The 72,089-nt window shown below is 36.8% G+C and overlaps 2 protein-coding genes and 1 non-coding gene across 7 annotated transcripts; 2 read left to right on the top strand and 1 right to left on the bottom strand.

Moving 5' to 3' along the window:
* The first annotated feature begins 10,352 nt into the window (after window positions 1–10,352).
* On the top strand, window positions 10,353–10,459 carry LOC142176884 (small nucleolar RNA R71). Its single transcript, XR_012705688.1, has one exon. It is a non-coding gene; the product is annotated as a small nucleolar RNA R71 (small nucleolar RNA).
* Window positions 10,460–37,280: 26,821 nt separating this feature from the next.
* On the top strand, window positions 37,281–39,785 carry LOC107778660 (ras-related protein RABA5b-like). The gene is made up of 2 exons (XM_016598951.2): window positions 37,281–37,750; window positions 39,254–39,785. Exons 1-2 carry the CDS (start codon window positions 37,420–37,422, stop codon window positions 39,562–39,564), a joined length of 642 nt encoding a protein of 213 aa, XP_016454437.1. The 5' UTR covers window positions 37,281–37,419; the 3' UTR covers window positions 39,565–39,785.
* A 5,001-nt stretch (window positions 39,786–44,786) lies between these two features.
* LOC107778662 (uncharacterized) lies at window positions 44,787–61,769 on the bottom strand. Of its 5 annotated transcripts, XR_012705441.1 has the most exons (15): window positions 61,159–61,693; window positions 59,834–59,943; window positions 58,730–58,792; window positions 58,423–58,615; window positions 58,121–58,225; window positions 57,895–58,019; window positions 57,238–57,814; window positions 55,515–55,580; window positions 55,111–55,187; window positions 49,301–49,582; window positions 47,368–47,701; window positions 47,137–47,289; window positions 45,833–45,893; window positions 45,357–45,561; window positions 44,787–45,250 (listed from the first exon to the last, which is right to left on the bottom strand). XR_012705441.1 is itself a non-coding variant. In XM_075244895.1 (14 exons), exons 1-14 carry the CDS (start codon window positions 61,417–61,419, stop codon window positions 45,062–45,064), a joined length of 3,072 nt encoding a protein of 1,023 aa, XP_075100996.1. In that variant the 5' UTR covers window positions 61,420–61,769; the 3' UTR covers window positions 44,787–45,061. The 5 variants fall into 5 exon arrangements, 4 of the variants coding, with proteins under 4 accessions (XP_075100996.1, XP_075100998.1, XP_075100997.1 ...); XM_075244895.1 differs by having other exon boundaries at window positions 45,357–45,893; window positions 61,159–61,769; XM_075244897.1 differs by having other exon boundaries at window positions 45,357–45,893; window positions 58,423–58,583; window positions 61,159–61,681.
* Between the last annotated feature and the right edge of the window lie 10,320 nt (window positions 61,770–72,089).

Below are 72,089 nucleotides of genomic sequence, written 5' to 3'. Positions count from 1 at the left end.
TTTAATACTAGTTAAGCAGAGTTTAGACAACTAATCGTTTAAATCTCGTCTAAGTCCGATGGAGCTATCTCAGGTAGATTTTAAGGGGTGCCGAACACCTTACGTTTAGAAGAACAAGAACTCTTACCCAAAATCTCACCGGTTCGCAGACTAATAAAGAAATGACCATAGTAACTAAATAAGTACCCTAGTATACCTGTAAATATTAGGTGACGACTCTCTTTTATCATCAACGGGGAAACCACAAGTTGAACATTTTTTTAAATTGTGCAAAATAGGGTGCAACAATGTTGACGTTGGTCAATTCTAACAACTTTAAAATTTAAAAATCACATTTTCTTGGTTAAAATACATTTAAACTTTCTGAAAATCAAAGTGAGCCACCCACACAAGTCATAAGTCATCAAATTAATCTATTCAAGGTCTCAAACTACAAAGTGGAAGGCTAGAACTCAAATATGACATATAAGATCGTTACAGAAGTGTATTGCTGATCACGCCAACTAATGCCTTATAAAAGACAAAGCGGTCGTTGCAAATATAATCTGATTTTTAAGTCCAGAGTCGAATCCTCAGGGAACTAACCTATCTATTACAACTATGGGTGATGCTATTAGTTCAAATGATTTCCAGATGCAAGATTTTTATCAATAAATATTGGGTTTTTGTTTAACTACTTCAAAATGATATTAAAACTAACAATATGTTGAATCAAAGATAATTCAATGGTAAAAAGGTCTAGGGTATTGATTTCCCCAATTGCTAGCTTAATTCTTAACTCTCTTGCTATAATCTCGCCGTAATACTCTATGAGGATTATAAGCTATGGATTATCGCAATTATCTCTCGATCAACTACGATAATTTACTAGAGCATTCTCTTGAACTATTCCAGCTGATAACTTATGCAGCTCTGAGTTATCCCACTAAAGTTTCGTTATCTGTAACCCCACTTTTAAGTTCAAGTAAAGAATCTCTTCAGTTACCCAAAAGTGGTGTTGTTCAACAGCAATCTAACCTAGTATTCTTTCTCAAGCAACACAAGGCAATTAGACACAATTAATCAAGGGCTTATTCAATTAATTATCATACAAAACATAGTTGAACAATCATATAATAAACATGGCTCGATTATAATAAAGTTGAGTCAAAATTTCATCCAACAATTGGTTCCATCAATCCTAGATCAAATGTTTAGCTACTCATAACAAAGCAAGATAAAACAACAAAAGTATTCATGATGTGCAATTGCAATAATAAAGAGAAGAAAAACTCTAATGTTTGGTTAGCCTTCTCACACTTGTTCTTGCCTCCAAATTAGTCTAAAAACAAGCTTAAAACTTTCTTGGGTGAGTTTCTTGAGTTTATAAGGGTTTGGAATAAGTTTCCCCCAATTTACACTTTAGTCCCAAAAGTTCTGGGCAGTTACACAGTCTACCGCGGCCGCGGCAAGAACGCGGCGCGAACGCGGTGAGAGACAAACATTCTGCCTCGCTTCCTTAGCCTACCGCGGTCGTGATGGCTTCAAGCCCAGTCCTCTTTGCCTCTTTCTTGCTTATTTTCGCTCGGGTTCTTCTTGATTAGCCTTTTATCCACCTTCTTGTCTCCAAAACACTCCATAGGCTCTTCCTAACTTGGATTAGTCCCTGCGAAGTAAAAGAACACCAATTAGAGTATTTTGTTATCATTTAGCCTTTAAAACAACAATAACACATGGTGCATTTAGGGTGTAAATATCGTCTATATAGCCTATTATCAATACCCCACACTTAAATCATTGTTATTCCTCGAGCAATCCACCACACTCAAATAGAGTTCCTTCCCTAAGCTTTTCCCCTAACGTATCACACCAAGAACAACTCACCAAAGTTGCGCCTAGTAGTGAACAACTTTTGCCTCAAAAATCGAATCTCACGTGCCGTGCAATATTCGTACTTACTCAAACTACTCTATACAGAAGTCAAGACTTACCTTTACTTCATGAATCACATGCCCTCACGTCACACAAGAGAGTAATTCCACAAATAATATTATTAAGTACAATTAGGAACTCAGATAGGCAAAATTCGCTCACTCTCAAAAAGAACATTCACATGCCACAAAGATGCACCATAGGCTTGCCCATAGTGTACTACTCTACTAACCGATCCCATTCAGTCTAAGATCAATTAGGACTTTACTTGATTGTAATGTAGGCTAAGGGACGGGTAGGATATATTTGGATATAGTGACTAACCTCCCTAAGCACTTTTAATACAATCACATTAACCTTCAAGATCATACTTATGTCAACCAGACATTCCACCACATTTTTATTTATAACATCCTGTTACTTTAGGTGCAATTGTATCAAGTCACCACTTATCAACTACTACATTTACTCAAAAAAAATATAAGTGGTGCTTCTTCTTTTACTTTTCCAAAAACTGCACATTTCCTCTATTTCATTGGTTCCACTCAAAAACCAAACCACCACCCCACAATTTAACTTTTACATATTTCAAGACCATTCAAGTGCTCATGGGAGGTAAAAGGGGTTCAAACAGATGGGCTATTCAAATAATTGGGTAAGGTTCGTAATGTGGTTGCCAAAGAAACAGGCTTATAGGCTCAACGGGGTTGACTACGATGTATTACATTTAGGTGGGTCTATTTTATATATCTAGCTTAACAAATAAATGCCTATATCACTTTTAAGACTGACTGAAGCTACTATTTCGCTTAGCAAACACACGGGGCAAGTTTTAGGCATCAAATGTAAAGCATAGAATACAGTACAACTCACACACACATGGCACATGACTCACTCCATATTGTCTTATCAAGACACTCTCTTTTGAGTGCTCAAGTCAGTTACAAACATACAATTTAAGGCACTTTTAGCAAGAGTCAACCATAGAGACTAAGCGTTACACTCTAGTGTCTACTGTGTTCAGGTGTATCAAGGCCAAGGGTTTCTCTCTCTATTTCAGCTCGTAGCCCATCAATACTAACTAAAAACTAAAAACAAAATAAACAAAACCTACCTACACCCGGTTCAAGCTAAACCCTTAGAAAATAACCGTGGCCCAAAGAAAACCCAAGGGGGAGTTACTACACTACCTAAAATAAAAAAAATCTTTTTGGTATTTTCTTTTAGACTTACATCCCTCAAGAAAAACTGTCTTAACGGTCCGTCATCAGAAAGAGTCCCCATATTCCTTTTTTTTGTTCGAATTTTATCCCTCAAGAAACCTGTCGAGAGGTGTCCGTCTTCAGGCCAGGTCACAGTTAACTAACATGACCCAACAAAACCAAACAAACAGGAAAAAAAACAACACCATACACATTTATACATTTTTTTTACAACAATAACCATCCCCCACCCCACACTTAAAACATTGGCATGTCCCCATGTCAACAAATATAAAGCAAAGTAAGGTAAGGGGACTTCCCTGAAACTCAATCCTGATCATAGACGGTGCCAGGATCGAGGTGACACGATCGTCCTAGCGCCCGAAGCCATCCCATGATCGTTTTCTCCGACTTGGCCTGTTAAGTGGTCAGATTGTCAACTCTGGTACCCAGGTCAGTGACAGAAGTGCGGAGACCAGCCATGTCTTGCTCCAGGGTTGTCATACGGGTACTTCGGTGGGCCTGTGATGGGCCCGCCTCATCAGCTCTCGGTGGTGGTGGTGCAGCAGCATCCTCAGTATCCTCATCATCATCCTCAACCATCACTGTCGCCTCTCTCCCAATTGAGATTTTTCTAGCCCGGAACGGGGCTTTCAAATGGCAAATTCCCATCAACTATGGGATTTTTCCGGAACTCTTGCAGCACGGCACAGCCTGGTAACCAGAGAGGGGAAGTAAAATCCTTTGAGTACCTTAAGGGAGCGAATGAACATCTTGTCATGGAGGAGCCTGGCAACATCAAAATCCTGGTGGGTCATAAAAGAGTAGATTGCAGCTGCTTGTGGCCCATTGACATCGGTCGTATTGCTGGAGTGTAGCAGCCAGTTGTTGATAATTGTGAGCCAACACTTAGCCTTCCAATTGAGAGACTGTAAGTTCAATGTGATCCGGTTCCTTATCCATATATGCTCCATGTCTGGCACACATATTGCTTCTAGAATTGGTGCCCACCATATAGTTGGGTGATGAGAAGCAATGTAAGTATCTCTATCCCCTGTGAAAACTGGCAGCCGGTACACTCGGCGGATGGCCTCGAGGGATGTATTTACCCGGGTGTTGTGTACTGTGACAACCACATTCTCATGTTTCGGGTAGTTAGCATAGAACTCCCTAACCATCAGTACATTCGCCTCCTCCGGTTCCTCAAAGAAGATGTCCAGCTGACACCTTCTCAACTTAGCAAAGATATTTGGGCATTCTACTTGCAAAGCTTCCCGGTTAATATGTACCTCAGGTAACAATTTCTTTGATGCCATGGCATTATAGCTGTCCTGAGCCATTTTGGAGACAAACCTAGCGCGGTCAAACTACTCCGCACTAGCTTGACCCCGAGCTCTTGAAGAATTGCCCGGTCCACTATCGGAGGACCCTGTGTTGCGTCTCTTCCTAGATGGATGCATTGTACCTGCCAAACATAGAATCTCCTATCAATGAGGGTGTGAGTTGTGTGAACCATGGGTGGTTACTCAGGCTTCACCACTACCATGGTCACATTAGCCCTTAGAACTCCATTGGGGAAATTCCACAAACACCTTGTGAGCAAGGCACTATCCTAACACATTAGCCCTCATGGATACATCAATTCATCCCCCAAAACAAAAATTTGTACTTCACCATTTCCCTCACAACAATTAGTCTAACACCCACCAGCACACACTTATTTACAATATTGTGCACACACTTCTCTACAACATTGTGCACATAAACCATTAAAAAGCAAACAGGAAAATCAAAAGAAAAATCTACTAAAAATACTACACAATTAAAACATTGAACTAACATAAAAACTACAACAAAAATACAAGAGAAGAGAGAGAGAGAAGCATGCCATACCTAGGATGAGTAGAGAGTGAGAGGAATGGAGGTTGTGGGAGATGGGTGGGGTTGTGAGAGAAGTGAAGGAGAAGAAGAAGAGAGGAGGAAGACTTAGGGTTCTTAGAGAGAGAGAGAGAGAAGGTGGGGAAAGTGTGGGGGCGGGTGTTTTAATGAAATTAAAAGGGAGGGGAGGAAACAAAAATTAGAAAAGAAAAGAAAATAAAAAAATGAAATTTTACTTACCTGGGCAACGAAACTCAGTGAATTATCGTGGTCGACCGTGGTCCCACCGTGGCCATGGTGAGTGAAATACCTCGAGGCAGAATGTTTTCGTTTTACCACGGTCGAGCCGCAGTCGAGCCGCGGACCACGGTGGGTCGAGCAACTGGGAGGCAGAATACTCATCATTGACCGCGGTTGAGCCGTGGTCGCAGTCACGGGGATTTTTTTTATAATTTACATAAGAAAACAAAAACAAAACATTCATGGGTTGCCTCCCACGCAGCGCCTGATTTAACGTCGTGGCACGACGCATGCTCAGATCATCACTCCTCATTCGCGTACTGGGGCTCTTCTAACGTTATTATCTCTCTAACCCCTTTCTCTTCTGCCATTCCAAGGTAATGTTTCAACCTTTGCCCATTTACTGTGAACTTATTCGTCCCATCTTCTGATTCAATCTCAACAGCTCCACTTAAGAACATTTGCACCACTCTGAAGGGTCCTGACCATTGGGACTTCAACTTACCCAGGAACAATCTCAATCTCGAGTTGTATAACAACACTAGATCTTCGGATTTGAAGTTTCAATCCAAGATGTGCTTATCATGCAGTAGTTTCATCCTCTCTTTGTATAATCTAGCACTCTTAAATGCCTGGAACCTGAATTCCTCGAGCTCATGTAACCCAATGACTCTGCTGGTGCCTCTTGTCTCCATATCCATGTTCAACTGCCGCAATGCCCAAAGTGCTCTATGTTCGAGATTTACCGCAGGTGGCATGCCTTTCCAAACACAAACTTGTATAGTGACATATCAATTGGAGTTTTGAAGGTTGTGCGGTATGCCCACAATGCATCATCCAGCTTCTTTACCTAATTGGTCCTTGTCGCATTCACTATTTCTGTAAGGACACTTTTAATTTCCATGTTGGACACTTCAACTCGCCCGCTCGACTGTGGGTGATAAGGGGTGGTCACTTTATGACAAACTCCATACTTTTCCAACAGTCGTGCGAACGCTTTATTGCAAAAATGGGTTCCACCATCACTGATTATAGCTCTTAGGGTGCCAAAACGTGTGAAGATGTTTTTCTTTAGAAAGCATGTTACCCCTTTTGCATCATTGGTTGGGAGAGCTACCGCTTCGACCCACTTGGAGACATAGTCAACCGCTACCAATATATATTTGTTACCATACGAGCTAACAAATGGCCCTATAAAGTAGATCCCTTACATGTCAAAAACCTCCACCTCTTGAATTGTGGTCATTGGCATCTCGTTTTGGCGAGATATGTTGCCTGTCCTTTAGCATTCATCGCAACTTTTGACCCAAGCGTGGGCATCCTTGAATAGAGTTGGCCAATACAACCCCGATTCCAACACCTTAGCTGTTGTCCGAATTCCTCCAAAGTGTCCACCATATGGTGAAGCATGGCAAGCCTGCAAAACAGAATGTTGATCTTTCTCAGGGATACACCTTCGAATCATGTTATCTACACATATTTTAAACAGTTGAGGTTCATCCCAATAATAAGACAGACAATCGCGAAAGAACTTTTTCTTTTGAATTGAGGAGAGTTCATAAGGTACAATACCACTTGCAAATAATTAGCAATATCAGCATACCAAGGCATCTCTTCAATTGTCACTGTAGTAACTATTCATCCGGGAACGTCTCTGTTATATCCTCAACCTCTACCTTCCTCTCAGCTCCTTCCAACCTTGAGAGGTGGTCAGCTACTTGGTTCTCTGTCCCTTTTCTGTCTCGGATCTCTAGATCGAATTCTTGTAGCAAAAGAACCCATCGAATTCTTGTAGCAAAAACTCCTTTTCTATCAGGTACCTAATTGTTGCATGGTCAATATAAACAATAACTTTTGAACCAATCAAGTATGACCTGAATTTGTCGAATGCAAAAACGACAGCCAATATCTCTTTTTCCATCACGGTGGAATTGAGTTGTGCACCGCTTAGCATTTTGCTTGCATAGTAAATCGGGTGCATCAGTTTATCCTTTCGCTGCCCCAAGACTGCTCCTATAGCATAGTCACTTGCGTCGCACATGAACTCGAACAGTTGCTCCCAGTTGGGCGCAATAATGGTAGGTGCAGTCACCAATCTCTTCTTCAGCTCCTCAAATTCCAACCTGCAATCATTAGAAAACACAAAGGGTAGATCCTTTTCAAGGAGTTTGCATAATGGGTTAGCAATCTTAGAGAAATTTTTTATGAATCGCCTGTAGAACTCGGCGTGCCCAAGGAAACTTCTCACTGCCTTGACTGAAGTAGGCGGTGGCAACTTCTCAATTACATCAACCTTAGCATGGTCAACTTCGATTCCCTTACTGGACACTCGATGCCCCAAGACTATCCCTTCTTGTACCATAAAATGGCACTTTTTCCAATTCAACACTAAATTCGTCTCCACATATCTTCTGAGCACTCTTCTTAAATTGTGAAGACATTCCTAGAATGAATCCCCCACCACTGAGAAATCATCCATAAATACCTCCATAATGTCTTCAACCATGTCCGTGAATATGGCTAACATGTACTGTTGGAATGTAGTTGGTGCATTGCAAAGCCCAAAAGGCATTCTCCGAAAGGCAACGATGCCATACGGACATGTGAAAGATGTTTTCTCTCTGTCTTCGGGGGCTATTAAGATCTGATTGTACCCCGAATATCCATCCAAGAAACAGAAGTGAGACCGCCCAGCCAACCTGTCTAACATTTGGTCAATGAATATCAAGAGAAAATGGTCCTTCCAAATGGCTGTGTTCAATTTCTGGTAATCCATGTAAATCCGCCATCCTGTGACTGTACGAGTCGAGATCAACTCATTATTCTCATTTTGTATGACCGTCATTCCTCCTTTTTTCGGCACATACTGAACAGGGCTGCCCCAATTGCTATCAGAGATGGGGAAGATGATACCTGCATCTAACCATTTGATCACTTCCTTCTTCACCACATCTTTCATATTTGGGTTCAGCCTTCGTTGATGTTCTCTGGAAGGTTTGTGCCCTTCTTCCAAGAGAATCTTGTGCATACAAAAAGCTGGGCTGATACCCTTTATGTCTGTCATGGTCCAACCAATGGCAGTCTTACATTCTTGTAACACCTGTAGGAGTTGCTCCACCTGTACAGATAGAAAATCGGATGATATAATAATAGGTAAAGTAGAATTAGGCCATAAAAAGGCATACATGAGGTGAGCTGGAAGCGGTTTCAGCTCCAGTTTGGGTGGTTCCTCTACTGATGGTTTTGCCGGTGGTGTAGCCCTCTTTTCTAACTCAAGGGACTCGAATTGAGGTTCCCTCTTCCAAAATCTTTGGCCTTCGAGTGCCATGACCCACTCTACCAACCCTTCACCATCCATCTCCTCTAAATTTGTCAAGCAAACTCCCAATGGATCCTTAGCAATCAGGATCTTATCATCTTCATGCAGGATCACATTCACTGCCTCCACTAGGGAGAAATTAGCATACTCACTGGGTCTCCTCATGGATTGCTGAACGTTGAATATAACTTCTTCATCGTTCAACCTTATTTTTAATTCCCCAGTTTCATAATCGATCAATACTCTCCCAGTGGCTAAGAATGGCCTCCCTAGAATGATGGGTATCTCCTCATCTACCTAGCAGTCCAGAATAACAAAGTATGAATGGGAATACAAACTTCCCACTTGTACCAGTACATCATCAAGAATCCCTGTCGGCTTTTTAACTATGCGGTTAGCCAGTTGCAGCAGCATCGAAGTTGGTCTAGCTCTGTCAATCCTATTTTTGTATATATTGCCAAAGGCATCAAGTTTATACTGGCTCCTAAGTCAAATAGGAGCCATGGGTCTTCTCACTACTGCACTGCAGGTCTGTGTCAGAGTTACTGTGGATAAGTACTGAAAGTCAAATTTTCGTGACATTAGGTCCTTCATCATCTTTGCATAGCCTGGCATCTCCCTTAAAGCATCCATCAGAGGAATATTCAATTGAATTTGACGAAGCATCTCCATGAATTTCCTGCATTGATCTTCTTTCTTTTGTTTTGCTAGTTTTTGAGGGAATGGTGCAGGTATCACCCTTTGTGCACTGCTTGTTGGCTTCTCTTTGTTGGGGTTCTATGGCACAAGAGGTACCACCTGTTCTGCAGCTTGTTCACTCTCTTTAGCCTTACCCTTGTCATCTTGAACATGTTCAACCACCACTTCAGTAAGTTCCGTTGATTCATCTACCTCCAATAGAACTAGAGCGGCTGGCATAGTCTCTCTGCTGGATTGCGCAACTTCTTGCTCCCTGTCTAAATCTCTCCCATTCCGGAGACTTACTGCTATCAACTGATTCAGGTTTTGCTCCTTGGGGTTAATGTTCGTGTCGGCTGGCAATGTTCCCTGGGAGCGATTGTTTAAGGCCATGGATAGATGTCCCAATAGAGTTTCAATATTTTTTATTGCTAAGTCATGCACTGCCAACTTTTCCTACATCTTACCATTTGTTCCAATGAGTTGTTGAAGCATACCCCTGATTTCTACCATATTGTCATCATGTTGCTGAGGAGGTGGTTGATATGCCAACTGTTGCTGGTTCTGCAATGGATAGCCATGTTGTCTCTGATATGGCACTATTTGGCTTTGGGGCTGCATAGCTCCAGGTTGTGGCATGTTTGGTTTGTACTGCTGATTGGGTGTTTGTCTCCACTGCTGTCCTCCTTGTCTCTAACCCCCAAAATTTTTGACATAATTCATATCCTCTCTTAACCCTTGGTTGTCACCTTCTCCACTCCATGAACACACATAAGACTGATTAATGCAGGGTGTACACAGTCCTCTATTTGTTGTGTCAATGATGTGCACTTGCTTTGTACCCATCTCATCAATCTTCTTTGTCAATATAATCATCTGAGTCAATGAGTGTGGATATGTTCTCTACATGCAAATTATTTGGGTCAAGAGGAACAGAATACACTATTGGTGTCAGGGTCGTACCTCTCATCATCCAACCCGAATTTTGGGACATCTTGTTAAGAAGGATTTTACACTCTGTGAATGTCTTGCTCAAAAATGCACCCCTAGCTGAAGCATCTACATTGGCTTTTAAATTGTCTGCTAACCCCATATAGAATCTTTGGCTGAGCATCCGGTCTGGAATACCATGGTGGGGACACTTCACTAGCATCCCTTTGAATCTTTCCCAAGTTTCCTGCAAGGTCTCAGTAGGCTGCTGCTTGTACTGCAATATCTCATCAATCTGTCTTGCAGTCTTGTTGGGCGGGTAAAACTTGTTCAGGAACTGCTTGACTAATTCCTCCCATGTGACAATGGAATTTATTGGAAGCGAATTCAGCCAAGTTTGAGCATCTCTAGTCACAGAGAAACAGTAACAGCTTGATAGCTTCTAGGGTCACATTTGGCTGCCTTTGGGTCACACAAATCGACAGAAAATTTTTCAAGTGTTGTTAAGGGTCTTCAATGTGCAACCCAGATAACAATCCCTTATTCTGCAGAAGATGCAGCATGTTGTTGGTGATCTGGAATGTCTCTGCTTGTATTGGGGGAACAACAATGGAGGTGGCTAGGTTGTCAGTTGTTGGTTGTGCCCAATCATAAAGTGCAGCTTCTGGCACAAGAGGTGCCACCACTCTGACGTTTGGGTCAACTGGATCATCCCTGATGTTTTCGTTGACGTTATTTACGTCACCCATTTCAAATTCGGGTTAGTGTGTTTGTTGTGACTGTTTGTTCTTTTTGTTAGCATGGTTTAATGCCCTGAATGTTTTCTCGGGGTTTGAGAGTCCTTCAAGCAGTTCACCAGTCCTCGAAGAATCTCTAGGCATACACATGAATTCCACAAGAGTTCAAACGTGAGAATTTCAATGAAAAAAATTGTTTAACACCGTAGAAAATTGATCTAAACTAATAATTCTAGCACTACTTCTAAGTTGTAACAAATAAACCGTTAATTCCTCGGCAACGGCGCTAAAATTTGATCACGCCCAACTAATGCCTTATAAAAGACAAAGCGGTCATTGCAAATATAATCTGGTTTTTAAGTCCGGAGTCGAATCCTCAGGGAACTAACCTATTTATTACAACTCTTGGTGATGCTATTAGCTCAAACGATTTCCAGATGCAAGATTTTTATCAATAAATATTGGATTTTTGTTTAACTACTTTAAAATAATATTAAAACTAATAATATGCTGAATCAAAGATAATTCAATGGTAAAATGGTCTAGGGTATTGATTTCCCCAATTGCTAGCTTAAGTCTTAACTCTCTTGCTATAATCTCGCTGTAATACTCTATGAGGATTATGAGCTATGGGTTATCGCAATTATATTTCGATCAACTACGATAATTTACTAGAGCATTCTCTTGAACTACTCCAGCTGATAATTTATGCAACTCTGAATTATCCCACCAAACCTTCATTATCTCTAACCCCACTTTTAAGTTCAAGTAATGAATCTCTTCAATTACCCAAAAATGGTGTTGTTCAACAGCTATCTAACCTAGTATTCTTTCTCAAGCAACACAAGGCAATTAGACACGATTAATCAAGGGCCCATTCAATTAATCACCATACAAAACATAGTTGAACAATCATATAATAAACCCGTCTTGATTATAACAAAGTTGAGTCAAAACTTCATCCAACAATTGGTTCCATCAACCCTGGATCAAATGTTTAGCTACTCATAACAAAGCAATATAAAACTACAAAAGTATTCATGATGTGCAATTGCAATAATAAAGAGAAAATAGAAAAACTCTAATGTTTGGTTGCCCTTCTCACACTTGTTCTTGCCTCCAAATTAGTCTAAAAACAAGCTTAAAACTTTGTTGGGCGAGTTTCTTGAGTTTATAAGGGTTTGGAATAAGTTTCCCCCGATTTACAGTTTAGTCCCAAACGTTCTGGGCAACTACTCAGTCTACCGCAGCCGCGACAAGAATGCGGCACGACCGCGGTAAGAGACAAACATTCTGCCTCGCTTCCTTAGCCTACCGTGGTCCATCCGTGGTCGCGGTGGCTTCAAGCCCAGTCCTCTTTGCCTCTTTCTTGCTTATTTTCGCTCGGGTTCTTCTTGATTGGCCTTTTATCCACCTTCTTGACTCCAAAATACTCCATAGGCTCTTCCTAACTTGTATTAGTCCCTGCAAAGCAAAAGAACACTAATTAGAGTATTTTGTTATCATTTAGCCTTTAAAACAACAATAACGCATGGTGCATTTAGGGTGTAAATATCGTCTATATAGCCTATTATTAATTGCTCTTCAAGCTAAGCAGAAACTAGAGTTCTTGATGGACACTTGTAAAAAAGATTCCTTTAAAAAGAATTAACATGAGGAATGAGAGATATATAATACAATTTTACTTTCCTAGATCAGGAATATAGTATCGAAGAACCTAATTAGTGAAATTGCTTATGCGCCGAATGCATATTTAGTAAGATCTAAAGGAGAGATCTGATAAAGTTAATCTAGTATATATTTTCCAATTACATCGGGAAATTGTGACTATTTCACAAGGGAATGACTGTTTTGATACTTATTTCACAATGATGAAAGAGCTTTGTGGTTGAATATGATACATTGATGCCTTCGCCAGCTTATGAATGTGTAAAGTCGAGGGATTATATTGAACGCCTTCATCGATAGCAATTGCTTTAGTTTCTGAGTGGTTTCAATGAGTCATATGACAAGGCAAGGAGACAAATTCGCATGAAGATAACAGAGCCAACACTTAACTAAGCTTAAGCAATGATAAGTGATGATGAAAGCTAGCGGTCTAGTCATTTCCCTGCTTTAGGAGGCATAGGTGGTCTTATGACGGGGAAATGCACAGTTAGCCTTAGAGATGTCTTTACTCTTTAGCCATTATTTAAAATGTATTTACTCTTTAGATAGTGTTTAATAAATTTTTATCCATCCGGACAAAAATACCACTGTGCTAGACATGGGTGCTGTATAAATATTAAGGACATGGTGTCCTTAACTTCATGAATGATGTGTAAATATTAAGGACAAAGTGTCATGTCATGTCCGTAACTTCATATGTGCAGTGTAAATATTAAGGACATGGGCTCCTTAACTTTATGTGTGATGTGTAAATGTTAAGGACATAATGTCCTTAACTTGTATTTGCACCTTTTGTTGTTAAACTTTAGGACCTTGTGTCCTTAACTTCATATATGCAGTGTATATGTTAAGGACATAGTATCCTTAACTTTATGAATGTTGTGTAAATATTAAGGACATGGTGTCCTTAACTTCATGAATGTTTTGTAAATATTAAGGACAAAGTTTCTCATGGCTTTAACTTCATATGTGCAGTGTAAATGTTAAGGACATGGGTGTCCCTAACTTCATGTGTGCACTGTAAATATTAAGGACACCATGTCCTTAATATTTACATATCACTCATGAAGAAAGGGTAAAAACATCTTTTTGTATTAATTTTAATAAAGTAGTGACTATTTTTGCTAAATATTAAAAATACTGGATAAAAACTAAATATCATATTAAAAATGGCTATCTCATGCTATTTCTACTCTTATTGTTATGACGAGGAAGAGGTAAACCCGAAAGTAAAGAAGATAAACAACACCAAATTTTAACGTGGAAAACCCTTCAAATCGAAGGTAAAAACCACAGGATCACAAAGATCCAAAAACCTCCACTATAACAATAAAAGGGTTACAAAAGTTCTCCAAATTGGCTACACAACAAGTTCCAAACACGGAGCAACAACTATAACAAGAGCAACAACTAATCAATTGAAGAAAGAGTATAATCCACAAAATGAATCTGTTGTTAGAGGCTCGTAATCAGATGCTACGAGATACCAAATCCGATCTTCACCATTCAAATCCAAGATCGAGATGGTACGAACACTCAGTCAAAATTTAAGCCAAATCCAACGGTTAACGAATCAGAAAACATGATTTGAATGTTGGTTGGTCGGAATAAAAATCTGCAGCAAAACAAATATTTTTCTTCTCTCTTCTCTCTTGACGAAAGCTCTCTCAAAACCCACTCTTATGTGCTTAAGTCTTTCAAAGACTTGTATCAATGAGAATAGAATAATTCTCCAAGGTTTTCCTATTTATATATCATGAGTGGTGCTTTATCTTAAAGCCAAAATCCACTCAAAATAGGAATAAATCGAATCCAATTCCAAATAAGAATGAAAACCAAAAGAGAATAGGATTAGGCTATTAGGCCTGGATGGACAACATGGGCATGAACCCAACACTTATGACTATGCAGGCTGAGAAAGGACAACCCTATAAGAGTAAAACCACTCTTGAAGTATGATCATGATAATAAATTGGTCACTTAAAGGAGAATTATCAAAAGCTAACAGGGTATCTTGCTGATTTTAAGAAAAAATAGAATATGCAGTTAATAATGTCACTAGTGATTATGAGTATGAGAAGCCAGCATATGTGGATAAAAAAAATGGAAATATTGTTTCCGCAAGAGGCTTCTTTTCACTAAAAGCCAGTATAGATAGATTCTAAATATGTTGAGCAACGACAGCATCGTGCCTCGAGTGAACATGGAAGGTATAGTTGCTTATCGTATGGTCAATTATCTTGTTCTGAGTGGATAATTGATTCAGGTGTTTTCCATCACACTACTACTATCGTAAATGTGTTGCAAACTAAGAATAAATTGAATTCTAGATCTAGAGAACTGGTTCATTTTCCCACGGATAAAAAGAAATATATTACTCATAATAGTAGTGCAATTTGTCTTAAGGACTTGATCGTCAAGAATATGTTATTTTTCCCAAACTTCAAGGTTAATCTCTTGTCTGTTTCCAAAATGACTAAGAAACTCTCTTGCTATGTCACTTCATTCTTGATTTCTATGTATTTCAGGATCATTGGAGTGATAATGTGAGGAGAATGGGTAGAGAAAGTGGCGGCTTGTATATGACCAGAATAGGCATACATGAAGGTTGATGAAGCATGTTGCTGCAACAACTTAGAAGATTGTGGAATATGGCAGCCTATGGAATAAAAGATTAGTCCATGCCTCTATTAGTACAATGAAAATATAGAGTTCTTTTAGAATAAAACTGTTGATTTATCAGTGAATAATGATTATTCAATTTGCCACTCGGCTAAGTAATGTAGAATGATTTTCCCTAGAAGTGTGACTAGGAGTGACAGGCCTTTATTTCTTTTGCATATGGATGTATGGAGTCCCTATAAATTTCTTACACATGATAGAAAGTATTTCTTCTTGACGATTATGGATGATAATTCTATATATACTTGGCTTTATTTGCTTCAAACGAAAAGTGATGTTATAATATTTTTGTGCCTGTTGTGTCTGCAGAAACTAACATTGGTCATTGTATTGGAAAAAATTGTATATAAAGGTGACGTGTCAAGACACGTAGACTGGTCAAATGGTCAAAGAATTACAATTAGCCAAGAGGCACGAGCAGCAACAAAAACGAGCAAAGACAAAGGAAGAGGCACGGGCGGTTATTCGAAGGATTCAGTGCCCGTACCTATTTAAGTCATTTATATCCAAAAATCAAAAGGAATGGATCTGACAATAGAAAAGAGTGCAGATACAGTATTTAATAGGCATTAAATGCTGAATACGTTAGAGAATTTGTATTGAATATAATGATTATGTAACGTAGCATTCAATATCTTTAATTATTCATAATAGCCTTATTATGGTTTGGGCAAAATGCATATCCCCAAGATATCTATAAAAGGGAGATATTTGATCAATTGTAAGGGCACGAAACACTATTGGAATAAACTTTGTTTTTTTTGTTTTTCTCCTAATTATATTCTTGCTACCCAAATTACTCTCTTTTACATATTCTTTCGATTATCAGTAACCCGTGTTCTTCTAAATTATAGCTTTGACTAAAATTCCATTTTTTGGTTAAACAAACTGGTTCCGTTACCGGGAATCTGATAATCTATTTTCTTTTAGCTTAACTTTCCTTGTTGCATCAACTATGTCGAACAACAATGACAACATTCAAGGAAACCAAGAAAACCAAATAAACCAACAACTTCAGAGAGACCCTCAGGATAATAACGCACTGATTATTTCTCCACAAGGCTCTCCTCGGCGATCTCGTGAAGGCACTCTTGAGGGATCTCATACAGATGGACAGGCTCAATTCGAAAATGTTGAAACTATGGATGAGGCTTTGCAAAAACTTATTACCGCACAGGTCAATAAAGTCGTTCAGGCCTTGGTTAGCTAGTTACCTGATGCACCACCCACACCTACTCCAAATAACAACACTCTGGAGAACCCTCATTCTGGGCTTGTTAATTCAGGCAACGGTGGAACCCCTAGTGAATCGCAAGATGGAGAACCAAGTAATTTAGTTAATTTAGATTTACAAAATTTAGTACTAACCTTGCAGAAACAGCTCAAGGAGCAAAGTGAGCGCATAGAGCAGATACCCGGGGTGCCGCCCATAATCAAAGGGGTAGATATGGATAGATATTCGCAACAACCCTAGAAGCCAAGTGCTGCTCCACTCCCAATTCCAAAAAAGTTCAAAATGTCTGAATATTCCAAAATATGATGGAACAACAGACCCACGAGATCATGTGACTGCATTCACAACGGGTGTAAAAGGCAACAATTTGACTAAGCAGTAGATTGAATCAGTATTAGTCAAAAAAATTGGTGAAATGCTCACCAAAGGAGCGCTAACATGGTATTCTCTTTTACCCGAAAATTCTATAAATTCTTTTGCTGAGCTTGCAGATTCTTTCATCAAAGCACACTCGGGAGCTCAAAAAGTAGAGAAAAGAATGGAGGATACTTTCAAAATCAAGCAAGGGGACTCAAAACTTCTTAGAGAATTCGTGGATAAATTTCAACGTGAAAGAATGACATTTCCACGTGTACCTGACAATTGGGCAACTATAGCTTTCACAAGTAATTTGAATGAAAAAAGCTCGGATGCTACGAGGAGGCTCAAGTAAAGCCTTCGAGAATTCCTAGCTACAACATGGAATGATGTTTATAACAGGTATAGCACGAAGCTGAGAATTGAGGAAGATACTGTTCCACGATTTCAAAAAGAAGAAAAGGTAAGTTTGAGACGTGCGGAGACCGAAAAATATCCGGTAAAAATAGGTACGAGCCTTACATGGGACCTGCGGGAAAGGACTCATGGTCAAAGCAGGATAATCAAAGGTACGATCGCAGATCAAGAAATAGATAATCAGGTTCTTTATCAAGATTTAGGAACGAGCGAAATAACTATGAGTCACGAGATGATGATAGAAATTTAAAAGCGAGATTCGGTGGTTACAACTTCAACGTCAGCACCTCCGAGCGCATAGCTGTATTGAGAAGCATGGGAAATAAGGTTCAATGGCCAAAGGAAATGAGATTGAATCCAAACAGGCGCAACCCTGACCATTGGTGCGAGTTTCATAATGACCACGGACATAAAATAGCAGATTGCAGATTTTACAAAGTGAGATTGATCATTTATTAAAACAAGGGTATCTTACTGAGTTGTTCAGTGAGAAAGGAAAGCAAGCTTACATGAAGAACAGGCAGGAGCCTCCAAAACCACCTTCTCCCAAAAGAACTGTCAACGTTATAAGTGGGGGTGAAGACATCAATGGTATATCATATACCACAGCTAACAAAATTTCCAAAGTAACAATTACCCAAGGGAAATGGGTGCGGCATGTTTTAGAGGAAGACAACATTACATTCAATGGCGCAGATGCAGATGGCATATTAACCCCTCATAACGACGCACTGGTAATATCTTTAATTGTACATAATACTAATGTGAAACGAGTTTTGATTGATCCAGGTAGTTCCGTGAACATTATTTTACTAAGAGTATTACGTGAGATGCAAGTTGAAGATAAAGTGATACAAAGGGGCATACTCTATCTGGATTTGATAATTCTAGTGTCCTCACGAAAGGAGAGGTAACACTTACCACATTCGCTGAAGGAGTCGTTAAAGATACAAATTTCCAGGTGGTAGATATGGAGATGGCTTACAACATGATTCTTGGGAGACCATAGATCCACGAAATGGATGTTGTTCATTCAACCTTGCATCAGGTTATTAAATTTCCATCGCCATGAGGAATCTGTCAAATTCGTGGAGATCAACATACAGCCAGGGCTATCAACTCTGTTACAGATACAAGCACGAGAAATGAAGGTAAATAGCAATCACAGAAGGCAGTTGAGGACACCACAACACAAACCTCAACTGAACAAGGGCAAATAGATGTAGATTCAAGGCCTGATACCATTCAAGAACCAGAAGAGGATGAAAATATCAAAACAACAATAGAGGAATTAGAGTCTGTCGTGTTATTTGCTCAATGGCCTGATAAAAAATTCTATGTTGGAGCCAATCTTTGCCAAGGTATGAGAGATAAGTTAATTAAATTTTTGAAAACTAACGTGGACTGCTTGGTCCCATTCTGACATGACAGGGATACCACCGGAGGTGGTGACTCATAAACTAAATGAAGATCCATCATACCCTCCTGTCAAGCAAAAGGAAAGAAAGTAAGGAACTTTCAAGAATCGGGTGATTCAAGAAGAAGTCCAAATATTGCTACAAATTGATTCCATTCGTGAGGTAAAGTATCTTAACAGGTTAGCTAACACTGTTGTAGTTCCTAAGAAGAACGGTAAGTAGCGGGTTTGTGTAGATTACATAGATCTTAATAAAGCATGCCCTAAAGATTCTTTTCCACTACCACACATAGATCAATTGATTGGTGCAACTATAGGTCACGAACTACTAAGTTTTTTAGATGCATATTCAGGTTATAATCAGATTAAAATGGATCCGGGAGATGAAGAAAAAACTTTATTCATAACAGACAGGGGGACTTACTGTTATAAGGTAATGCCCTTTGGTCTGAAGAATGCAGGTGCAACGTATTAGAGGTTAGTTACCAAAATGTTTCAATAGCATTTAGGAAAGACTATGGAGGTATATATAGATAATATGCTTGTTAAAACTCAGTATTCAAAAGATCACATATCACACTTATCTGACACATTTTCAATTTTGCACAAATTTAATATGAAGTTAAATCCCGAAAAATGTGCATTTGGCATTGCATCAGGTAAGTTTTTGGGTTTTCTTGTTTCTAACCGTGGTATTGAAGTGAATCCTGCACAGATTAAGGCCATTGAGGAAATCCCTGATATACTTTCAAACAAGAAAGAAGTTTAAAGATTAATAGGGAGAATTGCAGCCTTGGGAAGATTCATTTCTAAATCATCATAGAAGTGTTTTAAATTCTTCTCAACCCTTAAGAAGCAGGATCATTTTGAATGGAATGAAGAATGTCAACAGGAACTCAAGAATTTGAAAATGTACTTATCAAATCCACCTTTGCTGGCAAAACCAAAGGCTGGGGAAAGACTACTCATTTACCTTGTTGTTTCAGAAGTTGCGGTAAGCGCTGTTTTGGTCCGAGAAGAACAAGGTAAACAATTCCCTATCTATTATATTAGTAAATCTTTGTTAGATGCGGAGACGCGGTATCCTCAGTTAGAAAAACTTGCACTTGCCTTAAATCTTGGCATCTAGAAAGTTAAGACTTTACTTTCAGTGTCATCCTATCGTTGTAGTAACTACCTACCCTTTACGTAATATATTACATAAGCATGAGTTATCAGGTAGGTTATCTAAGTGGGCAATAGAGTTAAGTGAATACGAAATCACATACCAACCTAGAACTGCTATAAAATCACAAGTGTTAGCTGATTTCATGGTTGATTTTAGCCAAGGGATGCAATTAGAAGCAAAAAAGGAATTGCAAGTATTCAATGGAGCTAACCCGGGAACTTGGACTTTATTCACTAATGGCTCATCTAATGTAAAAGGTGCAGGTTTAGGGATAGTCTTGGTACCACCTACGAGTGAGACTATTCGATAAGCTATTAAATGTCACTCCATAACTAACAATGAAGCGGAGTATGAGGCTATGATTGCAGGTCTAGAATTAGCACGAGAGCTTGGCATAAATCAGATTATAATTAAGAGTGATTCACAACTTGTGGTTAATCAAATGGTGGGGACTTATACAGCTAGGGAAGCAAAGATGCAACAATACTTAGAAAAGGTACGGGAATTGATAAAGCAATTTCAAACCTAGAAAGTTATACAAATACCAAGGGATGAAAATGTTGAAGCGGACGCCCTAGCCAATCTCGCATTTGCAGCTGATGTGGCAAGCGATGCAAACGCCTCAGTTATACATTTATTTCATTCAGTTCTCGATCTTGATAAGAATAAGGTAAATTTTAATAATTTAACTTAGGATTGGAGGAACGAGATTGTTGCTTTTTTGCAGTATGGTACCGTCCCTGATGATAAGAAAAAATCTCATGCGCTTCGAAAGAAGGCTGCTCGGTACTGCTTAAAGCAAGGCAATTTATATCGTAAAATGTTCGGTGGTCCCTTATCAAGATGCCTCGGACCTTCGCAAACGGAGTATGTAATGAAAGAAATACACGAAGGACATTGCGGGGATCACGTAGGAGGAAGGTCATTGGTAAGAACCTTAATTAGGGCAGGTTATTACTGGCCTAAGATGGAAGAAGAAGCAGAAAGTTTCGTGGCCAAATGTGATAAATGTCAAAGATACGGTAACAATATGCATAGACCCGCGGAGTTATTACACCCGGTCATTGCCATGGCCATTTATGCAATGGGGAATGGATATCGTGGGTCCATTACCACAAGAAAAAGGACATGTAAAGTTTCTGCTCATACTCACCGATTATTTTACTAAATGGGTGGAGGCAGGAGAATTTAAACAGGTGCGAGAAAAGAAAGTCAAAAATTTTTTTGGCGGAATATCATATGCCGATTTGGTGTACCAAAGGAGATCGTGTGTGATAATGGCTCTCAATTTATTGGAGCTCAAATCACAGAATTCTTTCAAAGTTGGCAAATTAAAAGGATTACTTCAACACCTTATCATCCGGTGGGTAATAGGCAAGCAGAATCAACGAACAAGGTTATTATCAATAATTTAAAAAACGATTAGAGGAATCAAAAGTTAACTGGCCTGAAGTGTTACCTGGAGTTTTATGGGCATATCGCACAACTGCAAAAACAAGTACAGGAGAAACACCGTTTTCATTATTTATGGAGCTGAGGCTTTAATTCCAGTTGAGATAAGGAAACCAAGTACACAATTCACACAGGCAACACAAGAATCTAATGACGAGGAGATGTGGGTCAATCTAGATTTACTCGAGGGGAGGAGAGAAGCTGCATTAATAAGAATGGCAGCACAAAAGCAAGTCATAGAACGATATTACAACCGAAAAGCACGCCTCAGATTCTTCAAAGTGGGGGACTTTGTGCTTAAAAAGGTTTTTCAATCTACAAAGGAAGCTAATGCGGGTAAATTAAGTCCAACATGGGAAGGATCCTATAGAGTTTGTGATATTGCAGGAAAGGGAGCATATGAGTTGGAGACAATGGATGGCAAGATACTACCTTCACATTGGAATGTTGTTCATTTGAAGAGATACTATTTCTAAGAAATACCCACGGTCAGGTATCACCATTTTAAATTTAATTTTTGAATTGTTAAAATTTTACTAACGATTTTAGATGATAGGCAAAAAGCTAACCCGTACTAAATGATGAGTCACGACCTGTAAGGCACACGAAATAACCTAAAATTCCTGGCCTAGGGTTACAATTATTCTGATAGAAATTCAAACGGGTTAAGCAGTCTTCATCTATAATCGCACCTCTGAGTCCCGTATGTTTTTCCTTTTCAGGAAAAGGATCAAATGAGAGAAACTATCAAGTGCTCGAAGCTTCATACTTCAACACTCAAACACTTGGGGGACTACATAATATACACAGATATGTGTATAAACAAGGCAAAGAAGATTAAGGAAAAATCAAGCCTAAAAGAGACAAGTGCAGAGTAAAAGTCACAAAGTCACGAGATGGAGCCACGATCTAAGGCCAAAGAAAAACCTCATTATAGTTAGTGTAAAGGCTATGTACTAAAACGGGTTATAATGAAAAACCCCGTGTCTATTATTTTTCTTTTGAAAAAATCTGTTACAAGAAAAATAGTTACGAGAAAGTTATAGATGTAATTCAAATACATGTAAAGTATTATTCAAAACTTGTCAAAGTTATTTCAAAGAAACATGTGTGTTCCTATTTCTTTTATCGTATGACAACACCATTATGAAGTTGAGACGTCTTCTTCATTAAGTGTCAAAATATAAAAGGGCCCTCTTTTATAAAACTCATGTTTAAATTAATTAGTCATGAGGTTAACGGAAGCATTTTCGAAAAACAAAAATGCAAATTATTCTGTAAGTCCTTAAAAATAAAGGCAAGAATAAAGCAAACAGAAGTTTAAGATAATAACATGAAAAACTTCTTAATATGTAAAAAATCTAAGACTAAGTTCGAACTTAGTCATAAAACTATGAAATTGTTTATACAGATTGCCCCATAAAAGACTTGGGGACTTGCGTTTCCAAAATCAACCCTCAAATGAAGCTAAGGGTTTGATTACAATTTTCCAAAATAAAAACAAAAACAAAATCATTCAAATGATTAAAACTGGTCACTGAGAAGTTTGTGGAACTGAAGCAGGAACATCAATAGCAGCGGGCTCAATTTGGGCAGGTGCATCAACAGATGCGGTTTCAACTTGGCTTGCAGCAACAGGCTCGATTGGGCATGAAAGAGTTAGGATACCCATATCAACTTCAACATTCACGGGAGCTTCAACCACGGGAGAAGGGAAGTCCTGAGTTTGCTGAGCTTTTTCAATGGTTTCATTGATCTTAGCTAACTTCGACTCCAGGTTGAAGTTTTCTTGGCCAGCTTCAATTAGGGTATCACGACGTGAATTCAAAAATGTCCAACTTACCTCAACAGCAAATGTTTCTTCAAGGGTCTTATAATCATTTTCCCAATCAGCAATCTCATTCTTTAGCTCTTCATTTTCAGCCAAGGCAGAGTTGTAAGAAGCTTGAAGAGAGGCATGGGAGCTCTCTAAAGGATGTACCTTATCAGCAGAGACTTGAAGGTCTTCTTGTGCTTGAGTTAAGCTTTGCACGAGCTCCCCAGCGTAAACTTCTTTTTGACTCAAAAGAGCCTTCAACTCTTTGTTCTCTTCACTGGCCTTACACAGTTACTCTGAGAAGGAAGATTCGAGACGTTTTTTTTCTTTTTCTGCTTGGCTTGAGGAAGCTTTTACAACCGCCAACTCTGAAGTTAAAGCCCGCACCTGCTGCTCTAAGGTACTCTTGCTCTCTTGTAAATCTTCCATATCAATTTGTGCACTCTCAAATTGTTCCTTCAATTGATCGCCTCCAATTGAGAATCACGTGCTACCTTCTCTAAGAGGGGGATTCTGTTCATCATTTCTGTGCCAATAACATTGGCCTAAAAAAAAGGGAAATAAGAATCCTAAAGATAAAAAAAATTACAAAAAAGAAGGGAGAGAAGGAAAATACCTTCAAAGTGGCATGCACGATATCATTCATTAGAGTTAGGGAACTATGGCTCTCCAGCTTTACTTTTTCAATTGGGCCAATTAAAGGCTCCAGCCATACATCTACCTGACCTGTCTTCCTCAAAAGGTTGCTATCAGCAGGAAATTCAATAGTTACCCTCCTCATAGCAGTACTTCTACTTGAAGAGCCCACTTCCGTATGGTGAACGATAGGAGGGGGAATTGTCGAAGGAGGAGCGATAGAAGAAGTGAAAATAGCAGAAGAAGGAACAGAAACAGCTGGGGCTGGTAAGGAAGGAATCACGGGCACGGAGTTGAAAAAGAAGATAAGGGTATTTCATCTAAAACAGGCCCTAAACTTCCACTACCAAAACCACTGATGAAAAGTTGATCAATAGACTCATGAGTATCATGGGGAGTGACGTCATCGTCAGGAATTATTACTGGGGTTTCAACAGGTTCGGTAAGAGAAACAGAAAGACGAGGGGAAACTTCAGCTTCGTCATCAGAGACGATGCGTCTCCTAGCTCATGGCCTCGTCACCGGGGAACCCTTATTTTCCTCTTCTTCAGAGTCTTTTTCTTCAATAGTTTTCTTTTTCACACAAGAAGAACCCAAGACTATTTCTCGGGCTCTTTCTAAAGAGATACGGGTTCCCGAAGAGACACGAGAGGCCGCAACTGCTTCAGCAGTAACTCCTCGAATAGCAAATCCTAATAAAAAGAAGGATGGAAGTTAGAACAATAAAGGAAAATATAGGCATGAAAGAACAAAATATAAACTCTTACCATGAGTCTTTACTTTCCAACCGAAATGGTTAGAAAGTGTTTTCCAAGACCTACCATCCATTGGTGCGGTCTTCAGCAATTTATCTACCCAACCACGGAAATTGGGAACATCCTCCACAACTCTCATGGTTGCTAAAAAAAGCAAAATTAGAGAAGTTGATAAACTTGAAGGAAAAAGGCACGAGATGGATAAAAGACTTACGTGCAAAATTCCACTTCTCAGAGAAGGGAACTTTATTCTCACCCACTAAACCAACAGTGGGGGCAGCAACAAACCGGGCGTACCAGCCACGGTCCTTGTCATCTTCAGGGTTCACCAAAACCCTTTTGCTCCTAGCTACTAGTGTAAAAACACCATTGCGAAAAAGCCTAGGAGAGTAAAGATGAATCAGGTGAGGGAAAGTAAAAGGAACTTCAGCTTCAGTGGTTAAATGCCTTAAACAGGCAACAGCCCTCCATATGATTGGGCCAATTTGACCCAAACAGACATTGAAAAAACTGCAAAATTCAAGAATGACTGGGTCAATAGCTAGTTTGAACCCTAAAGTGAAAGGGTATGTGTAAACAAAAGAGAACCCAGTCAAATAAGAAGTAATTCTCTGATTTGGATTAGGGATAATAATGGGAAAATCGTTACTCCAATGGCAGTCTTTACGAACTACAGGAGTCAAAACTTCTGTAACTTGAGTGGGGTAAGCGTCAGAACGATCTAAAGCGGAAACCTGGTTTCTAAGAGATTCCCTATCATGGTAAAAAGATAGTTCTGTAGGGACTATCTCCTCTACTAAAGGCTCACGTAATGGTTCAGAAGGTTCTTTACCCCTAGAAGAAGATTTGTGAGAAAGGGAACCTCTGGTTCTAGAAGAAGGACCAGAACTAGGAGAAGGCATAGACGGACCACCACGAATAGATCCTAAGCTATGAAGCCTACCTCCTCTTCTATGCCTAATGGGGGAATTGGGAAAGGTATCAACAATGGGAACTCTCCTAGGGTTAGGGTTTGGTGAAGACATAGAGAAGAAGAATGATGCGAGGAAGAAGTAAACAGAGATTTGGAGAATTAAGTATTCAATAAGCTTTATGAGGTAAAAGACAAGGAAAGAAGTTATATTTATATCGATAAGCAACCGCCAAAGGTAAAAGTGCAGTGATGGAAGGACCATAATAATGATAACTGGCACTTCGTGAATAGTGGAGCTGTAAAAAACCTTGAAAAGGGCTGCAAAACTGCAGAACCAATGGAAAAATGACACATGTACAAAGCATTAAATGGAAGCGACAATTGAAGCGTCAATTTTGTCATAGCATTAATGGTGACAAAAATTCTCTTTTAATGAAATCCACTTCCCAAATATTCAATTGATGAATAAATAGAAAGTGGGGGGACTATTTGTATTGGGGAAAATTGTATATAAAGGTGACGTGTCAAGACACGTGGACTGGTCAAATAGTCAAAGAATTACAATTAGCCAAGAGGCACGAGCAGCAACGGAAACGAGCAAAGGCAAAGGAAGAGGCACGGGCGGTTATTCGAAGGATTCAGTGCCTGTACCTATTTAAGACATTTATATCCAAGAATCAAAAGGAATGGATCTGACAATAGAAAAGAGTGTAGATACAGTATTTAATAGGCATTAAATGCTGAATACGTTAGAGAATTTGTATTGAATATAATGATTATGTAACGTAGCATTCAATATCTTTAATTATTCATAATAGCCTTATTATGATTTGGGCAAAACGCATATCCCCAAAATATCTATAAAAGGAAGATATCTGATCAATTGTAAGGACACGAAACACTATTGGAATAAACTTTATTTTTTTGTTTTTCTCCTGATTATATTCTTGCTACCCAAATTACTCTCTTTTACATATTCTTTCGATTATCAGTAACCCGTGTTCTTCTAAATTCTAGTTTTGACTAAAATTCCATTTTTTGGTTAAACAGTCATGTTCATGTTCGCGTGGATGTCCTAATAGAATCTACACATGTTGCTGATAACAATACTGATGACTTAGTGGATACAACAACGTCAGCTGGAAAGTCTACTGCAAATGAACTTGAAGTCGAGCCAATAGAAATGTTTACAAACTGCAGAATCAGAACTTGAGCTTGAAAATTCTGAGTTTGGAGCTCATGCATTGAGAAGATCTCAAAGAAATACTAAAGAGCCTTTATGGTTATAGGATTACGTGACCGTAAAGAAGGCACACGGAGTCACTTTATATCCACTCTCTAATTATCTGTACTCTAGAAGGCTCCCAACAAAATACAAATTTCAATACTCACAGAACCACAGATTTTAATAGAAGCTTCAAAGGGCAAGAGGTGGATTGAAGCAATAGAGCTAGAAACCAAAGCCTTGGACAAGACATGGGAGATAGTGGATTTGCCCAAAGGAACGAATACAATTCGCTCAAAGTAGGTATACAATATAGAGTTTAAAGTTAATGGGAAAGTATAAAGATATAAGGCTATATTAGTTGCCAAATGATACAATCTAAGAGAGGAATTGAACTATCATGAGACATTCTCACTAGTTAATGAAAATGGCGACTATGAGATCTGTCATTCCATTAGTAGCTCCAAAGGATGGAATATATATCAAATAAATATAATGCTTTCTTGAAAGGATATTTGTATGAAAAAGTACACATGGAGATACATCAAGAATTTAAGAGACATGGGGAAATAAAGGTGTGCAAGTTGGTAAAGTATTTGTATAGGTTGAAACGTGCATCAAAGCAATGAATATCAAGCTTACTGAAGACTTACTTCATTATTTACAAAGAAGAAAGGGATAGACCTTGTGGCTATCTTAATATATGTTGATGATCTACTGATTATAAGGGTCCAGTGATCAGTTTATTCAGGAGACGAAAGATACTCTCTACATCAGACGTTTAAATTAGAAGATCTTGGGAAGCTGAAATATTTTTCGGGATAGAGGTATTGAGATCCAGTAAAGAAATTCTACTAAACCATAGGAAATATGCACTTGATCAGTTAATATCAAATTTATGATTAAGAGGAACTAAGCCAGTAGCCACTCCAATAGAATCAGTAGCTCACTTCTGCAGATATGATGGACACGTGAGAGTGGCAGAGGATAACATATTAAAGGATATATCTGCATACCAAAGGTTAATAGAGAGGCTAATATACTTGACAATCATATATAATACGAGATATTATCTTTGTTATGCATTAAGCCCGTTCATGTAAGCATCTAAAAATTCCCACTGGGAAATAGCTGTGAGGATATATAGTGAAATACATCAAACAGGCTTTAGGCATGGAGATATTAATAAGCAGTAAAGATACAAATATTTTTTTACATATTTATGTGATGTAAAATGGGGCAGCTTGTTCAAATACTAGGAGATCAGTCACAAGTCTTCTAATGAAGTCGGTGAATCACCAATCTCATGGAAGTTAAAAAATATATAGTAAATTATCTTAAGAAGTTCTCAGAAGCAGAGTACAGAAGTTTAGCAGCAGGAACAGCAGAAATTATTTGGATTTTAGGGTTTGTATGGGTCAAAATCAAACTAGAGAAATTCGATACACGGAGATGATTGTCATGAGTGACCTGCAAATCAATATGGGCAGTTTGGCCGAGGTCGATCAGTAGTCAACAGAACAAGCTGTTGAGTGGTTCATCAGGGCCGAGGTCGAGCAGCATGGATAGAAGTAATGGCTAGTATAGCTTTGGAACCTTCAAAATTCCCTTTGTTTGTACCTTTTAGGGTTCTTTGGGAATATCTCATATAATTAATAGTAGGAGAGATAAGGCAAAAGGCATGTAATATTCCATATGATAAGAACACTTGTGAAAAGTAAGCTCTCTAGATAAATACAAAGAACAACTTTCTAAAGAGATTCGATCTTTTTAGATTATTTATTGTCATTTCCACCAGATCCGAGAAAGTGCCCAATATTCTCTTATATTCTTGTCATTCATCATTGTCAAAGGAGGGAATCATTCACCTCATTTAATATTGGGTGAATCTTCCTCTTTATGCACATTTAGTACCATTTATTGTATTTATTGCTTATCATTATCCTCATTCTATTAATAACCGTAAAATTGAATGTGTATTGCATTAAATCCATTTTCATATGATCCCCACGTTATCTGCATAAACCTGTTTTAGATCCATAATTATTATTTTTAACTAGGATTAGCCCCTTATCTTTTTACTCAATTAGTTTAACAAAAAGTTTTATATTTTTTTGTCAAACAGGGTTGCGTACAAAGCTTGGGGTTTCTATCAAGCAGCTAGTGGATGTGTATTGTGATAGCAAATGAGGTTTGCAAATTACAACCAATCCATTTTTCATGGAGAAACAACACATATTGAAATAGACTATCACTTTGCCACGGACAAAATAAAGGAAGGAAAGATTAATACTAAGCACATTGGAAGAAATGATCAACGAGCAGATTCATTAACTAAAGGGGTTAGAAGGGTGCAACATGAGCTTCTATTAGGTAAGTTTGGAGCGCTTAACATTTTGCCCCCTCAAGCTTGAATGCAAGTGTTAGAATAACTTACTCTGTGTGTAGACCATAGTTAGATGTAGCTCAACTATAGTTGGCCAGCTAGCACAAGATGTTAGAGTTAACTAATTAGTGGAGTTAGTTAATTAAATCATTTTCTCTTCTTCTCCAAAGTATCTTTCTCTCGACTAGCTTCCTCTCTACGCCATTCCTCTGCCTTAATCTCCATGGCTAAACCTTGAGTTTAGCTCAACTCACAGAGTACGCAAAGAAATCATTCTCTTCTTCTTCAAAGTATCTTTCTCTCGACTAGCTTCCTCTCTATGCCATACCTCTGCCTTAATCTCCGTTGCAAAACCTCGACTTTAGATCAACTTACAGAGTACACTGGTTTTGATATATGCGATAAAAATTTTGGAAAAAGATGATAATGTTATGAAATATAACTCAAAGTAACAATATGGAACAAGGAAATAAAAGCAATTTAGTAAAACATGAACAAGAAATGGAGATAGAGAGAAGGAAGAGATTTTCTTCTTCAATTGTGTGTATTTTCCTATCTATTACAAGGCTTTTATATAGGCATAAAAAGTGAAGAAAATATGTCATGGAATATGTCATTGAACATAGAAAATATGTCATTGAATATGTCATTAAGCATTTGACATGAAGATCATGGAGGAAGAGTAGACATCCACCATAATATGATATTTATCATAACACTCCCCCTTGGATGTCCATAAATAATGTGCCTCGTTAAAACCTTATTAGGAAAAAACCCTATGGGAAAAAAATCCTAGTGAGGGAAAAAGAGTACACATATTTAGAAATACGCCTTTTGGTTGCCTCGTTAAAAACCTTGCAAGGAAAACCCAGTGGGACAAAACCTTGTAAGGAAAAAAGAGTACAACGCGTATTAACTCCCCCTGATGAGAGCATCAATTCACATCCTTGAGCCTTCACATCCCAATCTTGTACACTAGTTTCTTGAAGGTTGACGTCGGTAGAATCACTTGAAAGAATCTGTTGCACATTGATATCACCATTCTTTTGAAGATCATGTATGGAAAATAACTTTGGTGAAATGCGATTTGTCCTAACTCCTTTTATGAATCCTCCCTTCAATTAGGCTATTCATGATGTATTGTCTTCATACAAAATTGTGGGTAGTTTGTAACACTTCAAATTATTTTTGGCTCAAATAAGATGTATTATAGACCTCAACCATACACATTCTCGACTTTCTTCATGAATAGCAATTATCTTAGCATGATTAGATGAAGTAGCCACGATTGATTTCTTAGTCGATCGTTAAGATATGACAATACCTCCACATGTAAACACATAGCATGTTTGAGATCAAGTCTTGTGTGTGTCAGATAAATACTCTACATCGGCATAACCAACAAGATCGGGATTGCAATCATTGCCATAAAATAAGCCCACATTGGTAGTCCCTTTTAGATAACACAATATGTGTTTGATTTCACTCCAATGTCTCCTTGTAGGAGCAGAGCTATATCTTGTTAAGATATTAACTGAAAATGTTATGTCATGCCTTTTAGTGTTAGCAAGATACATTAGTGCATCAATTGCACTAAGATATAGTACTTCAGGACCAACAAGTTCTTCATTATTTTCATGAGGTCGGAATGGATCTTTATTTATATCGAGTGATCTCACAACGGGGTACTAAATGGATGTACTTTATCCATATAAAATCGCTTTAAAATCTTTTTAGTGTATGTTGATTGATTGATAAAAATTTCATCTTTCATATACTCAATTTGTAGACCAAGACAAAATTTTGTCTTTCCAAGATCTTTCATTTCAAATTCTTTCTTTAAACAGATTACTGCTTTAGGAAGCTGTCTGGGAGTTGTAATGATATTTGAATCAACATACACAAAGATTATAACAAATTCAAATCCAGATCTTTTTATAAAGATACAAGGACAAATTGAATCATTCTTGTACCCTTCTTTCAATAGGTACTCACACAGGCGATTATACCACATGCGCCTTGATTGTTTCAATCCGTATAAGGATTTTTGAAGCTTTATTTAATAGATTTCTTGGAAACATTAATATGCTTCAGAACAATTTTAATCCTTCAATGATTTTCATTATACGCATATCAAGTTTTCATGTATTGCCAGATTAAAACTTGAAATAATTATATCCACCATAAGAGAACATGTATCCATATAATCAATGTGAAGATATTTACTAATTTTCTTGTGTCACAAGTCGTATTTAGGTCTATCGACATGAAATTTTTGCACAAGAACATATTTATACCTCCATTGGCTTTATACTTGCAGGTGTTGGGACTATCCGCCCAACTTCACATTTTTCAAGTGAAGTCAATTTTCATTGCGTATTTTTCATTTGGCCAATCATTTATCTGTCCAAATTTCATGACAGATTTGAGCTCAAGATCCTCGTCAATATTAATAATATTGAGCGCTACATTATGTTAACAATATTGTCGACGATCATTTTATATCGGTTCAATTATTGCACAATAAAGACATAACTTATTGAGATCTCTTTATCTCATTATTTTCAGGTACCTGAGCCTCTCACATGAGGTCTTACGAAGTGTTATGTCGTGGTGCTCTTCTAGAGCACTTGCCTCCTTATTATGACCATTTTGCCCCTCTTCTTCTTCAAGGAGTTTTATCTTTGGAACCGATTGGTCTGTTATGCTTCATGCGTGCCATAGACTCTGTCCCTCATGGACTTTATTCTAGTTGGAGCATTAACAGCTGAAATATGACATTTAGCTTTGGGTCAGCAAATGCGTCTGGCAATAATTTATAAATTAATTATCACTTGAACTTCAAGTTCATATTTTCTTGTACGAGGATCTATATGTATTCATAATAATTCATTTCACGTATCACTTTCTCAGCTATCCATTTTTCCCCCTAATGTTGGGATCACCAACACATTTTCCAACCTTCTTTGGGAACCCATCTTTATGCATTGTGGTGGCATAATTAAATCATATAGCACATTCATATTTCTATATAGAAATTCTTTGGTTCCTGACCCTGAACCGATTGTGATAGGGAGAAATTTTCATAACTTGGCTAGATGCGTACAAGTGCTGGTATATATTAAATAATACATCTCATACCAAATTTCATTTTTGGGAGTTTTGTTCTCATAACCAATAATTTAGCTATAATTGGAGGCATACAATTTCCGCTAAACCAGCTTGAATTTAAACCAGTATTATCAAGATAAATCATCATAATTTACATTCTGGAATTGTGCTCTAATAATTTGAGCAAGCAATCTTGCAAAAACCAAACTGCAAGTTGATAACAAATGCACATGTGACCATAAAATAAATGCATCTATTAAAATCATATAATAGTAAATGGTCCACATGGCAGGTGACTGCACACATATATATATATATATATATATATATATATATATATATATATATATATATATATATATATATATATATATATATATATCACCTTTTATTCCTTCCAAAAATCAAGGGATTCAATCCCAACCTTTAACTGGTATATCATGAGAATAAGCAGCACAAGAGAATTCTTGAAGAATCTTCTATTCTTCAATATATTTCAATGTAATTCTTAATTAATTTTTCGCATCATAATTGAACCGAGATGGTCAACTGGTCATGCCAATTAATATTTGTTTTAGTAAACCTCTAGTTTACTTGTGGCATATGATTCCAGCATCATGCTTATATTTGTGTAGTACAAATAGAAAGAAGATCGGGTAACCTTTCATATTTACCCGGTATGATTATAGAAATATGAAGATATTCAATCTTCCTTTCATTTATAGTCTCAATATGCCAATTACTTTGACTTATATATTTGAAACTCAAAAAGTTTCTTTTGAGACTTTACAATATCAATGTCATGAATAAGTTTATTCATCCGGGTAGTAACAAATTAGTTTTTCAGAGTTCTTAATAACTTTTGTACTACAAGATCTTTTATCATACCATTCATATGGTAAATGTCTCCTTCATGGATAAAATTACATCATAATAAATTGTCATGGTCAAAATCATCATAAACAAAATCATTTCTTGCTTTAACTTTGCCTTTAATAACTTTTATAAGGCATGACAAAATAATATTTGGCGTACCACATGTACGCGACCAATGACATATTCATGTAACCACACAATAATATTTATTCTCTTTATTTTACTCAAACCTCCCTTAGAGGTGAGTTGTGTGGTATTCATATAATCATGAATTGCATGTCTTTATTCATTGCTTTTATCACATATTGTCACATTCAACTTTAGGAATGAGTTTGCATTCTCAATGCTTATCACAAGTCACATTCTCTTCAAGGAATGGATCATAATCAGCGATGTGCTTTATTATTTTCATACCAATTTGATGGTAAGCATTGCCTTCACATTTTGAAGGACTATTTTGAGAACCCTTATTGTTCTCCTTTTATAATCATAGTGATGATTATTATTATTTTGATATTTGGAACACTCACGTTCATTGTTCAACCACTTGTCTTCATTGAAACTTATTATGCACTGCTATCACATTCACTTCAAGAATGGAGCAAATCAAGTGGGACAATTTTCATGTCTTTTCATGATAAATATATTATTTTTCTTTAGTCATCATTATATCATCAATATGGTACAGTGAGACTCAAATCCAATGTCTTACCAAAATAAAAGCATGTTAGACCATGACAAATTGGGACTCAAACCCAACTCTTATCATTATGGAGCATCAGGACTTGATCCCGATGTCTTAATCAATAGCATAATAGGCTAAACAATATTGAGATTCATTCTCAAGCCTTAATTTCAATCACATGCCAAGAAAGTTGTACACAGCTAATTTGTAACTTAGCAAATCAAATTTGCTTTCTTAAATAAGTGTACAAATCTCAAATCAGTGTAAAGCTTTATCAATTATTTGTAGCATCTATATGAAATACAACTTTTTGTAATCAGAATATTTCTTCTAAATTGTATTAGAATTTAAATGGATCATAAAATAATTGTCATAATATTTATTGGGCCTCTCTAAAAAATATTGTTGTTTTCGGGATATACCCTACCAATTGGATTTGATTTAATGTCATGACTTTCCTTCACTCAATTCAACCAAGCAATTAGTGAATAAATTTATCAAAAGTACAACATATAGGTAACAACACATATATAGTACTAATACATAAATTCAGCATTTATATTACCTGAAAAGTGTCATTATAGGTAACAACTTACCAGTTGTAGCTTATGCGTCATTCATATAAAATACTTGAAAATGGTAAGCCAATAGCAAACATCAAGTAGATCATGGATACTCGAAAATACCTCCTCTAGTAGTCATACTAATCGTTGTTTCTTTCAAATGATATGATCATAAATTATGAAGTATATTTTCTCAATAGCTGGTTTGTTTTCCAAATTTCAAAGAAGTAATTAATCAACCTAGATAAAGATGTGAAGTATTTCTTGTTTTCTTCAAGATGATTTATGCTTCTAATCAGTATGACCCAATTTTTTTTATTCTTTTTTTTTTAACTATATGCAAGTGTAAAAATCCAAAATAGAAAATATTCATCAAAGTAAAAGAAAATGTCAAAAGCGACAAGACATATTGAAGATAGTTAACACACAAATATACATAAGACAACTTATATAACATATCCTTGGTTACCATGACATGCATCATATTAACAATTAACTGGTACTATGATTTTCACTTATAGAACTTCAAAAAATTTATTCCATTCATGTGATATAAAAAATATAATATTAATATATGCTTATGCAATACAGGTGTTAGTACGAAGTTGTGTGCATATGAGATATTAAAGAAATAACAAGTAAAAGATAATTATACCTTCGTACGTTTCATTACTTACCATATGTAGTTTCTTTTTACATCTAACCATGAGATGATATGTATGGCTTCTAATTGCAATCTTTTCGGATGTAGGCAAAATTTTGTAGATATATATAAAATTGGTGAGAGACTCGTGTTGATAACGTGTTATGAAATATTACTCAAAATAACAATATGGAACAAGGAAATAAAAGCAATTTAGTAAAACATGAACAAGAAATGGAGATAGAGAGAAGGAAGAGATTTTCTTCTTCAATTGTGTGTATTTTCCTATCTATTACAAGACCTTTATATAGTCATGAAAAGTGAATAAAATATGTTATGGAATATGTCATTGAACATAGAAAATATGTCATTGAATATGTCATTAAGCATTTGATATGAAGATTATGGAGGAAAAGTAGACATCCACCATAATATGATATTTATCATAACAGATAAAATATTAACTAAAAGACATTTTAAGGATGACTGAGAAACAATATCGATATCCTGGAAAATTCATAATAAAGGTAATAATTTTCCTAAAAAAACTGATGAAAATTTATAAAAGAAAAGGGAAGAAGAATCTCCACACAATTTTGTGTTGTTGATTTAAAAGCCAGATAAATATTTCAACTAATTTGGCATCCTATTTTTCTGGTCGGAATTAATGTATTTTCTGTCAAATTTAATTTTCGAGTGACAAATCAAAGTGATTTTAAAGTTACAAAATTTTTTGGCATCCTATTTTTTTTATTATTATTTTGAGTTATAACGGGCAGTTGGGCATAACAAATGTTGCACTTAGCAAATTTCAGTCATTTCGTTCGGTTTGTTGAGAAGAAATTATGTGTCACTTAGTGAATTTAAGGCTAAGATGCTGATTTTCTCAACTGCAAATTTGGTCGACTTTTATTGTCAATAAATCTAATCATTAAGTTGACACTTACCATTGGAGCTGGTGGTTGATGATCCATTCATTTTCTCCCCCTTTTTGATACTGATGGGACCGAATTATGAAGTTGGAAAGCAGCTAAAGTAACCATCTGGATTTCAGAGGAACAAACTTTCGTCTTTTCACAAATCGTGCTTTTGCCGCCTCGTAGTTCAAAAAATTATAAAACATTTTTAGAAACCTTATACAACTTATCTGGGCTAACTATATAATTCAACTCCTTCCGACATGCTTGACAAAGGTTAGTTGTAATATCATACGAAAGTACTATTTCAATATCCAATTCAAATATTTACAATAATTGGTAGAAGTACTGCAAATGTTTTATGAATAATACTTTTTGGAAAACCTTACAATAACACATGTGGAACAATGATATAACTCAATCAAGACCACAGTTATTTCACTCTTTAGATAAATGTGCACAAAGTATCGAAACATTTTATCTTCTTCTTAGACGTGCGTTTAAAACCATAAAAGAAACATTATTTTATCTCATTTTATATGATGCTATTATTATTTGATTATACATTATACTTATTGTGTAATTCCATATATGTAAATTACTCTTTCAAAAACTAATAAATTAATGCCTAATTTCACTAGATACCATGAATTTGATCTGAAAAAATTTGTATACACACTCTATGTGTGTTTATTCCTAATCAATTACAATATGAAGCGCATTTTATATATGCACGATAGCCATAGGTGATTAGTATGTACTCTCGCCTTAATAATATGCCTTCTAATAATGATAATTTTATGCAATTTAAGGTAAACACCGAATTTAATATACTAAACGCCGTCAATTATTTAGTGTAGATATGAATCCGTGAGTTGTGACTTGTGAGCAGCGACCAGACACGGGTTCCCCTTAATCCACCGTCATTTGCGCAGTGTATCAATGCTTAACTTCACTCATTGCATAAGTCCACGCGTTCAAAGCTCGCCACTTTTCCTCCACTTTCCTTTTATTTTTGTCTTCTACTTTCCTTTTCCTTTTAAATTCTTCATTCAATAGTGCCATGACCCTCCTTTATAATAGTAAAGCCCTTATTTATCCCCCACCTCTCTCTCTCCACTCTCTCTATAATAAATAAGTTCACATTTCACATTAATACCGTGTTTATCCAAACTTCTTCAAGTTAAAAAGTATTTTTTTTAAAAAAAAATAACTTTTTCAAAATTAAAGTGTTTGGCCAAATTTTTGAAAAAAAAAAAGTGATTTTGAGTTTTAGAGAAACAGAAAAAAATTGGTTTTCCCATAAATACTTTTTTGAGAAGCAGTTTTAAAAAAAAAAATAAACTTAGAAATACTTTTTAAAGTTTGATCAAATATTAATTGTTGGTCAGAAGTATTTTTTAAATTAATTAGTCAAACATAAATTATTTCTCACTAAAAATACTTTTGAAAAAAAAATATTTAAAAAAAATACTTTTCAAAATAAGCTTTTAATTTTTTATTTTTGTGTTGGGCCAAACATGTTATAATACTACTCCATAGTACATTACCACTCTAGTCCTATCATTAACGTGCATCACTAGTGTTCCATCCGACAAACAAAATGGCGGAAGAAGAAGTGGGAGAGGAGTACCTTTTCAAGATTGTGGTAATTGGTGATTCTGCTGTAGGCAAATCCAACTTGCTGTCCCGTTTTGCCCGTGATGAATTTGACCATAACTCTAAGGCCACCATTGGAGTTGAGTTCCAAACCCAAGTAGTGGAAATTGATGGCAAGGAAATTAAGGCCCAAGTTTGGGACACAGCTGGTCAAGAACGTTTTCGGGCAGTCACTTCTGCTTATTATAGAGGTGCTGTTGGGGCTCTCATTGTTTATGATATTAGTAGGAAGACTACTTTTGAGAATATCAAACGTTGGCTTGATGAACTCAACAGTAAGCCCCTTTTTCCTTTATTTTGGATTTTATTTGGCAAGCATCTAATTGCGGATTTCTTTTTGGACTTGGATTCGCAATGATTTTGGTTTGATCTGGATCCATTGTTTCTCTCCTCTGGTACTTTATAAGCTGGGGTAGTTGATACTGTGCATTTTATTTCCTTTTTGGTAAATGCTGATTTGTTCATTCTTCCATCAATTAACTTGGTCTGTGCGTAGTTTTCATCAATGTTTGGGTGTTTTTCATCTTTATTGATGTTATAAGTTGCGATTCGATGCAGCAAATGTGGTTTAAATTAACTAAAGGAATTCCCCAGTTACCAGAAAAAGGGGTATTGCAATGTCTCTGGAAAAATGCACTCTTGATTTACTAAATTGTTTACCTAAATCTTTACACATGGAAAGAGTAAACTAATGATATCTGATTCTGGGCTGTAGTAGTTGTTGGTTTACTATTGCATAAGGTTCATATCTATAAGCTAGTTGTAAGGGTATTTATTCTTCTGGATTATAAAAAATTTTAAAAAACAAATAAAAAAAAGAGTATCAATTTTGCTGGTTATTTCAGTCCCGAGTATTTTATGCGTATGAGCGTGTGTTATTTTGATTCTAAACCTGTTTGAAGCTCGACATGCTGCAAGTTTCATTTTGTGTGGACCCCATTGTATCAAGGCAAATTGTTTGTCTATATATTATTGTGAAAAATGTAATAAAATCAACTGGCCAGCTATGAACAGCTATATCGATTATTTACTGGTACGGCTATTGTGAGTAGCCTGATAGATTTGAGAATAACAATGTGCCATACATACAATATTTTAGACGACTGGGAACTAGTTCTATTCTGGTGAATGAAGAGTCCCATCCCAGTCTTCCTTGTATGAAGTCCAACCTGTGCTTACTTATGTGTCAAGAGAAGAAATCTAAATATAAGTTTGAATTTTGGCATCATTAAGGCTTTAAGGAGCATTGCTTTAAAATTGGGTCATTTTCTAGCTTGTCTTCCACTTGCAGTTGTGCAACCAAGATAGTTCTGCTGGAAGTCCTGGACTTGTCTGATTTTCATACAGTCGACCCAAACTAGTTGGAATTGAGGAGTTGTTGTGTCTAAAATCTGAAACTCTAACTTGTTAGGAGCTAATTTTCAAAGAAATGCAGATTGAGATATCCCATAGGTAGCATGACAAATATTTGTTCTGTATTATTTGATTTCAGTTGTTCGCCACGCTTCACATTAAGTAACCTAGAATATCTGTATCATCCCGCCAATATACAATTTCACTTATCTGTTCAAGAATCTGAATGTATGTGGATCTTCTCAAGCACTGCACATCCATTATAGGATTATACTAATGGTAACTCACAAGTTTTAATAAATTCTCAAGTATTCTTCCTGCTATTGTAGCTGATGCATTTTGATTGTTTTGCTACCCCCCTTCTGGAATTTCAATATTCGTTTTACCATATAGTTTTTTAACCCATTGCTTAAATGGTAATGCAGCTCACTGTGATACGACAGTTGCAAGGATGCTTGTTGGAAACAAGTGTGATTTGGAGAACATCAGAGATGTGAGTGTAGAGGAAGGAAAAAGCCTTGCAGAAGAGGAAGGATTATTCTTTATTGAAACATCTGCACTGGACTCTACTAATGTCAATACAGCCTTTGAAATTGTCATCCGCGAGATATACAAAAACTTGAGCCGGAAAGTTCTCAATTCTGATTCATACAAGGCAGAATTATCAGTGAATCGGGTTAGCCTTTCCAATGGAACCGACATGTCAAAGCAAAATGCATCGTGCTGTTCCAGATAGTTTTTACAATAATTATTATGTCGATCTTTAGTCTCTTTACCTTTTTGGACTGCCCTGAGTTCAAGCTGGGCAGTTTCTCAAGGGTGCTGTCGTGTTACTTTTAGTTCATTGCTGCAGTCTTGCAACTAAGGGTGCAGTACGCAATAGTCCCAATAGGGTATAATTGTATCTTTACGAGGCAACAGAATAAATATTTGACGAAGGATTGAGTTTTGACAAAATTCCTAACGTTCTTTTCCTTCATTGTAGACAATGACTTTACCAACCTCAAGCGTAAAAACGAATTAAGAAGCTTTACAAGTATGGGTGTAGGAGGAATATACTAGGGTTCAAGTGTAAACATCCTCTAGTATTACAGCTAGCCGTTATATGTGTCAGGCGCGTATCTCGCCGCTTACGATTACGTGGAGGCGTGATAGTTGGGCACGGTTATGGGTGGACACGGCGTATCTCGAAGTTTAGTATCCGTTCGAGGCCTTGTGGATTCGCAAAAATTAATTTTGAGATGCCATCTTTCAAAAATGAATTTGCGCGATCTAAGAGGTGATATTCATTCATATCTAGAGGCTCCAAACCATATAATAATCGAAATAATAGAGCAATTGATTCTCTCACAGATGAAAACTCTTGGCCCACAGATGAAAATCACTTTTTTAACTTAAATTCTCGCAAAGCGGTATAACATACGCATAGCCCAGCCTTACATACTAATTACCTTTAATTTAATTAAAAAATATAAAAGGTAAAGCCTTTACTTCCAGCTTTGAAGTTAACGTTCACCTACAATAGGCCAAAAGTGCTATTTTCAAAAGTAAGGTGTTTGGCCATGTTTTAAAAGAAAAAAAATATTTGTTTAATAAAAGCAGAAGCACTTTTTGAGAGGAAAAAAAATAACTTATTTCCAAAATTAATTTTTAAAAAAATACTTTTGAAAAATATATTTAAAAGAACTTTTAAAAACTTAGTCAAACATTAATTAATATTAAAAGTATTTTTTAAATAAATTAGTTAAACACAGTAAGTTAATTTAATAAGCTTGGCCTATAAATCTTCTTTGTTTGGGTTGAGTGAGGTCAAGTCTAGTAGAAATGGTATGGGGTCGCCATTTTTAAAATGGTATTTACTTTTTATTCAGCATTTTTAATGATGAGCAAAAGTAGTCACTACTCTATTAAAATTAATATGAAAAGACGAAGTTACCCTTTCTTCTATCTCTTTTCCTTCCCAAACCCTCTATCAAAATTTCAAAACCCTTTCTCCTGAACAAAATTTACCAAACTCGTTACTTCTCTTCCCCAACTCCATCCCACTTCCTAAACCCAAAGGCAGACCACTTTTTCGGCGTTGCAGACCACTTCTCCAATTTTATTTATTTTTTTTTTCTTTTGGTTGGTTAGGTTATGTAGTCTTTTATGTTTTTAGTTGTTTCTTTTTGTTATTAGCTTTATGTTGTGTAATTTGACATCAATCTTATATGTAAATTGCAATTATTATTTTTTTTATTTTTGTGAAAAGATACAAATAACGTTTGGTTTTCTGCTACGTTATGGATCCTGAACTTACAATTACAAGTTCAAAAGTTAAGGACACTTGCTCCTAAACTTCGAGTTCCAAGTTCAAAAGTTAAGGACACTTGGTCCTGAACTTAGAATTACAAGTTCAAAAGTTAAGGACACTCGGTCCTGAACTTAGACTAACAAGCTCAAAAGTTAATGACAATAGGTCCTGATCTTACAGTTACAAGTTCAAAAGTTAAGGACAATAGGTCCTGAAGTCCTGAACTTAGACTAACATGCTCAAAAGTTAAGGACAATAGGTCCTGAACTTAGGCTAAGAAGCCCAAAAGTTAAGGACAATAAGTCCTGAACTTAGACTAACAAGCTCAAAAGTTAAGGACAATAGGTCATGTAGTACTGAAATTAGACTAACAAGCTCAAAAGTGAAGGACAATAAGTCCTAAACTTAGGCTAAGAAGCCCAAAAGTTTAAGGACAATAGGTCTTGAACTTAGACTAACAAACTCAAAAGTTAAGGACACTTGGTCCTGAACTTACAGTTACAAGTTCAAAAGTTAAGGACATGTAGTCCTGAACTTAGAGTTCCAAGTTCAAAAGTTAAGGACATGTAGTCCTGAAGTCCTGAACTTCGAGTTCCAAGTTCAAAAGTTAAGGACATGTAGTCCTGAAGTTAAGGTCAAAAGTTAAGGACATGAGCAGAAGGGTATTTTCGTCCGAGCAGTTAAAGTTTATTAAAGCAGTGGCTAAAGACTAAAAGACATTTTAAACAGTGACTTAAAAGTAAATACATGTGTTATTAGTGGCTAACCGTGCACTTCCCCCGTCAAGTCTACTTGAGGAGAGGGGTGCACCTCATTTTACTGGGTGTCCTCCCACTTGACACTCATTTAACTTTTGGTCCTATTTTTAAAATTTCATAAATATAAGTAAATTTGTTTTTATTATTTAAAATAAATTTTTAAAAATAAGTATTTTGTTGTCATATTTATATTTTAAGATATGTTCATGTTTGGATATGATTAAACAAACTGGGTGCTATGAAAAAATTAAATGTACGGATATATTATACAAATAATAAATAAAATATTTTTAAGTAAATATCTAGGTAAAATTATATAGTATATAATATATTATATAATGTATTACATAAATGAAAGGATTTATAAGTCAAGTGCATAATAGACTTTTCAAGTAAAAGTATTATAAAATCTGGCCAAGGTGATTGATGATAACTATGGCAAAGTAAAATAATTTTTGTGTAATAAAAGAAAGAACAGTAACTTTTGGGTAATAAATATAAAATTGATTGATTTTTACGTAGAAAAATATATAATAATTTTTGAGTAATGAATACAAAACTAAATGACCACTCCCTTTTCCTCCTCCTCCTTCCTCCTGAAAAATCTATGATCACACAACTAAAATTAAAAAGAATGAGATATACTGGGGTTTGTTGAGTTTGATGTCCAAGAAGACAAAGTGGGTTAGTGATTTTTGAAAGTTTGGCCTGAATCTAACTATTGAGAATTACTGGGAATGGTATTAGAAGTTTGAATACCAAACCTGGAGTGATTTGAAGTTTATGTGGAGCAATTTGTATCAATTTTGAAGCAAAAACATGGTGAAATTTCTACACAGATAACTAAATGTGCCAAACTAATTTAAATAACGTTCAAAATTCAAACAGTGGCGTATAAATCATAATCAACCTATTTGTGCAACTCTCCACCGAAGAAAGGGCCGAGCAAGAGGAAGCCAATTAGTAAAAATAGCACGATATAGTCAGTTTTCGGATTGGTCATTCAAAAATAGTCAGCGTTTACCAAGTCAATGAAAAATAGCCACTATTTTGCTGCACCAAAGACCGGTCCAGCATAATATACTGGAGTTCGGTGCACCTGTGTATGAACTCCAGCATATTATGCTAGACCGGTATACTTTGATGGCTCCAGTATAATATACTTGAAACTGGAGCACCGGTGCTCCAAACTCCAGTATATTATGCTGGACCGGTATACTTGTTGGAACTCCAGTATATTATGCTGGAATTCTAGTGTACTTATGTTGGAACTCCATCATATTATGCTGGAGTTCCAGCATACTTATCTTGGAACTCTAGTATAATATGCTGGAGTTCAAGTATACTTATGCTGGAACTCCAGCATAATATACTGGCGTATTTTTCGGGTTTTAAATAGTGTTTTCGCTCAAATTTATCTTTACATGAAAAGTAGCTAAATTTCGATTACTTTTGAAACTGGGTTATTTTTGAACGATCAGTTGTAAATCTGGCTTTTTTTGAATTTCACCCCTTCTAAGGGGCTAGCCAACTCAGGCCCATTGGCTGAGGGAGCGATTCCAGGCAGACCTATTGATGTCGTTTGGTAGGGTATATAGGAATGATACTAAATATGATGTATTAGTAATGTTGCATTAGTAATTCTGAAATTAGTTATGTTGGTGTTAATTATGTTGTGATTATTTCTTATCGATTTTTTGGTTTGGTGTATTAAAAAATAACATACATTGCATAATTGTTTTAAAAATTATTTATTTACAAAATACACTCCGATGGTTTGGAAAACATTTTGAAAGGGAAATTCTATTTTTAAACATGCTCTATCAAAAACTATGGCATTACTAATGCCATAGTTTGTTGTGTATAAGAATAGTATTGAATATGGAATATAACTAATACATGCATTAGTTAGGGAATCTTACGGAAATGTCGCAAATAAGTCCTAACTTATCAACCTCTAGCCATTAACCATACACTTACCAAAACTAGTCAAGCACATACAAAAATTAAAAACCCAAAGAAATAAGAATTCTTTCTCTCTAAGAATCATACGCAAAGATCTCCTTCCATATTTTTAAGCATGATCAACAACATTAGATGCAAAACGGAAAGAAAAATTCATGGATGGGGTAGCAAACAAGGTGATGAAATATATAAAATAAAAAAAATATAAGATTCCAAAAATCTAAGCAAAAAAGAGACATTTTTCAATGGGCATAGTTGAATATTCATTGAAAACTCATAGATGAGTCACTATACAAAATTTGAGGAAGATTGGAGGTGATTTGGATTGAACTGATATCAAAATTCGTAGTTAAAATCGAGTTCAAAAAGTTCTTCTGCGACACATGTATTAAACATGTATCTCACATGCAGGTATAAATAGATATATATGTGATACACATTTAATACAAATACGATACATATATGATATATAAATTATACACAATATGATACACATATCATCTTTTTCCATGTTCATCTTCTACTTCAAATTTTTAATTCAAACCACCACAAAACTCTACCAAATCATCCCAAAACTGAGATTTAAACTTCTTAAGATGTATCCAATCTATTCCAACAATACTCACTCAAAAGAAAGTAAAAATTTAACATTTTTTTGGCTACAAATAACTAATTGGCTAATATTGATAATATTTTATGAATTGACTAATTTTTGTACTAACGTATCAGCTGACATAACTAGTAATTTGCTTATTAGTTATACATAGGTTGAAAAACACTAGCAAACAATGAACTAATAATACCAAACCTAATACATATATTATTTTTCCTAATACATCCTACCACCAAACGACCCCTTACTGTGTTGGACCAGGTTGGTTGTGGACGGATCCGATGTTGTTCACTTGTTGCGTACAATTACCAGTGAAGATTTTGAATATCGAGGCTAATGCATCTGGCTTCTTACGCTGATGGACAATCAAATAAGTACATAACTGGCTATCGGAGTTCTAGCAAACCAGAGTCCCACAAAATTACAAGGATATCGTCTCACTAATCCAAATTTAAATCTTCATTCTCTGCTGACAGACAACCATAGAGAGGCCCAAGAAATATACACAAAGAATCTACTTAAACCAACGTGTGATATATATATTTTGTACAGTCATAAAATTGAAAAAATGCCTGTATATACAACACCGACTAAGGTAAAGAATTTATGGCTTCCTCAAAGCAGACGCTGCACCCATGACAACAGCCAATACAAGGCCCAAACCAGCACCAAGTGAGGCACCAACAGCGGCAGCATTCAGAGAATTAGCCTTTGCCTGAGAATCTTGAATTGCACCTGCAGCAACTGCTCTCTCTCGAGCCAATTCCACAAAAAGCCTATCTCTGGCAAACTCCTAGAGACAACAAAACCACCACATTTGTGTCATGAACAAGGGGGTGGGGTGTGTGTGTGGGGGGGGGGGGGTTTAAGAAAGTCTTCTTTTCACTTCAATTCCTTACCTGCAAAGCAGCTTCTTCATGGCTCCTAAGTACGCGATGGATAAGCTCACACAAAGCAGATACACCATCAACGGGGAGAATAGATGCTTTCTTCTGGAAAGGCCTCCGGACAAGTTCAAGTGGAGCAAAAATTAACTTTTGGGCACCATTCATTCCCTCGCGATCTTTCCCTTCTGTATACCAAGATTGAGGAGCACCTGCGGCACTGGGCATAACATAAGGACATGAGTTGATAACCTCAGTTGTGCTAGGAGATGCTTGATATGCCTTCAGAGCAGCATTAATAGCTGCCTTTTGCTGGTGTGCACTGACAGAAAACTTGTTTGTTATGGCAAGTACCCAAGGTATTCCAAGAGATTTTGCCTCATTTAGGAGAAGGGATATGGCAGGTTGTGGTTGTGAAGCATTTGAGTCGTTGTAGCGAGGAATTCTATGAGATAGATTATGCACAAGTATAACCAAATCGGTTTTCTTACTGAGATCGCGAATTCCTTTCCACAGTTCATCCCTAAAATGTGTTGCCTCCATGTTCAGATTCTATAAAACAAAATAGAGGGTCAAAATTTTGAGCATTTAAGAAAAACCAAATAAATCCAAGCAATGATAAATAAAGCGACCAAATGAGTACATGACCATCCATGGAGAAACACAAAGTGAGAAGTGACAATTTTAAGCAGTTCTTAACGAACTTCCATTTAAGACTGTTTCTAAGAAAATTCAGCCAAAATATCTAAAGAAAGATTGCTCTCTTCTCCCTTCTCTAAAACCTTGCTGCAATAAGATGCTTGCTTTGAATATGGGAAGATGTATGTTGTCTTCTGTTTCACCATGTATGTTTATCCAGTAAAATGGCATCCAAGATATAACTTGCAAGCGAGGGAAAAAAATGCAAAATCGAAGTTTCATATGACAGGAACGTTGAGCATACATAAATAGATTGAGAGAGACATGTTTCTCCTAAAAAAGAACTCAACTCAAAGTTACACTAACACTTCTCATAAACTAAGATTTTCCATACTTTTTTAACAAGGACTAAGATTTTCCTCTCTTTTCTCAAAGGTTTATTATTACTGTTGTTTTGTTTTTCGGTAACCAAGAAATCCCTGAAGGTCGGCTTGCGCACCGTTCGAAACTAGGTAAATAATGTGCCGCCCCTCTATCCTTTTCCACTTAAATACTAGGCTTTTGTATGGGCCAGCTTTCGAACCTGTGATGTGCGTGTAAGAGTTGCGCTCTTACCACTACAATAAAGCTATTGGGGCCAAAGGTTCACTATATTTTTCTAAACAGTTTGTCCAGATATTTCATTGATCAGGGTTAACTTTTGTGCACGAATCTGTTCCTCTAGACAGAGTTCACAGTTCCGAAGAATTGACAGCAAAATTACTTCCTCAGATATGTAACCTACTTTAACATGCACACTGATCAAGAGTAAAATGGTAGAATAAATTTATTCAGTAAGTTCGGTAGAGAAAAGTTTAAAAATACATTTAGAAATGTAAAGATAGTGAAGTAATTTTGAAAGATGTCCCATCAAATTCAAAAAAAAAAAATAGTTGTAATTGCTTTTGGATTTTTGGAGAGAGAAAAACTTGCCACTTAAGGAAATGGGTCACCTTTTTTGGGACGGAGGAAGTGAGTCACATCCCAATCGGGTAAAAAGCTGATGACGGGATCTTAAAAAAAACAATTAGCAACACAACATTAGGAAGGTATATGAGTCTTCCATATTTAAAGCACCACCCAGAAAAGAGAGATGGAGCAGACGAGTTAAAGGAACCTGCAGATTAACTCCAGCTGAATCAGAATAGCACAAGCCACAGGCAATTCCCTCTTGAACATCATTGTCTGCATGTAGATTTTCAGTACTCTCAGTGCAAACACTTCGGCCTCGATCCAGAATTGCCTTTAAAAGAGAGGTTTTACCGGATCCCTACATAATTCACAAGTATTAACTACAGAGATATCTAAAACTTCATCTGTCTCAAGTCTAATTTAAAACCAACCATACCTCAAGACCAATTAACCTAACCCTACGGGTTCTCAGATTAACCTCTTTCCAGACGGTAGAAAAATCAGTTGTACAGTATATGACGAAATCATCTAAACCATCTGGGAGTATGAAATTCCCCTCTTCTACCTTGGACACGTTTTGCTTCAATTTCGTATCAACGTAGGATGAATCAATCGAAGAAAACATAGGTATATCCTCCACCATGTGGTGCTTAGGGGGTCGTCTCAATGGAGCTCCAACTAGTACTCGCATATTTTGAACCTCTGGTTGTTCTCCATGATCTGGTGAGTGAGCTGGGGGTGAAGGAAAAGACTCCACGGAGGTTGAACACCTAAATTTAAAGTTTAAATATAAATATAATCTCACTGAAACACACATATAATGTATCTTCTCAATGTTAAAGGCATTCATCAGGTAAGCAATTCTTATTACCAATATAACTTACTAACTTCTCTGGTAATCACAACTTATAATATCCATTAAACACATCGTTGGGGAAGGCCAGAAGAAACTGACTGATTCAGGAGCAGGATCAAACAGAGAACTCCTAAAGAATATAAATAACTACTTATTGGAACCTCCATTTACTTTGGATCCTTTTTTATTGGCAATCAAGACTGACCTTGTAGGAGCCAACGGTCTACCAAGCTGATCAATGGATAAAGTCACATTTCCAACAATCATTCAATCAACTGAAGGAGCAGAAACATGATAAACACTTCGGCATAAAGTCCGATTGCAGAGAACAAGTTTTAATAACAATTACGGGGCAGGAATGACAAAGAAAAAATGTCCTACTACATTTCATATTCAAGAAGTAAAGACATATTTTGACTCTTGGCAAAGGAAACTTCTACCCAGCTCTTACACATAACAAGATATGACATCACACATGAATGCCCTCTCTGATAGAACCCATGATGACCTATGTTATTGTATTAAACTGATGCATTTTTCAGTTTCCCAAAAGAAAACTAACCTACAAAAATCAAATTCTCTAGAATAAAACTCATCATGAAGATACTACAAGTATCCTTTTCATGTAGGAATCTTGGACAAGAAACTATACAACGTTGGATTTTCACCTTTAAACAATGCTTTAAAAATAAAAGTTGAAACTTGCCACAGGACTTATGCATGGGCAAGGAATCCTACAAACGCCCCAAACCGATCATAGGGCTTAAGCCTCATGCAACTAATGCCTCAATAGGTGTAATGCCTGCCCAATGCATGCTTTACTGCTAGGGCTGACCACATGTAACACTTTATGCCCCTATACGCTACAGAACATTTTCTTTTAAATATTTCATAATAACTATATAATACTAGGTTGTTCTACAATTAAGAATTTGATACTTCGAAGATCATTGCATACATATATTATTTGCCTAGAGAGTCAACTTAAATTTTTAATGCTTTTAAATTTTACACAATTTTAATGTGTATTCTGTAATGTTTCATAGTTGAATATATTCTCATTTATGTCTATCTTAATTCTTAATAATACAAAAATCATAGGACATACATCCCATGGCTTAGAGCAAGCGTCCTGCCAGCCTATGTATACCCCGCCCTGCACCTCTGCCTTTAAACATTGTTTATACTCAAAAACTTTTCATAGAAGACACATAAATCGCTCCATATGGAGAATTGATCCAAAAGGCTGGGAAAACAAGCCACTTAAAACATTTGCACAGAGCTCCAGAACACAAGCATAAATGGAAAAACATATGTTAATCCAAGAGGATTCAGCTTCAAGTGTCAAGATCCATTGAAAGGTAAAAAGCTACTTCACAAAATAAAAAGTTAATTCTACAAAAATCAACAATCAGATAAAAGCTATAGAAGGAAATCAGTATAATAAAATGGACAAAATAAGTTTTACAAAAATGACGGTAATCATGGATTTATAGGGGGATAAAGGGAATACCAGCGCCCATTTACTCGAGCTTCAACAAGTGTACACAGATGTAACCCAAAACCAGATATGTCAACTTTCAAAGGATCTGTATTCTTCCCACAAGGAATACCACTCCATCCGAGTGGAACAAGTGAAGTGGCAGTACGGATGACAGGGGACTCCACAATGTGCCCTAGATCAACAGTCCCACCAACGGAAATGCCTAACCATTTCTGTAACTGTGGGAATTGCTGCATTTGTTCAATCCCCAAGAAAGGTATTGTGTCATCGCTCATGCAAAGTTCATAGATTCTGTAAATAAAAATTAAATGGGGTAACCATCAAAAATCATATTGCACTAAGTTAATTAGAAAGAAAAATAAATAAATAGATATAAATACAAAAATATAGAACAACAAAGAAAAAAAAAAGATACATCCAACCACAACATATTTCTATAAGGTTTTGGAAAAGAAGGGACGAACGGGTATCCGAAGAAAGTTACTTCAACATCTTAAAAACATAGAGTTTAACAAGAAGAGTATATCTACCACAAAGTTTGCACATATGGTATTAAAACATTTTTGTTTCATCAGCGCCCTCAACTAAGAAAGACAGTTGGAAAAGATATAAAAGTGGCATTTTCCACTCCAATTGATTAGACTTTCTTGATATTCAAAGATATCCTTGCAATAAACTCATTATCTAATATTGCATAACTTTTCCTAGTTTATGTTATCTGAAATCATTAAAAGGAGAATACCGCTCTTCCCCAGATTGACTTTCAGCCCAGAGACTGCTTCAAAAGCCAATAAGATTCCTCTGAGATATAGAAAATGTTCCTTTTCTGCCTCACAAAATAGCAAAGTGTCATCAGCATATAGTATGTGAGATAGCATACATTTGCACCATTCCTTCTTCCAACATTAAGTCCTTTGATCCAACCCAGCAGTTCAGACTTCTTCAGCATATTACTCAGCATCTCCATTACCAAAACAAATAAATAAGGTGATAGGGGGTCACCTTGTCTTAGTCCTCTTTGGAATTTGAAGTAGCCATAAGGGCTTCCATTAATGAGAACTTAGAATCTGACAGTAGAATACAGAATCTGATCCGTTCAAGCCATTTACCCCAAAGTTCATCACCTTCATGACGTTGATCAGGCATGACCAGTTAACATGATCATATGCCTTCTCAAGGTCAAGTTTACAGGCTACACTCTTGTCTTTATTTTCATAAAGTGTTCCATGCTCTCATTTGCATCTCATTTGCAATCAGGGCAGCATCTACTATTTGTCTACCTTTTATAAAGGCATTCTGATTGTGAGATATCAATTTGTCAATGACCATCTTCAACCTTTCAGCCAACAACTTAGCAAAAAATCTTATAAACACTGCCTAATAAACTAATAGGCCTCAAATCCTTCACTTCTACTCCTCCTTTCCTCTTTGGTATCAAGGCTATAAAAGCAGAGTTCAAACTACTAATGAAAGTACCTTTTTGATGGAAGTCAGTCACAGCATTCCAAACATCCTCTTTTATGGTTCTCCAGCATTTTTGAAAAAAATACAGATTAAAACCATCTGGACCTGGGGCTTTGTACTGATTCAACTTCTTCTAAAGTAAAAGGCCTCTCCAGCCACTCCCTATCTTCCTCTGACAGCTTCTTTAAATCTTCATCTTCCCAACTAAGTCTCCAAGTTTCTTTCTCAGTAAATAGATTTTCATAAAATTCCTGGATGTGCTCCTTTATGATCTTATTATCTTCCACAAATTCTCCTTCAATCATTAACTTGTCTATAGAATTGAACCTCTTGTGAGCATTTGCTTGCTTATGGAAAAATTTTGTGTTTCTGTCACAATGCTCAATCCGTAAGCATCTAGACTTCTGCCTCCAGCTTATTTCCTCACATTTTGCTACTTCTTCAAGCTCCCATTAATGCAGCATTTCTTTCATTTTCTAATTGCTCCTGATTTTGATTTTCTCTTAACCCATGATCTATTTGTTCCAACCTTTCTAAAACCTTATTCTTCTTTGTTTCCATACAACCAAATACTTCTTTATTCCATTTTTTAATATCTGCCTTCAACAAGCTCAGTTTTTTTGCAAGAATGACATCAGGATCTCCTTGAACATCATATGACTTCCACCAAGAATCTATTAAATCAGAGAAATCCTTGTGTTCAAACCACATATTCTCAAACTTAAAGTATCATTTTCCTTTATCCCAATTTTCACATTCCAGTAAAATGGGGCAGTGATCAGATGTAGTTCTAGGTAGGACTCTTTGCTTGATAGCCCTGAAGTGTTCATCCCATCCCTGTGATAATAGAAATCTATCTATCCTAGATGCAGTCTGCTCAATAAAACCTCTGAACCAAGTGTAAGAGCCACCATGTAAAGGAGGATCTATCAAAGATAAGTCAACAATGAATTTTGAGAAATCTCTCATTGCTCTTGTATTCCTGGCTCTACCTGTTTTTTCTTCTTCAAATCTGATAACATTAAAGCCACCCCCGATAGCCCATGGTTGCTCTATAATTCCACCTACAGCTGCCCGTTCTTTCCATAACCTTTTCCTCTCTTTTCTGTTACATGGTCCATACACTACTGTGAAAGCATATTGTAGACCCGACTTTCCCTCTTCCAGCATAATAGTACTAGAGTATTGCCCTATTAATTTATCTATGCATTGTCATCTTCTCTTATCCCAGAATATCAGGATTCCTCCACTGCTTCCTTGTGCTTCAATCTCAATCCAGTCTGACCATCTTGACCCCCAACCTGCTAAACACAAGAGGGATCCACCCCTTTCAATTTTGTCTCTGTTAAGCATACTATGTCGGCATTCCACTTTCATAGTAAAAGTTTCACCATCTCCTTTTCTTGTTGTGATTTAAACATCTTACATTCCAACATATGATTTTTAACTTCATTGAGTGTCTGTTGAAACCCTCTTATCCTTGTTTCTTCCTCCATTACTGGATTCCCTTTTAAATCCAACCCTGAAAGCTACCAGAGCTTTTAATTCCCTTTCGCCCCTCTTACTAGGTGTAGTACTATTAGCAGACGGGGGAGAAAGTTTCTTTGGTCTTCTATTCTCAATGTGTGACAACAAATCAAACAACTTATCCTCCTCTTCAACACATTTTATCCCCAATTGCTTGCTAATGTTCATCATATGCCTCTTCAGCCAGTTTGATACCTCCATCTGATTCAATCGCTCTTGCATATCGACTGTCCTATTCTCATACCATGGTAACTTCAAAGTCCAGGGCTTCGACAATCGCAATCGTCTCCACAGGGATAGGAGACGCAATCTCATTTTCACTTTTTGAAAAAAGAACCAGCGTCCAATCTTCGCTTTCGTCATTTCCCATGTTTGACTCTTCTACATGCTCCGAGTCAATCAAGTGTCTTCTTCCCTATCGCAAACAATCTTCAAATTGCTCAAAACACCAGTTTCTTCTTCATGGTCTTTGTTCAAATTTCTCATTGGTCTTAACGAAGTGTTTTCTTTCGTCTGATTTGATTCCACCTCAACTCTAAGAGGATCGAGATCAGAAAGGCTTTCCGAATCCAATAGGCTGAAGGAATTCTGAATATTAATACATGGATCGACCCATTTGGGCCTGTAAATAGTTTTCCTCTTATTTTCTCTTTTTATTGGCCCATTCGAATTAACAACTCTTTTCTAATTTGGGCCTATTCTTTTTTCTGCTCTTTTAAAGTGACTTGGCCCAACATAATAATTATTAGGGTTCCCTATATTAGGCTCCCCTATCAGTGATGGACCAGCACCCACTTCTTTCCCTTTCCCCGCCACGTGGCTTTGAATAAGATTGACATTTATATTATGCATAACTCCTTTCTCTCCTTTGTCTAGCATGTGAAAGTCATGCGTAACCCGACCTGATGTGATGTGCTCCCTTCACTGGGAAAGCACGACGTCATTAATTGCTCAGATCCGGGACTGTTTGACTTCTGGGGAATTTTCCGGCAACTCTTTACCAAATTCCGGTCAGCTTCGTCAACCCCCGGTGAAGATTCCACCCAGACAGGGATTGTGAAAAGCAAATCGTCCACAAAGAACTCCAAACTTGTTGGAGGTATATCATTTGGAATTCTAACGCATATTCGAGCCCATATCAGATGTTTTCTATATCTGGTATCTTCGTTTATACCCTGGAAACCTCCAAATCTGTCACCAATTGCTTTAAAGATATTAACCACAAATGTGATGGAAAAGCCATAAGCTTGATCCAAACATGTTTGGGTTTGCAATTCTTCCTATGCCAGGTAGAAACACAGGACCACCTCTCCAACCTCAACTCCTTTCCATCAAACAGCCATTTCCCCATTTGACTCTCTCTGCTTCACTCCGAGATGGGAACTCAAATAGCACATATTCACCATCCAATTCCTTGGTCAGAACACAGCTGGAACTTTCCAAGTTTTATTGGCCCATTCCTGGATTTCCTGACAAGAATAAAATTTCATTCCATCCTGTTTAAAATAACCCCGTACGCATTTTCTATGATATTCTACTCTGCTACGAATTGAGTTTGCATCAATTCTGAATTGGTTCTGATTCAATGAACCATCCATTATAATCTTGATAACATCTTTTGGCCATTTTTCTTTCTCTGCTGTCTGCATATAGCTCCTAACATTGACGCTCCTTTGCTGCTGTTGTTGAATACCCTGCTTTGCCCATGCCTGAATGAACAATCTGATTTTCTTTGCATAATCGCACCATCCTTCATCATTACTGTTTTCTGGGATGATTATGGCCACCTTGCTACTTCCTTTCGTTGCCACCACTCTTATATATCTTCCAAAACTGTTGAAATTTTTATAGAAAAAGTATGAATACAACTGACTATGATTCTTCCAACTTCTACACTTCTTTTCATTCTTGACTGTGGCTTGCTCCATAACATAGCAGAGGGCTAACAAGTTCTTTCTGTCGAAAGTTAATCTACTAATGAAATTTTTACGTCTTTCAACCACTTCATACCAGCTTTCGCTCAACTCCACCGCTTCAAAAGATTTGTTTTCAGCATAGAAGAAACAAGATCTGCCATGATGCCTAATTTACTACCACCTTCACCTTTCTCGTCGCCGTATGCTAGGCTTAAGTTACTCGGTGAAGAATGTTAGATAAATAAGACACAAGAAGTTAGACAGAGAAGTGAGCAAGAAAATGCTATAAGCTGTTCGGAATCGAGTAAACGGAAGGAAGATAAAAAAAACAGAAAGCTGAATTCTATGGGTATGATCAGGAAGAAGAAGAGAAGAAATTTAAAGAAATACGCCGGAGATTAGAAGGAAATATTCAGATGGATTTGCCGGAGGGAAAGAATTGAACAAAGAAGTTGGGTGGTTTTTTCGTTTCCCAAGAGAGAGAAACTACCTCATGATTGCAGGTGTTGGAATACCACTAGTATATTCATCTGAAACAAAGTATATTCTAATCCCTTGTACTATTTAGATATTACTATAGCCACTACATTATTCCTACCAAACATAAATTTAATATACTATTTTTTGTGTTTATAAAATGCAAAGGAGACTTATACCACGGAATTCAAGCAATAAGAAGTATTAACTTAGCAACCATTATTTTGAAGCAACAACTTGAGAAAATCTATAAATTGATTGCAGAAAATTTTCCAGATCAAGAAAAATCACGATAACTATTTAATAAAGAAATTAAATCATGCAAAGGAACTTTACGAGTGCCCACAAGGACGACGAATTCACCCACAGAATGTGACCACATAAAAGTTGACCACATAAAGCCAACTTTTAAATTCAAATGATATAACATGTTACCTTTGAAACCGGGATCTGTATGACTTCATCGAATGCGATTGAAACCTTTCCCTTACTTCAGCAAGTACAGATCTGACCTGAAAATGCCTTTGCCATAAGAAGCAACCAAAATGAGAAACTACTAAAAGCCATCAGATGTATCTTCTTACAGCATGACCCCCAAGACAAAAACGTTAAGCAGAGGGTTTTTTCGCTTCATGCTTGTGGAGGGATAAGGAAAAATAGACAATACACTGCCTTTAATGTTTGACTTCACTCATCTTTCCACTGGTTTGAGAGACTTTAAACCTTTCTGCCTTTTCAAGAAGAGGAGGATGGGAGGAGATGACATCCCCCTGAATTTTTTAAACCCCAAGAACCTATAAAAAATTTGAAACTCAAAGAAAGGTAAATAGAACTCATACCGATGTCAATTTTGAGTATTCTGCACCAGAGAGAAACTCCACAGATGAATTCCCCAGGAGAAAAAGCTGTTGAAATCACACATTTAGCACAAACCAAATGTTAGATATATAAGGTAAATAAGTCAAAAAATAACTTGGCATTAGACCAGCCCATGCTGATATGGCGAGATAGAAAGAACTACATATCAACTCCAAACTAGTGGGGGTCAATAATAAGAATTCCTCCATACACTCTGCTATCTCTAGGGCCTATTTCATTACAATATGGGTGAGTCGATTGTTGTTCTCTAAAACTAGAACGAAGTATTCTAGATATCATACTTATCCTTTCTCGAACCTAATGTAAATGTAACAACAACTGAGCTTAATCCTAACTAGTTGTATCGCCTACATGGATCATTTGCTTCTACTGTGTACTAACCTTAGTCAATTCAGCATTAGTTCGAAGAGATAGTAGACAATATATGTGATTTTAGATTTCTTTGATCCCCTTTTAGCACCTTCAATCACCATAAAGTCACAAACCTACAAACTGGAGCACTAGAGGTCTACACAGATCATAGCCAAATCGTACCATGCACCACCTTCTCTTAGTATATTCTCGACTGTTACTAGTACCCTCCATATCATTTCTAGTTATATCCATCTTGTATGACCCCGCACACAGTGTTTGTGTTTTCCAGAGCGAAATGAGCAAAAAAGCGACAAGATCCGTGGGCTTGTAGTGAAAAGCGTGAAGTGAAGCGCACGCTTCTTTGAAGTGAATCACACATTTATGAAAAATGAAAAAAATACTGTTTAGAATGATAAGAATCATATTGCAATTGAATTAACTAAATTCAGCATCCAAAATAAAATAGCGTCGATATTAATCCAACTATACAAACTGAGATTCAAAGAACCGAACACTTCTCTTTGGGAACACTTTGTGCGTCATTGTTTGAAACGCACACTTCCCTAAAGCAATGTGCTTTAACCATGGAGCAATAAGCCCTCACTTTGCATTGTTCACCACTATTAGTGGCAAACCAAAGACTTTTAATAACACTGACTGCACATCCACCTTTATGGGCTTAGATCATTAAATCTTAACATCTACCTTTTTAGCGCCTCATGCAAATAAATTTAGCATATATCATTGGAGACGCATGGTATCACTACTCCAAGATGGAATGCAACCTTACCACATTTCCCTAACCTTAGAAAATGTAAGATTTCAACCAATCCAAAAGATAAAAGAGAGAAAAGAAAGTAAAGAATCAACACTAAAATTACCACAACCAGCACAAACAGCAAGTTTAAAACCTCCACGAGCAGAGAACTAATGCGAGATGTAATAATCCATTTTTCTTTACAAAACTATATTTGACTGGGTTTGGAGTTTAAGAAAGAAAGAAGAATTTTGGCTACCAAAAGTAAGCATGTCATCATCATGGATAAAAAAGGAAGTTCAAAGTAAAGAGTTTCCAAATATAGAAAAGCGTCATTCTTTTTAGAATTGACTAAAACGGAAAGAATACCATATAAAATAGAACAAACAGAGTAACAAATTAGGAGAAGGGAAGAGAAGAATGAGGAAAGGAAAACCAAAAAGAAATAATAAGTTAATAGAAGTCATGTATCAGAAGTAAACAAAAAAACCGCAGAAAAAGCATAATAAGTCATGCATGTAATAATCAGTATAAAATAAAACACCAAAGAGCAAAATAGATGGTATATCAACCTGCCCAAATGGTACATACGAGGGTAAGTACGGCATGCGGCGCCACCCCTTCTTGTCCCCGTTATTGGTATTACTTTCTGCTACAGATTTACCCATTTTATCTTCACCAGTAATGTCTTCATCCGAAGGTAATGGTCGGAGAGAAATGCCATCAGAACCTTCTTGAATTTCAAGAGACTGAGGAGTATTAGTTATATCATTGACTGATGGCATTGAAACAGAATCCGTAGTAGATGTCTCAAGAGGTTCAACTTTCTTTCCTCTGTATCTATACAACTGCTTTCTAACACCCTCTAAAGGCACAAGCCTCGAAAGCCTCCAAAAGGAATTCTGCACTGGACCTACACCCAGCACCAGCAGCTCTCCTTCATTATCTTTTGCTTTTTCAGTTTTCTGCTTCAGTAGCGATAATTCACTAGATTTTGACGTGGATACTGAAGCTCCACCATCAGAAGGTATTGGCAGAGACCGTGCATTATAATGATGAAAATAAGCAGGAGATAAGATGCGTGGCACCAAATCTTCTGGAATGCAGTAGGTTTTGAAATAATGCTGCCAACCTTTTCCATTCACATATCTGGAGAGAAAAATCAGGTTAGAAGTCAGAAAATATATTGTTTTTTTACAAATAACAAGAAAGATTAATTTCAAACTCACTCTCTCAATGCAGCATTTCCGACTGGTGGTTGGGAAAAAGTGATACACTTCACCTGAACTTTTTCATTCTCTTTCGATGAAGCAGCAAAAACTCTCAGAATCGCAAGAGTTGCTAAGACGGCTACCTGTAAAAACAACACCTAAATCAACTTCTCCAAAAAAAAAAATTGAGACACGTACAATGACACGAGAGCAAATGTCACTGCCAAAGCAAGCTCTAACTTACTGCTCCACCAAGTGAATGGCCACATAATACTAGTTTGCGTTTCTTTTTCTGGGCAAGCCTGTACAGCTCCAGAGCGGGTATGCCTTTAGCACGTGCCATGAAACCCTAAGGACAATAGCTGCCAAAATTTAAGGAGCGAAAAACGAAAACTGAAAACTAGAAGACACCATACATACAAACATATATGTATGCATTGCATATATATATGTATATATGCATTTTACATACATAATACTATATATTATATGTGTGTGTGTTTTGTGGAACACACGATAATGACATGCAAATGAGAGTTCTAATACCCTATGTGCAGCAGGTTTTGGAGTCAGATTCGTTGGCTTAGTTTTAGATTCCAAAAGTTTAGAGTGATTCTCTATGTTGCTCCTTTGAGTGTCCACCTGACCAGACTCCATAGATTCAAGTCCATGAATATCTTCAACAGCATCCTCATGGAATAAGGCACCTTGAAATATATTCACATCAGCCATGACATCCCTTCATAACCAAAAAAAAAAAAAAAGGCATAAAAGAAAATGGATGTGTAAAGAACATATCTCACAAAAAACACAGGCGCCCGCCATCAGAACTGAAAGAGACATGCAAACTTACTTATATTGCTTGGTCCCAATAAAGGAAGCAAATAATGTATCTCCTGCTTCCGCCAAAAGATACCTATAAGAAAGAAAATATGGAAATAAGAAAATAAAAGCACCGAGATGCAAGGGAAATAGTGTAGCTTTAATAACAATAACAACAAACCAAGTGATTTCCCACAAGTGGGGTCTGGGAAAGTAAGATTTACGCAATCTTACCCCTACCCTGGAAGGGCAGAGAGGCTGTAAATAGTTGCACATCAAACCAAACCTTTTTTTTTTCCTCTTCTTTTTTTGGATAAGGCATTAAACGAAACATACGCTCAGAAGATGCAACAAAAATAACTGCAAAGAGATGGTAATTGAACTTGAACTGAATTTTGAGAAATCAAATTCTGGTAAAAGAAAGCAGCTTCTTTCGTTTACCAGCTACATTGACTCACACACCAAGAACCATCACCCTTCCCCCTCCCTTACCCACTCAACAACCCATTGGTGTAGCATGGCCACACAAAGTGGAAAGGAAAGATTGCAAGCACGTGTGGATGTCAAAAAGGAGTGAAAAAAGTTGGGGCCGCGTAGATAAATTGAAATTCGATTTCATCTGTCTAGAAGGAATCTGAAATAAGATTGAAACATCCATTATGTCCTGATTTTACCATCACAGAAAAAGAGTGCAAAATATTATGCCTGCTTAGAGCACTCAGGGATGAACAGGTTTTCACCATATCTTTAAGCAATGACATTACAACTTAGATGCACATCAAGCATCTTCCAGGCATTATTGTCACAAAATTTCTCCTTGTTACTTCTCAGGAAACAGCCACAACTATCAAGTAAGACAGAAAACCATCTCCAGTAACCTTTGCAACAAAGATTTGTTTGCATGACATCCACTACCAGTTCTCACATCTAATGAAGCCATTGAATGCCCAACTCTTGAACTTAATCAACATTTTACAAATAAACAAACCACTTTATATACAAGGTGTTCAATAATGGCTCTAACTAGTCAATTCCAATTCAAAATACCACCAACATAACAGAAACAAACCAAATAAAATAAATAAATAAATAAATGAATGAAAATAACAAAATGATGACAATGATCTAAAAGAACCTATGTGGAACATGATCTGAAGAAGGTTGAACGCGCTCTAAGGAAACAACTTCTCCTCCAAAGTCAGCCTTAAATTTATTCACTGCCCGCACCATTTCAGCTGCAGGTCTCTGTCATGAGAGGTTGTCAGATTTTGTAAGCAAAAACAATGAGTCTATAACTACTTCAATATTTTCCATTTGAAAAACAATAAAGCACTACCCCCTGCCCATTACCCTCATTAAGCCAGGCCATAAGCCCCTTGCATCTACAGCCCCCCCCCCCCCCCGGTTAGAATCAAAATAACCATGTCATTTGGAAGATAGCAAATCTTACATGAACGTGATTACAAATTTATCAGAGCTCAGATAGCAGGTAAGAAAGCTCCTTGAATACTTTCAGTAACTGTTTAACTGATGTGTTATAGGCGTGTATGTCCACATGTCTTTGCTTCCCTTCATGATCAGTGTGAAGCTTTTATTCATCTTTAACTTGATTACATCACCCACCTAAGCGTGCTAAGCCCTGAAATTAGGTGCCGCACAGGTTAGACACTTAGACTCTCTTAGGTGACACTTTGTGCAAGCACTAAGGTATACAGGATTTATCTTGAATACAGCAATGTTAAATAATAAATACATATGCTAAAGTACAAGTTAATCTCTACAGAAACATTATTTATGAATGTATTAGTAATTATAAAACTAAAAAATGGTGCTTCATGTGCAGATGATCGGGAGAAGACGTGGACCATTTACTAGTGCACTGCCATGTTGCACCCCAATTGAGGTCAGACTGTGTTGAACTGAAATCACGCTTTAATTGTACTTCACACTTAAAGCCCTGCATATCCTTGGAGCTTTTATATCATTTGCCTTTGAGAACACTGCTCCCACTTTATTACCCTCATTAAGTTAGGCAAGCACTAGCTAGGGCCGCAAACTGCATCTGCGTCACTTTTTCTCTAGAAGTTTGTGTCCTCTAAGCCATAGTTCGAAATATTCATTTTATTGTCTTCATAGTCCCAATTCTTACATGAGACATTATGATGTGATTACAAATCTATTAGAGCTCAATTAGAAGGTAAGTAAAGAGGAAGTTCATTGAAAACTTTCAGTACTAATGTGTTATAGGTATTCATGCCTATCCGCAGAAGAGTGCGAACATATATCTTTATTGAAAATGTGTCTTAATTTGCACCATAAACTATTTCCCTGCATTTCTATTAAGCCACCTAATTACAAACACAGGCACTGCATAGAATGCAATCATTAACAGTGCACTGTTAATACTAAACATTGCATTGAACATTCCACTAACACATTTGCAGGGAAATCAAAAATTACCTTATATACACATTCAGAGAGCACCATGCAACAAAGGATATCCTGCAAATCAGCAACAGATTCAGCCTTAACAGCAAGACAGAGTTCCTGAAGTTGCTTCTTCCTTCTCTCGTACTCTTCCTGAATCAGTTTCCTCTGCTCTCTGGCATCCGCCCAAGGCCACCGCACAACCATTTTCCACTGCTGTGGCCACGTGATTTTTAGGATCTTTGATTTTTGGCCTCTGATCCATGATTCTACTCTCCGTTGTAAAGACTCCATTGTCCACTAACCCTAATCACGCTGTAATTAACCGCCCGGAAAACGGCGTCTCCGTTTCTAAAATATCTCGGCGGTTTGTGGCTGCGATTGGCGTGCAAAGTGCTGGCTGTACGGGGGAATGGGTATGCCGAATCAGAATGTTATCGTTAAAGCATATGCCTAAAAGTAAATAATTTTCGTGGAATAAGCGAAAATGAAAAAGTATATTTTTCTCCCGAATTTTACTTAACGAATTTTCGCATAATCCCCCCCCCCCCCCCCCGCTAGATCTTCTTACATCTTCTTTTATAGATCTTTACATCTTCTTGTACTTTCTGTCTTTTGATGACATTACTGTTACGCGCCAACTTACTTGTCGGATTCTCAATACTTTTTTAATTTGAGTTTATACGGAAGGAACGACAGTAGTTGACTACGAAATAATAGAAATTACTTATTAATCTAGTAGAGGACAGACAAAGTAGGTGATAAATTTAAAAAATAGGTGGCATATCTATGTGGAATCTTATTTATCTTTTTTTTTCCTTTTTCCAAACTATTTATCCATATCTCGCACTTTTAGGTTGTAACTTTTCAAGTCCATAATCCCCAATTATTTAATGTATTATAAATTAGGTTGTGACTTTTGAAATCCATAACCCCCATTTGTTTAATGTGTTATAAATTGTATCGTTCCTTCTTTTTTTACCAACAAAATTGTATCTCACCCCTCTTCATCGGAAATTGTGACTTTTCAAGTTCATAACCCCCAATTATTTTATAAATTACATCTTAGGTTGTGATTTTTGGAATTCACAACCCTCATTTGTTTAATGTATTATAAATTGTATCTTTCCTTCTTCTTTTTTTTACAAACTAAATTGTATCTTTCCAAAATTATGAGGTTTTATGACATAACTCTCTCAGTTTTATCCAATTTCATTAGTTAGATCTAACTCTAGCAGTAGTATCAACAAAAAACATACTCCACCTGTTGATTTAGTCATGTCTTGGTATTTTGATTTTGAATCTGGCAAGTTTTGGTTCCCTACTCAACTTTACAATCGCTAGGTATCATCAAATTTATTCCTTCAAAACAAACTTCATGTTAGTATCACGGAAGGAGGACTGTCTATTTTCATCTTGTAAAAACTTCTTTATTTTATTAACTAGTCCCTTATTTTTCTCTTGATCTGTGATGACCCGATATGTCATCTTATGTTTTAGAATCTAATTTTGTGTTTCGAAACCTCAAATGCCTCATTTTAGCCCTCCTCGATTTGCGTGCATAGTCTGGATATTTTTTCGGAAAGCTTTTGTGTTAAAAACTGATAAAATATAAAAAAATTGTCATAAAATCCATTTGAGTTGACTTCGGTCAACGTTTTGAGCAAACGGATCTAGACCCGTATTTTGGTGGTCCCGATGGGTCCATATCGTGATTTGGAACTTGGGCGTATGTCCGAAATCGAAATTTGAAAGTTTAAAAGCTTAATGAATCTAAAGGTTTGACCAATATTTGATTTTATGGATATCAGGTCCGTACTTTGGTTCTGGAACCCGGTATAGGTCCGTTACTATATTTATGACGTGTCTGTCAAATTTAGTGAGAAACGGAGTTGTTTTGGCACGATTCGGACGTCCGATTATTAAACTAGAAGTTTAAAAGTTTTCTTGAAAATTTCATTTGATTTTGTGTTCAATTCGTAGTTCTAGGTGTTATTTTCGAGATTTGATCGCACGAGCAAGTTCGTATAATGTTTTTGGATTTGTGTGCATGTTTGGTTTGGAGCCCCGAGGGCTCGAGTGAGTGATTCTAACCTATTTTCTTTCAATCTTCATTACTTTTCATAAGATTTCAATCTAAAATCTAGTATTTTCATGGTGGAAATTGGGGGTTTGGGTAGAATTAGGGATTTTTATAAAATTGGAATTTAGACTTCAAATTGAAGTCGGATTTCAAAACAAATTACATAACCCGGATCGGGGGTGAATGAGTAATCGAATTTTGGTCGGAATTTCGGGTTTGGACCAAGAGGGCTCGAGAGTTGACTTTTGTTGACTTTTTCAATAATGACCTAAATTGAATCTTTTGCAATCGTGGGTAATTCCTAAGGTTTATTTTAAATTGTTTGGTTGGTAATTTGCTAGATATTGTTGGTTCGGAGGCTTGTTTGATAGGCAAAGTAGTTGAGCTTTGAGTGATCTTTGGAGCGAGGTAAGTGTTGAGTTTAACCTTGACTTGAGGGAATTAGGTGTCACGACCCAATTCCATGTCAGGCCGTGGTGGCGTCCAGCACCGTTGCTAGACAAGCCAATAGTGAACAACCTAGTGATTTCCTATTTTTATTAAGTGATTCAAACAATTAACTTTCCTCAAACTTAAAGCATTTGATAAATAGCAGATTTTTAGAGCAACCAAAAAAAAGAAAACAACTAAAGAAAATCATAACTGTAGAAATACAACCCAAAATCGCAAGTCTACTAATATGTGCCAAGATCTAGTGTCACAAGTATGTGGCCAACTAGCAGAATATACAAAAGGTGGATATCCTACAGCCTGAAATAGACTAGACAGCAACAAAAAAAAAAAAGACTCCGGCATGTTGTTGAATAGCTCGGAAGGGGCAGCTCACTATGAAATCTCGAATCATGATCAAGTATGCGCGTCGGACGGGTAACCAGATGTAACTGCCTCATATCTTGTACAATTAAGTATAAAAGTGTAGTATGAGTACATAAACAATATGTACTCAGTAAGTATCTAGTCTAACCTCGAATAAGTAGTGACGATGGGTCGACTTTGACACTTACTATGGTCTAACAATAATATATTTAAAATGTTATACTAAGCATGGATTTCATGAATACTACTGAAAGCTCAATAACAAGAAATAACAAGTTCTCTTTTCACAAATATAAATTTCAAGTTCAGTTTTATCATTTAACAACTTACATCTCAAGACATTTAAGCAATACCAATCTTGGAGAGTTCCAAATAATTATCATGTGCAAATTATGATGAGGTCTTATGGTCCGATCTAATATAATATTTAAACTGTGCACTACAGAGGGTCGAATGGCACGAACCATAGATGCATCTATTTAAATCTGCTACCGAGGCATTCGGCTCGATCCACAAATAGCAGTTATTTTAAAGAGAGCACAAATTTCTCATTTAAAGTCAAGTATTTCATTAAATCTTCAAGTAAGTGAATTTAACCTTTTACAATTTTATTATCAAATTCCAACATGACTTAGTCAATTAAATTAGCAAGTAAGGCACACATATTTCAAATAAAGCATGATATGGGTCCTAAACTACCTGGACAATGGCATAATAGTAGCTATGTACGGCCTCCCGTCACCTCGTGCGTACGTAGCCCCACTAATAGGTACACATATTTATTTAATCCACCTATAGGATTAATTCCATCTTACAAGGTTAGAAAGGAGACTTAACTCATTGCAAAACCTACTTTCTGGTTCAAAAAGGTGCTCAAACCTCCAAATTTGATGCCAAACGACTCGAAACTAGTCAAATATTACATAAATTAATCAATCTATGCTCAAAAGTTCATATCCCCGCTACTAAAGTGATTACCCAACCCAAAATGCAAGATTCCTAAAATTCACCCCCGGGCCCACACATCCGGATTCCGAAAATTTCCAAAGAAAGTTGTTACCCATAACCTTAGGAACATAAATATATAATTTTCACTAAGTTCCATAATTATTTTTTGGTAAAATCTCATTTTTATTAAACCCTAGATTTTTCATCTAAACCCATGATTTCTACCAATTTTCATGTTGAAATCTACCCATAATCTATGTATTAAACTCACATTAAGTAGAAATTACTTACCTCACAAAGCTAGGTCGAAATTCCCTCCTTAAAAGCTCTCAAATCACCTAAGAGTGGAAGAAAATGTGATAAAAATGACCTAAGCCCGTATTAAACCTCACTACCTCCAGCGATTTCCACACCTGCGGTCATAGGGCTGCACCTGCGCCCTCGCTTCTGCGGACAAAGGTCCGTTTATGCGGAAATCCCCTGTCCCGGTTGGCGTTGCTTCTGCGGAAGGATTCCCGCTTTTGCGAAGGCTTGCCCTTCCTTGGCCGCTTCTGCGAGGCTTGGCTCGCACCTGTGGCTGGCCAAGTGCAGGCGCGATTATGACAGACCTGATGCTTCAGTTGTTGCTCCAAATTCTCAACTTGGTCTGAGCCTCGTCTGATCGACTCTCGGGGCCCCCGGGGGCCCTCCCAAGCATACCCACAAGTCTAGAATAATAAAACAGACTCGGTCAAATTCTCGGAACGCTCGATACAACATTAAAACTAAGAATCACAACCCTAAAACCAATTGAATCAAACTTATGAACTTCAAGTTCTTCAATTTACTTCCAATGTGCCGAAATGTACTTATACTACTCGGAATGACATCAAATTTTTCGTTCAAGTCTTAAATGATATTACGAAACTATTCCCGATCTCGGAATTCCATTTGGACCTCGATATCACCAAAATCCGCTGCAAACCAAATTTAAAGAACTTCTAAAATCTTCAAGAACCAACTTTCACTATTAGGCGCCAAAATGCTCCTGGTTCATCCAAAACCTGATCCGAGCATACGCCCAAGTTCGAAATAATCATACAAACCAATTGGAATCGTCAAATCCCAATTCCGAGGTCATTTACTCAAAATATTGACCGAAGTCAAACTTGGTCTTTTAAGCCAACCTTAAGGAACCAAGTGTTCCGATTTCAACCCGAACTCTTCCAAATCCCAAACTAACCATCCCTGCAAGTCATAAATCAGTAAAAGTAAGTATGGAGAGTCTTATTTAGGGGAACAGGGTTCTAGAAAGTAAAATGACCGGTCGGGTCATTACATTAGGAACCCTCGGATTATGTGCTATGTGAATTTCATGTGTTGCAGCATATATGCGAGATGATGAGTGCTTATACGCCGCCGAATTACATGTTTCTCTTAATTTCTTATTCTTCCTTCATTATCTCTTTCCCTGCCGTAACTGTTATGTGCCCTAAATTCCTTCCATGTTTTAATTGCTACTTGTCAATCATTGTTCTCCTGTTAAAATATTAATACCTCTTCATATTTTCATGACTTGCTGGTATTTGCTCTAATTGACGTATTTGCACCTTTTAATTGTCATTTGTTGGACTGTCTCGCGGTGTAGTATTTCATACGTAGATTCCCAAGTTGGTACAAGGTTTACTTTCTGCTTCAGCTTTATATTCATCGATTATGGTGGTCCTTGTGATTTGAATTATTCATTTGACTATACTCATAGAGTTTTTGGTACTGATATGGTAGGATCGGGTTGCATGCCGCAAAATGTGGAATAAGGGTAGATTGATATGGGGGAATAAGGGTGAATTTATACTGATACAGTGGGATTGGGTTGCACACCGCAACAGGTAAAATAATAGTGGATTGATATGGTGATATAAGGGTGAAATGTGATAGTGATATTATTATATGGTGAGATCGGGTTGCACACCGCAATATTTATTTATTTTGATTATTGATATTGTTACGATGGAATAAGGGAGAATTGTGTTGTACGATGGGATCGGGTTGCACGCCACAACGACCTATGTATTTCTATTTTCTTGTGTTGTGTTGGTTTTCTGTATCTTCATTTGAAAATCTAAGGATTGGTAACTCTGAACGTCACTGGCTTAATTCTTGAGGCCGTAGCTATTATCTTCAGTTGACTATCCTTTGTCCGTATTTTCTTTTCTGTCTTTATTATATACTGTGTACATGTTGTAGTGTAAGTGACATGCCTTAGCCTCGTCACTATTTCGTCGATGTTAGGCTCGACACTTACAGAGTATATGGGGTCAGTTGTACTCATACTACACTCTGCACTTCTTGTACAGATTTTGGAGTCGGTCCCAATGGTGGTTATTCGTGTGCTTGGATTGGACAACTTGTGGAGACTTGAAGTATAGCTGCTCAGTGCCCGCAACTCCTAGAGTCCCCTTCCCTTTTTATTTAACTATGTATTTTTCTTCAGATAGCTTTATGTTTATTTCAGACCCTTGTACGTACTATTCTAGTAGCTCGTGCACTTGTGACACTGGGTCCAGGGATTTTAGTAGATGTTTGGCTATTTTAGCTTCGGTATTTTACTTTGGATTTCTACAGTTATTTCAGTTCTTTCTCTTTATTTAATCTAATCTTGTGATGACCCAAAAGGTCATCACTTATTTTAGAAATAAATTCTGTATTCCGAGGCTTTAAAAACCTCATTTTGTATCACCTCGATTTACATGCGCAGTCCAGGCGCATAGCCGGAAAGCCATTATGTGAAATCTGTGAAAAATGAAGAATTTTGACTTTAAATGAATTTAAGTTGACTTCGGTCAACATTTTGGGTAAACGGACCCGGACCCGTGATTTGACAGTCTCGGAGGGTCCGTAGGAAAATATGGGACTTGGGCGTATGAATTGAATTCCGAGGTCCCAAGCCCGAGAAATAAATTTTTAAAGAAAATTATTTTCTGGATTATTTATGAGTTTTTGAAAATAAAATGTGTTTAAAACTCGATGGTATCGGGCCCGTATTTTAGTTTCGGAGCCTGGTACAGGTCTTATATGTGATTTAAGATGAGTCTATGAAATTTGGTAAGAAACGAAAGTCGTTTGAGGTGATTCAGACCCGTAGTTATGAAAATTTATACTTTGAAAGTTTTGAGATTTTTCTTAGATTTCTATGCTAAATTCGTTGTTTAAGAGGTTATTTTGGCGATTTAATCGCATAGATAAGTTCATATGATGTTTTTGAGTTAGTATGCATGTTTGGTTTGAAGCCCCGAGGGCTCAGGTGAGTTTCGGAAGGTTTTAAACTTGGAAAAAAATTGCGGGTTTTCAGTTTCTGGTGTTCTGGTGTGTTGTTCTTCGCGTTCGCGGAAGGACTCTCGCGAATGCGAAGGGTAAGTAAGGCTGAAGGAATTTTCCTTCTACGCGAACGCGAAGCCTTGGGGGTGTTTCCCTTCGCGAATGCGGACCTGCTATCGTGAACGCGAAGGCCTTTGGGCCTGGGTAGGGGGAAAGAGATTTTGTTCTACGCGAACGCTGCCACTGGCCAGCGAAGGCTCGAGGAGTCAAAGCTCCGCGAACGTGAGCCTGTGATCGCGAACGCAATGGTTAATTGGGCCTGACCCATCGCGAACACGACAGATCTATCACGAACGCGATGAAGGTCTGCCCAATGATTTTAAAATAGAAGCAAAAACAGGATTTCACCAAAATTTCATAACTTCTTCTTCCAAACTCCAAATTGGGCGATTTTTGAAAGATAACTTCACCACAAATTCATAGGTATGTAATCTTAAACTCATTTTCTTCAATTTCCATTAACACCCATTAGATTTCTAGGCCTAAATCATGTTCTTAATGGGTAGAAATTAGGGATTTGGGTAGAGTTAGGATTTTTTGCATAATTGGGATTTAGACCTCGTTTTGGGGTCGGATTTTAAAACTAATTTCATATTCGCGCTCGTGGGTGAATGGATGATCAGGTTTTGGTTTGAACCTCATGTTTTGATCATGTGGGACCCGGGGTAGATTTTTGACTTTTTGGAAAAAATGATAGGAAATCTATAATTAAGCATTGGAGTTGGATTGTTTAGTGTTTATTGATGTTATTAAGTCGATTATGTTTAGATACAATTGATTTGGAGCCAAATTCAAAAGGAAAGTGGTGTTTGAGGCTTGAGTTGGCCATGGAAGTTCGAGGTAAGTGTTTGGTCTAACCTTAGCTTGAGGGATTAGGAGTTGTGTCCTATTTTCTACATGTTACTTGTCGAGTACGATGTATAGGCATGGTAACGAGTATCTATACGTTGGTGTCAAGCATGACCGTGAGTCTTAAATTAAAATTGTTGTGTTCTTAATAAATCCTATGAATTCCTAAGTGTTGATTCTCTGTGTTGAGCAAGGATTATGATTATTCTCGTGGAAATTACTTATGATTGAGTATGGGTGCTAGTTGAAGTAGTTAGATATTGGAACAAGTTTGGTTATAACTGATTTTCCCTTGCCGGGACGTATTTACTTATAATGTCGATACCCTTGTCGGGATAGTGTTGTTTCTTTATTGATCCCTTGCCGGGACTCTCGTTGTGATTAGTGTTGAACTGTATATGTGGAACGGGTTGCGCGCCGTAACAATATTATATTTGGATTGGGTTGCACGCCACAACAATAATATCTTTGGATCGGGTTGCACGCCACAACAATGATATAATTGGATCGGGTTGCACGCCGCAAAAACATTATATTTGGATCGGGTTGCACGCCACAACAGTGATAAATGATATGGATCGGGTTACACGCCGCAACAATAGATAATACGAAGTGCTTATAGATTGGTTACGAGTTCTTTATTGTTTTGCTGTAAATTCTAAATTGTTCTTTACATTTCCTCTTAAATTACTGTTGGTAGATGATATTCTCCCGCAACATGTCCCCCTCCCATCTTTACTTGTTTATTTCTGTTTTATTTTCCGCTGCATATTATATAACTGCACAGGTTTGTTTGGTAGTCTGGTCCTAGCCTCGTCACTATTTCGCCGGGGTTAGGCCAGACACTTACCAGCACATGGGGTCGGTTGTGCTGATACTACACTCTGCACTGTGTGCAGATCCCGGAGCGGCAGCTTTTGGACCATAGCTTTGGGTGGCTGCCTTCAGTCCAGTCAGAGACCCCGAGGTAGTCCTGCAGGCGTCCGCAGGCCCGACGTTCTCTTCTATCTTTATATTCTATTTTCATCTACTTCAGAGACAGATTGTACCTTTCTTTCGAGACATTTGTATGTAGTATTCGTAGAAGGTTCGCGATATTGTGACATCGGTTCTGGGTAGAGGTGTATGTTGGTATTGTCGTACTTGTTTTTGGCTAAGTCATCAGATTACATCTTCCGCATGTATTTATTTATCGTTAATTTTCATTGTTGATCGCATGTTGATTTAAATTGTTAAAAAGGGCTAAATAAAAGAGTTAGTGAATCTATAATGCGCGGCTTGCCTAGCTTTCACGAGTAGGCGCCATCACGACTCTCGAGGGTGGGAAATTCGGGTCGTGACAAATCTATTGAAAAATGAATAAGTTGTTCTAATATTGGCTTACCTAACAAATGAAATGTTATGCGTCATCACGGTTCTGAAGGTGGGAATTCCAGATCGTGACATGATCTCTCAAAACGTGCTCAACTGTTTACCTTCCTTGATTGAGTGGAGGATAGCTTAGCTGGTATTATTTGCTCTCTATTTTCTTTTCTCAGAGTTCCACGACCACTGATACTCAACTCGGATATTTACAATCTGCGCCGTTCATCACATATCGACAGCTAATTTACATTGTTTTGTTATGCCATAACTTGGTAACATTTGTTTGTGCACGTTATACCTCTTAATTCTTCTCTTCCCCCGTATCTAGATTTTATGCAAGGGTATAGCATGGTCTAGCATACAAATCATGTCTCAGAATTTATCCTATTTCTAATGCTGTACTTTTAATTTGTCGATGATTATAACCATAGCCAAAGCCTAAAAGAACTTTCTTTGTAAATTACATCCGTCTATCAAGGTGGCAATTTTATAGTGAAATAACTTCTATTGTAAATATTGAAAGTCAAATTTTTTTCTTTTTATGAAGAGTTATTTGTTGAGGAAAATTTATATCTATCTATCTATCTATCTATATATATAAAAAATTATATATAGAGTTATTTGTTGAGGAAAATCTATATCTATCTATCTATATATATAAAGGTGACTTTACACTTTAACTTTAACTTTATTATATTGTTGTAATAGAGAAAGGTAATAAAATTTTTTAACGGTTGTAAGAACTTATCACAATCTATTAATTTAAAAAGGGTAAATATAAGTCAGAAAGGATATCACATGTTTTGTAGGTCAGCAAACAAAGAAGTTTTTTCATAAATATAGTTCCAGACTTGTTACACCCCGTAAGTTTAATAACCTTGATACCATTATATATATTTAATATGATATTTTGAGTGGAATATTTTTGTAAAGAAAAAAAATAGTTGGAAAAATATGATTTTATATAGTTATTAATATTACTACTTTTGAATATTCTTTAAATTGTACACATAATATGAGAAAAATTTATGAAATTTTCTTTATTATAAAGATATGAATTATTTTTTTCACAAAAAAAGAAGGTTATCATTTTTTTTAACCATTTTAAGAATTAAGTGCACGAAAATTTCACTCTTTATATGAGATTAGAAAAATTAGAAGTTGAAAAAATATATGTATTTTTACATGGATGTTTTAATGAAATAATAGTGTATGTATTGATTTTATATGGTACCACATGACCACGATAGTATGATGTATAAAGTGTATTAAAACTAAGTAGAATTTTAAGTAATTTGAGATAATTATTAATTATGCAGGTAGTTGGTTAATTATCGGGTAGTGAGATATTACCTAATTAGCTAATTAATTATAGGATAAAATTAAAATCCCCACCCCACCCCATGTGGCAGCAAGCCACTAACCAAACAAATAACTCTTAAGTCATATTAGATTAGGTGGCAACCAAAGGATACTTATCTTCCAACATAAGTAAGGATTTCTAAATCCAAGAAAGTTACATATCTTTGAACCATTAAAAGATATA

Source organism: Nicotiana tabacum, chromosome 22, assembly GCF_000715075.1.
Source record: "Nicotiana tabacum cultivar K326 chromosome 22, ASM71507v2, whole genome shotgun sequence".
Lineage (NCBI taxonomy): Eukaryota > Viridiplantae > Streptophyta > Magnoliopsida > Solanales > Solanaceae > Nicotiana > Nicotiana tabacum.
The sequence above is the reverse complement of the archived record's forward strand: the minus strand, read 5'-3'. Positions and strand labels throughout refer to the sequence as shown.

What these genes read in the sequence shown, in the direction of transcription:
- LOC107778660 (XM_016598951.2), top strand. Translation starts at nt 37,420, where the DNA reads ATGGCGGAAGAAGAAGTGGGAGAGGAGTACCTTTTCAAGATTGTGGTA. An exon ending in TTGGCTTGATGAACTCAACA is followed by an intron (nt 37,751 to 39,253) that starts GTAAGCCCCTTT and finishes ATGGTAATGCAG; the next exon opens with CTCACTGTGATACGACAGTT.
- LOC107778662 (XM_075244895.1), bottom strand. Translation starts at nt 61,419, where the DNA reads ATGGAGTCTTTACAACGGAGAGTAGAATCATGGATCAGAGGCCAAAAA. An exon ending in TCAGATCATGTTCCACATAG is followed by an intron (nt 58,793 to 59,833) that starts GTTCTTTTAGAT and finishes TCTTTCTTATAG; the next exon opens with GTATCTTTTGGCGGAAGCAG. An exon ending in GCCATTCACTTGGTGGAGCA is followed by an intron (nt 58,020 to 58,120) that starts GTAAGTTAGAGC and finishes TTGTTTTTACAG; the next exon opens with GTAGCCGTCTTAGCAACTCT.